At 44.4% G+C, this 72,089-nt stretch overlaps 1 protein-coding gene across 1 annotated transcript; it reads left to right on the forward strand.

Annotated features, from left to right (window-relative positions):
• The first annotated feature begins 1,005 nt into the window (after positions 1-1,005).
• ARRDC4 (arrestin domain containing 4) lies at positions 1,006-57,919 on the forward strand. The gene is made up of 8 exons (XM_088452861.1): positions 1,006-1,487; positions 25,302-25,365; positions 27,006-27,153; positions 39,043-39,145; positions 44,385-44,641; positions 45,674-45,836; positions 54,198-54,352; positions 55,609-57,919. The coding sequence occupies exons 1-8, from the start codon at positions 1,232-1,234 to the stop codon at positions 55,666-55,668; spliced, it is 1,206 nt and encodes a 401-aa protein (XP_088308987.1). The 5' UTR covers positions 1,006-1,231; the 3' UTR covers positions 55,669-57,919.
• The last annotated feature ends 14,170 nt before the right edge of the window (positions 57,920-72,089 follow it).

The raw sequence follows: 72,089 nt of genomic DNA on the forward strand, positions 1-72,089 counted from the left end.
GGGGCTGGAGTGACATGGGGGGCCACTCGGACCCCTAGATACACCTCTAATCTCTGATGTTTGGACTGCAGTAGTAGTAGTACTGTTAAGATTCTATATAGATTCTATACAGTACTACTACTACTTCAGACCAAACAGGGAAACCCTGCAATGAAAGAGGCACATTTGTGTTTTGAATCTGCATTTTTATTTTTAAAGCTGATCAGGTCTACATAACTAGAGAATCTACTAAGATTTCCCAAGTACTTGCATTCCTCATCTCCTCTATTCTGGATTGTTCAAATGACATCCACTGGGTGGGTACAACAGCTCATTCAGTGCACTGACAGTAAATACATGCCCTTCATTTTATTCCTCTCCCTTATCTGAGGCTTACTAGATCCACAAGTTCTCAGATTCCACCACACTAACATGCAGTCATGCACAGAAGTTCACAACAACAAACAATATACTGTATAATGTATACACTTTCCAGTCACTCAGCTCCAGTTTCACGTGCTGCTGTCTGTGCTGTATAAGGCACCCAGACCAGCGCTGCAATTGGTGAGTGTCACACAGGCTATCTATTGCATTACCAAATGGTTGTGAGTAGGGAGGGGACTGGGCTAGGAATCGCGGAAGTGTTTTTTGGATGTGAGCTCTCTCAGCACAGCTATCAGCAATAGACTCTGTACTACTTACTTAGCCAGCATAAGGACCTCAAACCACAGTGACCTGGCCGGAGAATCCCAATGAGACAAATTCATTACACTAGAATCTAGATTCTTTGGAACTTTGCTGTTCTATTGCAGCTCTGTCTGGGACATGTCCACATCCACATGACAAGCATATGATCGATCTCACAGCCTGCAACATTGTGCTCTACAGTTGGCCAGTCCCCTTGAGATCTGTTGTGCACATTTTGTTTCGATGACAGCCAGCAGTGACATATTCGCACCAGCCAATTGTTGCTCCCACCGGAATCCACAAGGCAATTTATTTATTATCTGTTTAGCTACTGTTACATTGTTATTGTTATTGTTACAGTTTGGAATCTGCTGCGCTGAAGTTGGCGCAGGTCTCTCTGTTTTGTTTTTGCCCCCTTAGGAGGTCCATTCTGCATCTGAAACTATATTTGGAGGAACTTTTCCCAAATGTTCTTACAGACAGGGCTTGCATAACTCATCACACCCATGAGTCATTGTGTTGCATAAGTATACACAGTCGTTACTACTGCCACTGCCAAGGGAAGATGGTTGGGAGATTTACAATGAACATTGTTCTTGAGAATGAGGGAGAAAATGGCTACTCTGCAGGTGATTCTGTATCTGGACAGGTGATTCTGGAGCTGGCAAAGGATATTCATGTATTAGGCCTTCGCCTCTATGCCCATGGTGGAGCAGTGGTGTCCTTTACACCAAGGAGAGGAGAGACCCCAAATACACAATTTTCAGGAGAATGTGTACAGTACCTTAATGAGGAAGTTACTTTACTGGCTGCATCCACAGGTGAGGGCATCAGTACACCACCTCATTATAGCAGCTAACTGTTAAGAAATAAATGCAACATTTGGGCATTGGGGTAACAATATTTTAATATGTTGTAGAAGAGGTAGAATTGTACTGCTTGTTTACACAGTATAAAGTGTCCCAATTATAATGAAGTTTTCAAAAGTTTAAGACATACTACCACTCACTGTAAGAGCAATCAATATGGCAGCTCCCATTCAGTAAATGCTACAAATTAAGTCAATATAAAATATTAATATGCCAATTTTATACAGTATGAATTGTTGACTCTCTGTACTTCAGTGTTGTGTGTTCTAGTTTTTTTGCATTCTACTTTATTGGGGCAATTCAAATAAGGGCGAATCTGTTCGTTCGGCTGAATCTGTGCGGCAGCCGCAGCGCTTTATGGCAGCAGAATCTTGTACAAAAGTGTTCGCTACCCCACAGGGGAGCAAGCACTTTTGTGTGAATCAGGCATTCGGCCGGCCGAGCGAAGGGTGCGAGACTGGCTGCCATTACCAGCTTTTAAATGCCATGGCAACTGGACCTGAAAGGGACGTTCACTGAATCAGCTTGGGAGGCGATGCACCCGGGTATTACATCCATCCCCTTACGCTTTTTTACAGTGCCTGCCTCTAGGCCCATTCTGGTATGCAGAATAGCTCTAAGGGGTTCTTGTTGTTTTATTTATCTGTCTATCAAGTGAATTTGTTATTGTGAAATAAATTACCTATACTGTTTTACACAACGAGAGGTCATTTATTTATGATCTTTTTTGGAGGTTTCCTGTAAAGAACAAAGGGCCTGATTCAGACCCACTCGCTAGATGCGGCCGCTCGCTCCCAGCGTATGGAAATTCAGCTTAGTGACATCAAGGCAGGCGCTCGCACGGCAAGGCATAAGCACGCCCACTATGTCTTGGCGAGCAATCACTTTGTGTTTTCAGACACCCACCAGCCTGTCTTTAGCCGCCCACTAGCGGACGTCATCTCCAGGAAGTATATACATCCATCGGTACATCGGGTTCCATCGGATCTGACCGCAGCGTTTGCGATTGACTGTACCCTACCGCAAGCACTGCAAGCACTTCAGTGTATAATTCAACCAGGTGATGTGTACTATGACGCTGCCGGTTACTTATGCATGTCTCTGAAACGGAGTTTAAACACTCAGGCACGCCTGCATCCGCAACTCCACTCCCTTGTTACTACTGTCCTGCCCCTGTTACCACCCACAAACGGCCTCTCCTACCACTCATTCCTCTGGGCTGTCTTTGCATGGCGAGCAAGTGCACCCCGATCGCTCGTACTAGTTTGTGCATGCGCACTGCGAACTATAAGACGCACGTTTGCAAACAACGCCAGCAACGAGCGATCGCTTGCTAGCGAGCAGGTCTGAATCAGGTCCAAAGTGTGGTGACGTGGTCGTTTTAAGTATAATCATTGGATACGAGAAGGAGAATTAAAGATACCTTTATGTGCATGCATCTTACCTTATTCAGGTGAGCGTTATTCTCAAAAAGGACATTATCTGGTGTCCACTTTGGATTTCTTTGGACAATTATCTTTATAAGAAGATTTAATGTTTCTTCACAATTTATTTACTTAACATTTCTTCTAGATCAGCGCTGGGTGACGTTCCCTCTATTGTTGTATGTTTATTTAGTGGAAAAGGGTTGGTGATCCTTGGGGTTGGACCCTAGCAGCTGGTCTGTAAGCGCAAGTCACACACATTTTTTGTCATTTATTATATTGCAATTCTTACAGTTCACCGACAATTGAATTCCCCCCTTAGTCTAAACCACAGGTTCTCAAACTCGGTACTCAGGACCTCACACAGTGCATGTTTTCCAGGTCTCCTCACATAATCACAACTGAAATAAATAGCTCCACCTAAAATGCATCAGTGAGTAATGAATACACCTGTGCACCTGCTGGGTGACCTGTAAAAATTGAACTGTGTGGGGTCCTGAGGACCGAGTTTGAGAACCTCTGGTCTAAACTAACAAGCTGTATGTTAAGATGTGTTAGACCAGTGTTGGCTATCCTTGACACTCCAGCTGTTGTGGAACTACATACCCCAGCATGCACTGGTACAGTTTTGCTATTAGGGCATGCTGAAACTGTGGCGGGGCATGCTGGGATATATAGTTCCACAACAGCTGGACTGTCAAGGTTAGCCAACACTGTGTTAGACACTGCAGGCAGAGGGTATGATGCACAGCTCCATGTGTACCTGTTGGTGGAGCATTTCTTGCTCTGTTTTCGCACTCTGGAATCTAATGTGTGGAAATATGCTCAATCCAGAGATACAGTCAGGAGCATAAATATTGGGACATTGACAGAATATTCATATTTTGGCCTCTATTCACCACCACAATGGCTTTGAAATTAAACAAACAAGATGTGCTTTAACTGCAGACTTTCAGGTTTAATTTGAGGGTAATTACATCCAAATAAGGTGAACGGTGTAGGAATTACAACGGTTTCTATATGTGCCTCCCACTTTTTAAGGGGCCAAAAGTAATGGGACTATCAACTCAAAAGTTATTTCATGGACAGGTGTGGGCTATTCTCTCGTTATTTCATTATCAATTAAGCAGGTAAAAGGTCTGGAGTTGATTCTAGGTGTGACATTTGCATTTGTAATCAGTTGCTGTCGACTCTCAATATGAGATCCAAAGAGCTGTCACTATCAGTGAAGCAAGCCATCATTAGGCTGAATAATCAAAACAAACCCATCAGCGAGATAGCAAAAACATTAGGTGTGGCCAAATCAACTGTTTGGAACATTCTTAAAAAGAAAGAATGCACCGGAGAGCTCAGCAACACCAAAGGACCCGAAAGACCACGTAAAACAACTGTGGTGGATGACAGAAGAATTATTTCCCTGGTGAAGAAAAACCCCTTCACAGCAGTTGGCCAAATCAAGAACACTCTCCAGGAGCTAGGTGTATATGTGTCAAAGTCAACAATCAAGAGAAGACTTCACAAGAGTGAATATAGAGGGTTCACCACAAGATGTAAACCATTGGTGAGCCTCAAAAACAGGAGGATCAGATTAGAGTTGCCAAACAACATCTAAAAAAGTCATTACAGTTCTGGAACAACATCCTATGGACAGATGAGACAAATATCAACTTGTACCAGAGTGATGGGAAGAGAAGAGTATGGAGAAGGAAAGGAACTGCTCATGATCCAAAACATACCACTTAATCAGTGAAGCATGGTGGTGGTAGTGTCATGGCGTGAGCATGTATGGCTGCCAATGGAACAGGTTCCCTTGTATTTATTGATGCTGTGACTGCTGACAAAAGCAGCAGAATGAACCTGAAGTGTTTCGGGCAATATTATATGCTCATATTCAGTCAAATGCTTCAGAACTCATTGGACGGCGCTTCACAGTGCAGATGGACAATGACCCGAAGCATACTGCAAAAGCAACCAAAGGGTTTTTTAAGGCTAAAAAGTGGAATGTTATGCAATGGCCAAGTCAATCCCTTGACCTGAATCCGATTGAGCATGCATTTCACTTGATGAAGACAAAACTGAAGGGAAAATGCCCCATGAACAAGCAGGAACTGAAGACATTTGCAGTAGAGGCCTGGCAGAGCATCACCAGGGATGAAACCCAGCGTCTGGTGATGTCTATGCGTTCCAGACTTCAGGCTGTAATTGCCTGCAAAGGATTTGCAACAAAGTATTAAAAAGGAAAGTTAGATTTAGGATTGTTTAGTTTGTCCCATTACTTTTGGCCGCTTAAAAAGTGGGAGGCACATATAGAAACCGTTGTAATTCCTACACTGTTCACCTGATATGGATGTAATTACCCTCAAATTAAATCTGAAAGTCTGCAGTTAAATCACATCTTGTTTGTTTCATTTCAAAGCCATTGTGGTGGTGAATAGAGGCCAAAATATGAAAATTCTGTCAATGTCCCAATATTTATGCACCTGACTGTATATATATATAATTGTTTTCTATAGCTCCACACATTCTCCCTGTATTCTTTGCGAAAGGGAGAAGTGTGCGGATGGGATTCGCATGGACAGAGCTTTAGTCGCAAGCTGTGTCCCTGCATGCTGATGTTAGTACATCCATGTGATATTTCCTAAATTCGCAATGCAAATTTAGTCAGAAATATCACACTACAACCGCATTTTAAATGCTGATTGATTGCAGTAAAGAGGCGCCTAAGTGAGTTCTTAGTACATGTTTGGCCAAAAAAAGTTTGCGCATCCACCACGTTAAGGTGAACCCCATCAGATGGGTCCCTAACATCCCTAATACTAACACAGCTCTAGAGGGTATGTAATTTAAACTTGTTCGTGGATTTCCCTTTATTATATAGTTAGCTACACGGAGTATGTAAGATTGTGAAAAAAAATAAAAAAATGAGACTTCTACTTAATTAATAAGGACTTGACTTCCAAAATCTACTTATCCTTTCTTGAAACCTAAATACACAGTACAGTGTATATGTGTATATGTGTATATATATATATATATATATATATATATATATATGTGTGTGTGTGTATATATATATATATATATATTTATATATATATTTGTGTGTGTTTTGAGTTGTGTTGTGAGCGCAGATGCGAAGTTTGTACTCACGTTTTCCAAGTAGCTTGGGTTGTGTTTCATTTGTAAGGAAGACGTATAGGAAGATGAGGAAATAGAGCCGTGGCTTTATAGATTATTGAACCCTATGCTGATATGCAACATTCATGAGAACAATTGGTATTAATATACTTGGGGCTCCATTTATCATGATGATCCTTTTTGTGGTAATAAAAAAATTAATCGCTGCAATTTACCTTTATTTTATTGGCGTGATACTACTGTAACTTGTACAGGTTATTGTCGGTGGAAGCCTTTGCTGTATAGAGCCTTAGATTTATTATTGTAGACACACTGTTTCACAAAGATCTCATACCCAGAAGACAAGATGGATAATATTTCCACCAAATCCACCAAACTTCATGTATGGACTGTGGCAGCAGCTTCTGTGGTACTTAGAATGGCTTCCCATGTAGTGGCTGCTATGTGAGAGCCAGTTCTTCAACCCTGCTAAAAATAAAAGAACATCCCTCTGTATGTTGCTTGGATAATACAGTTTAATTCACAATTTAAGGGGTGGGCCGGTGGCTAAACACAACACTGCCGTATGTGTTAGTGGCCAGGAGCATGCAAGGATATCAGCTTGTGGTGCAGCAGAAGTGGGCACTGACCCAATGTATAAACTTTATTTTCTGAGATGCTTTTAGAGTGACCCAAACCAAAGTGTGCCCTCATGAGAAAATGTCCTCAGCTAAAGTGAGTGCAATACAATGAAAGGGTCATTAAGTAGTATGATGCGATTAAAACTACATCCACGCCACACCAACGCAATCTCAGATAAATCTTACATTTTTTTAGAATAGCTATTTGCTGGCAGTTCTGCATTTTGAAGCTGTCTGGCAATTGTTAACAGCAAAATTCTTATTTGCAAAACTGGTAATATAACTGAATTCTGGTTAACCAAAAAAGACACTTTCTCTGTAAATAACAAAAATGTACACAGAGCCTGAGTTGTTTGTGCTTTAGATATTCATTTCTCTGCCTATGACCTAGTGATAACTGAGAAGCCGCTCTCCCTCCTGTTGAACAGCTCTGGCTGTGGAAATAGGACCGTGAGCTGGGACAGTATATGTTACTGCTAAATATACCTCTGATATTAGCAGGAACCAAACATTCCATACCTACTGGATATACAATGTCACATACACATCTCCCACCTCTGTACTTCAGAAGCAGTTACATTCCCTGCTATCCCTTGCTATTACTAATCCTACTATAAGCTAAATAACTGAAAGTATTCTTCTGGCCTTTTTGTTGTATTTTTTTTTTTGCTACATTGTTTGTTTTATTATGTTATGCGTGCCAACCATTTCCCATTCTGCCAACGCCTATCTGATCTGTGATCAAAAACGCTGACTCACGACATTAATGATCGGTGATCCGTCGGCAGATCGGGGAAAAACATCCTGCTAGAAGTCCCCAACTCACCGATCCTGATCATTTTTTTCATTTCCCTGATTCCCCAACCCCAGCAGCGACAGAACAGGGAGTTGGGGCAATATATTGCAGATGTATAATTCCCATTAATTACAGAGTATAAACAATTCTATCACAAATACAAAGAATATTCAATATAATAAATTATAATTGTGACAATGTTATATTGTTTATTGCAAGATAGATTACTATAATGTGTTCTATGTACATGTAACTGTAGCTTTCTATTATGTGGCTGGTGCATCTTTCTCTGTATTCGTATACACTGAATGACCTAGTTTTATTATACTCCTCATAAATGACTGTGAATATCACAAATGAAGAGATTACATTGCTCAGAGGATTATGTTTACATCTGCTTTATCTGTATGGCATCAGAACAGACATAAAAAAAATGTTTAAAGTACATAGCAATAATGGTGTCTCCTAGCAGTGACCGGCTCACCACTGTGAGAGCAGAGCGTGGAGAATACCTACTGCATAGTTGGGAGCGGCATTACACATTTCTTCATTGTTTTATGGGTTTTATCATTATTATTATTACTATTAGAGAGATTGATTGATTGATATATCATACTTGTCTACCCTCCCGGAATGGCAGGGGGCTCCCGTATATCGGGTGGCACTCCTGGCCCCCTGGAAAGGTGGACAAGTCTCCCAGGCACTGTTTACTGTAGGTGACCTTTAATAACCTAGTGGTTCTCACCATTAAAATCAATGATGGGAACCGATCATTGGCTTAGAGAGGCGGAGGCCAGCCTCTCTCAGCCAAGGAACGCTCAGCTAATGCATTAATATAGGGAATGCAGCGGCTGAGGCCCTCATTCGTGAGGTACCTGTCTGCGGGGTTGGTTAACTCGTTTTTTTATTTTCTGAAGATGCTGGATACCTACAGGGACAGAGAGGACCGGAACAAGGGGTAGGTGAATATGTTTTTTTTTGTTACAGGTGCCGTGGATTCTACTGGACAAGTGGACATGAATTGCTACAGGGATTCTAGGTGAGGATGTGTGAATGTGAGTATGTGAATATATGCTTTAATAAAATGTTACTGTCATGGTGTGTGTGTGTCATATGGTTTTTTTTTTCCTTTCTTTTGCTGGGGAACTAGAAGTACCAGCGGGCCCTTAATGCCCTGCATGCTGGTACTTGTGGTTCTCCAAGAACCAGCATAAGGGGGAGGCTTGCTGGGACATCTAGTTCTCCAGCAAAAGACAATATTATTACTTCTATTATTTACGCATACATTTGCACAATCAACTCGGCACCCACTGGCCTGGGGTGTCAGGAATAGCCTTGGGCTATCAGCCTAGGCCAGGGGTGTCCTGGAGAGGGGGCCCCTTTATTGGTCAGTCCCAACCTCCCCAGGGATCCTGGGCTGACTAGCGGAAAGGTGTAGTGCTTTGGCCGGGCGACCCTGTGAAAGAGTTCCCGGATGTTTCATTACACCCCCCGCTAGAAAGGGTCCGGTGCTGGTTATGGAAAATACAGGGGAACCCTGCTCATTTTGTCCTCTGTATTCCCACTACCAGAACCAGCTCAACAGAGCCTTGTGTAAAATACAGGGGAACCCTATGCATTTTTTATCCTGTATTTTAAGAACCAGGACAGACTAAAATCAGACCAGGGCTGGATATGCTTTGGGGGGGGGCTTGGGGGGGCACGTCATTTTTATTTTTTTAATGTTTACAATTTTTTAACACACAGAAGCCTTCACGGATCTCACTGATCTGTGAAGGTTTCTGTATAACTCAAAAGTAACAAAACTGTGTAGCACTAGCTACTGCGCAAGGTGGATAATGATACTTTATGTCTATACAAAAAATGAAATGAATCGCATTTGTGCTCTCTGTAGAAATGGATGGGAGACTGGATGAATAAAATCTCTTTTTAATATCCAATGAATACACATATATAAACAAACAAGATCACAAGCCAATATGTAATAATTCCTCTAAATGACACTGTATAATGAAATGCCAATAACTGTTTAAGTGGCCGGTCTGATAAGAATGGTGTCAACTAGATAGAAATCACAGTTGTGAACACATGAATTACATAAAATAATGCTGATAAAAAGGTGCTGGTGTCCCAGCTACAATGTATAAAATATATTAAGAAATATAATATGAATTTAGCTTGATCTCTATGTAACCAACAGTAATTACTTGAAGCGTGGCCATGCTAAAGATGTACAAACAGTCCCATGGAGATAATCATAGTCATATCAAGAAATCAAATGGGTATGGGGTGAAACTCACGGGATGCGGTGATATCCGCTGATGATATAAATCAAGTGCACTGGTAAAAATGTTCACAATTGTGATTTCTATCTAGTTGACACCATTCTTATCAGACCGGCCACTTAAACAGTTATTGGCATTTCATTATACAGTGTCATTTAGAGGAATTATTACATATTGGCTTGTGATCTTGTTTGTTTATATATGTGTATTCATTGGATATTAAATAGAGATTTTATTCATCCAGTCTCCCATCCATTTCTACAGAGAGCACAACTGCGATTCATTTCATTTTTTGTATAGACGTAAAGTATCATTATCCACCTTGCGGAGTAGCTACACAGTTTTGTTACTTTCAGGTTTATACAATTTTTTTGGTCCCAACTAGATCAAAGATTGCTACTAGCTAGCAGGAGGACGATTAATATTATTATTTTTTATATCTACTTTGGAGCGCCGGGTACTGTAGTTTATTAACTACATATATACATTCTATATAACTCAGGCCTTTTAATGCTAGTCGCATTAAAGGCTCAGGGGTATATTTACTAACATTCGATTTTGAGTGATTTGGCATTCGATTTGAATTTGATTTGCATTCAATTTTGCATTTGGGTATTTACTAAAGGCCAAATTGAAAGTAAAATCGAATTTAAAACCAAAATTTTCTCAAATCGAACTCAAATCGACCATCGGAAAAACATCGGTACTATTACATAGACCAACACACAAATGCCTTATTTACTATCATTCAATTTCAAATCGACCAACAAATCAAGCTTCAAATGAACAGATCTGCTTCATGCTTTCGATTTGAGTATGAGCAGGTCGGATTGACACAGATACATGCATACATCAGAGAGATGCATGCATGTATCTTACTGTAAATAGCTTATAAGTAGTTAAATGTAAAAAAAAAAAAACATTCCCCCCCCTAAAACGGAACCAGCCCCGGACTTTTCACACCCAGTCCTGGTTGTCTAAGTACAGGGAAAAAAATATGTAAGGTTCCACTGTACTTGATATAACCAGCATTGGGCTCCGGGAACCAGTCCTGGTTCTGGATTTACAGGGAAAAAAATTGCGTAGGGTTCCCCTGTAATATCTAGAACCAGCACCGGCCCCTTTCTAGTGGGGCACTGATGCCACAGCTATGGGAGCCCTATCACCAGGCCCCCCAGCTGCAGCATCAGCCCTGACCGCTAGTCAGCCCAGGCCAGGGATCCCTGGGGAGTTGGGGACCCCCCAATAAAGGGGTAACCGTCTCCAGGGCACACCTAGCCTAAGCTGATAGCCCAGGGCTATCCCTGCCACTCCTGTAAATCCAGAACCAGGACTGGTTCCCATAGCCCAGTGCATACTTGCCAACTCTCCCTCATTATCAGGGAGACTCCCTGAAATAGTAGCAATCTCCCTGTCTCCCTGAAGAGTCTAGCAATCTCCCTCATTTCATCCTTACCCACATTATGAAGCTGTTATATTAAAAAAACAGAGATATATACATTCAAATGGGATCATTAGGGTAATTTCCTTGCATTTTTCATTATCAGGCACAATGATCCCTATGAATTTCTGAAAAGTATCAGTGTGTTTTCATCAACAAACAGATCTTACTAAGTCAGGTTTAGGACACGCCTCTCAGATTTATCAGTACACGCCCACTGTAACACGCGCTCATAGGTGCTGCTTTCACAATCTCCCTGAAATGCTTTTTTAAAGGTAGGCAAGTATGGCCCAGTGCTGGTTGTACTCTGGACCTCATTCAGAGGCGGATGCTATCAGTCATTCGCTCGTACGCATTCGATTGTTTTAAACCACGCATGCGTCCGGATCTCATTGCGCATGTGTGGCCGGATCATTGTGGTAATTTTTCGTTCACTCGTATACACAGCGAACAGGAAGTGGCCTATGTCATTTGATTAACAGAATGTTCCGTTTATGGGTGGTAACGGGGGTGGAGATGAGAAAACGTAGGCGTGGTAAGGCGTTTTTTGGGCGTACATGTATTATCTTGTGCGAACGTCCAATGTGGACGCTATTTTGTCCACGTCACTGTGTGATCCAATTTCCATTAAGACTGCTCACTCAGCTTGGGGTCTGGTATAGTCTACCGCAATGACGATGGTCTCCTCGTACTTCCCCGGACTCATCGATGGTGTTGCGATTAATCAAGTGAGGTAACAAAAACAATTAACTTTTAATTGCTAAACAGCTTCTAAGGTGTTTCGCAAATAGACCTTTTTTAGTAGTTAAAAACCGAACGCAGGTGAACTACTCAGCTGCTAATTTCTGGGGCATACAATCAATTAGCTAACAAATGTTTGGGTTTTTTGAGTGCTTTTTCCATATTTGTAAGTGTTTATTTTGTACACAAACAATATTGTACGCATGTTTTGTTTGTTTTTTGGGACCAAGAAACCAACCGTCCTTTTTTTTTGGATAATTGTTAATTAAAACTCATAAATTGATTTTAACCCTTATTTTTTAGGGAAAATATGAAATGTTTCTATTTCCGTTGTACTGTTTGTAAGTTTGTTAGAGGGATTACCTTTTAACCAGTTTGTGAATAAATCAACAATAGATTTTTGCAATTTTGTTTCCAAAGTGTAAGAATTTTTTTTTAATTTTTGTTTCAAGTTTTTTTTAAAGTAAACATATTTTTTTTCCTGGGACAAAATCTAGAAATCATTTTGCCCACACACCCACAAAATAAGTGGCATTTGAACAGAAATAAAACAAATAAAAACAATTCACAAGAAAGGAGAGGGAGGTTTTTGCCATGCAGGAATATGGGGCAAACACAGAGATGGATTGTGGGGAAATTAGCCAGTGCTGTCATCGCCCTTTAGGCCGTTTGGCCGGGGGTTGGAGGGAGCCTGAACGAGTCCGGGAAGTCCTTCGGCTGGCCTGGCCAGAGGCAGATGTTGTGGCCTCTGGACTAGGCATAGGGCTAGGCACATTTGGAGGGATGGCTGTTGTTGTGCCAGAGGTGGAGGGTTCTGATGTTCCGGCAGGAAGAGAGGCCGGCTCCAACATGTGCTGGCGAATGAGCTGCTCCTGGGCATTTGCTATTCGCACGTTGGCCCCAGTATTTTCCGCAAGGGCCTTAGCAATGGTCACGTTGGCCGCAGCACTTTGCTCCAGGGCGTCCGCCACCCGTAGCAGATTGGCGTCCATCCTCAGCAGAATCTCGGTCTGCTGATCTGTTTTACCATTGAGATCAGTGAGGAGGGCCACTGCCTGCGAGGGGGAATGCCCTGGACTGTCTGCCACAGGGTCCCCAGCCGGATCTACTGCTTCCTCCCCTGCAGAGCCAGAAGAAATTCTGCGGCCAAAGCTCACCTCTGGAGCAGACTCATCTGCCTGTGTCTCTATGAGAAAAAAGAGAAAAGAGTAAAATTATAGATATTGTCAAAATCACATTTCTGAGTTGTTAACATTACAACATTTATCTGGGGCAACATGAGGAGCCGCAAAGTCTGGCATGTCGGTATCCATGTTCGACACGCCAAACACCTCCTCATCCTGCACACACCCCTGGCCCAGCTCCTCCAAATCTGTGAGCTCAAGTGACAGAGGGCTGGGACCCCCACCTGTCCCCCTGCATGCCTAGCCCTATCAGCCATTTTTTGTATAAGCCGATATTTGAAGTCGCTCCATCTGTTTGTTTAAAATTTGGCATTATTCCTGCAGTATTTTGACCTGTAAACACTTTTTACTAAAATGTATTTTTTACGTACCGGCGTTTGACCTCCCGGGTTGAACGTTCAAACTCACCCACACCATTGACACCACTGGCTATGTCGTCCCACAGTTTCCATCTCTGGGTTGCACCCATATTCCTTGGTGCCTGTGCCAGGTTGTCATTGCACATTTGCACCAAAACCTCCATCTCCTTCCTTGTGAATTGTGGCTGCCTTTTTTTTTTGGCCCTAGTTTGCCTACTAGGGCCAGCAGCCTCTTCCATGGCATCCTCCACACCTTTTTTTAAAAATGTTAAAAAAGATTTTTAGTAAAATGTTTTAAAATGTAATGTTAAACATATGCATTTTCCCATTATAAAAATAAACACATGGTGGCTGTTGGCTAGTACTTTGCTGCTTTGTACTCATTTTTTTTGTCAATGTAGCAGACCGATTTTGGCCTTCAGTGATGTTTTTATACATGCGTCAGCATTATACGGCTGCATCATTCTTTGTGCGCTCCTATTGTCCGTCCTTAATTTGAGCGGGAAAATAAAGCCTATTTATGGCTTGGTGTGACTCGAGTCGAGGTGGCATGTTTTGATTGTTGGAGGTTTAGCGTTGGAGTGGATTGTTGGCGATTGTTGTGTAGAAGGAGGACTGGTTTATTTGGATCTTTTTGCTTTTTTTCCTTGTTATTTTCCGTTAGCATTTTTTTATATTTTTCAGCTTTTTTTATTTGAATTTTTGACAAAAACACCGTAAAAAATAATAGTAAATAGTATGCTTACATTTTAAATAAAATTAAAAACACTTACTTTCCTGGATCTGCTATCGCAAATTGGCCAACAGGCGTGGGGATCTGCGCCTCAGATCGGACCACCTTCTTTCAAGTTGGCCGATATTTCTGCAGTAGCCGATCGCACGCAGGCGGCGCCTGCACCTCCGCGTAAGCCAGCCGCTTGCGGAGGTTAGTGATGGGGCGTGTGTAATTGGTGATTCTCTGGTCCATCACTTCAGTGAGGACCAGGAGTTCACGACGACAAAAAGCGGCGGCTCTCATGATGGCAATGATTTTTTTTACACAAAACAGTTTTAATAAAGGTCCTAGAAAAAATTTGATTGGCTAATGTACTTTGTAAATTAACAGAAAACATTCTATTGGTTATTGTATGAGCCATGTGACCTACACCCTCACAAATATAATGTGAGTTATGATAGGCTTGATGCAGTGACATGCGTAAGCTAATTTAAATAAAAAAAAAGTTGATAAATCGCCTTATAAAAAAAAAAACGCAAAACAATAGTAGCATTCAAACCAACTTTTAATTTTGAAGAACCATCCCCTTGGTACAACCATACGTATTCTGCGGAAGCAATGACACACACTAACAATAATAAAGTTTATTGACATTGAAAAAAAAAAGGATTGCAAACAAGTGAATAACAATTACGCTAATTAATATAGTGATTGCCATTAATCGATTCAAGTATGTTTGCTGCATGAAATAGCAGGCAATCGAAAACTGACAGGGCCACTTCCGGAATTGACTTGTGCGAGCGTTGCCTGCAACCAAAGAGGAGACGGACGGTCGCTATTTAGAACGTTTGCTAGCTAGAGGAGGGGTTGGGAGACTATGGGGCGGAAAATTAGCTGCGAACGAACATACGAGCAAGCGCTGGAATTTTATTATTTCCGCTCGTACGGCGGACGAGCGAACGGCCACTTGCGTCCGGCTCTGAATCAGGCCCTAAGTACAGTGGAACCCTACGTATTTTTTTCCCTGTACTTACACAACCAGGACTGGCTATGAAAAATCCGGGGCTGGTTCTGTTTTAGGGGGGGACCTCACATAATTTTTTTTACAATATTTAAATATTTATAAGCTTGTTACAGTAACAATGCAGGCAATTCACTGATGTATGCATGTATCTGTGTGAAAACTAACTGCTAAGTGAAAGCATGAAGCAGTTCTATACAGTCGGAGATTTGCAGTTCGGTTCGAAGTGGGATTTGCTGCACGATTTGTTCATGAACATGAAAAAGCGAACAGCAAATCACTGTTCCAAACCGAACCAAATTGAATTCAATTTGAGAAATGCTCCTCAAATCGAATGTTAGTAAATGAGGGATTTGAACTTTCGATTGAGTCGGTTTGAGGTGAGCTAAATTGAACTACAAAACGAAAGTCAAATCAACCCTTAGTAAATTTACCCCTCAGAGTTTACAGACTCGCATAATGTAATAGCCTCAAACTCACAATTTCGCAGGCTGTTACATTTAGCAAGTTGAGGGACAAACTTAGGGCCTGATTCAGACCAGGTCGCAAGCGCAGTGCGCTCGCAACCGGGTTGATGGTGGGCCAGTGCGCATGTGCACGACGGAGCCGGCTCCGTCATGCGCATGCGCGAGACCCGGATAGCGACGGGCAATCCCTCGATCCGGGTCTCGCATCAAAGGGGGCGTGCTGTCGATGTTGAGTGACAGCATGCCCCCTTTGGTGGGTGGGCCGGGGGGTGGCTGCCCAGACGGAGGCGTTCTCATGAGAACGCCTACCGTTTGGGGGCGGCCCCACTGACATCATAAGTGATGTCAGTGGGAGAGCTTTCGGCTCTGTTAGAGCCGAAAGCTCTCTGGGGCTTGTGGCCACGAGACCCTACCACAAGGGTCTCGTCTCAAGCCCGATGGTTGCGATGGTCTTGACCATCATGACCATCATCCTGGCCGCTCGCATTAGCTGTGGGTGGAAACCCACAGCAATGCGAGCAACCAGGAGGCCGCTCCATTAAAAAAAAAAGACGCCCTGATTCAGAGTGAGCGCTCTGTCAGAGCGTCCGGCTCTGAATCAGGGCCTTAGAACTTTAAATGTGCGGAAAGGTACGAGTTTGTCCCGCAGCAAAAACTCGGACCCTATTACATTTACCCCCATATGTTCACCTAGCTTCATTCACTCCAGCTTCAATTGCTTTATTATATTATTATTGTCATACACAGATATATTTCTTTGGCACTTAAAGGGGTTGGACAGCATTTAAAATCCGATGGAAATCGTCAGCAGTTTAAAGGGCCAAAATAAAGTATTTGCTAAACATTAGAATTGATGCTGTTTTGTAAAACGTTGTCGATGTCCATGGATTTCTAACCCCGATACTACAAAAACAACTGGAAGTACTGCAAATATCCCTAGGATCATACAGGCTTGTATTTTTATTTTTTTTTCGAGATAAGCATCAAAATTGAATAACAAAAATGATTGGTGTACCACTGTAAATTTAATCCCATTATTAGGATCTTTCTTAAGCCTAGGCTGTTGGTGGAAAATATGTGGGGGCAAAGAGCTTGAGGTCCTTGCAAAGTTTCCACTGCCAACACTTGGCTTTACTAGCAAGGGCTGGTGATACTATGGACCTCATTCAGAGTCGGTCGAAGCGGCCGCACGGTCGTATGGGAAAAGGGGCCGGATATGCAAATGATTCCCTCGCAAGTTGCGTCCCTAAATTCGGATCGGTAGCTGACCGACCAAGGGGAGGAAGCGGTCGGAAGACAAAAAAATACGCCCCTTCTCGTACGCATTACACGTCATCTCCGGGCATATAAGGATTAATCGAGACCATCGGGAACCATCGGAACTGGTCGTAGAGCTTAAGGTTGACCATACCCTCTCTTAAGCTCTACGATCATGTCAGTGTAAAAACCTCCCATGTCACATGTGCCATGACGCTACTTTGTTAATTATGCACTCCCATAAACCGTATGCACTCCCATAAAACGCCGTTCGCATAATGAGGCACGCCTGCATTCAGATCTCCACTCCCCCGTTTTCAAGCACCTTCCCCTGTTACCACCCACAAACGCCTCCATCTGTCACTCAAACTACCGACCTGGCTGTGTTCAAGGAGAGAGAAATTTCTGATCATAGCAGCTAGTTTGCGCACGCACATTGCAAACTTTATGCATGCGCAGTATAGCGAACATCGGTGGCGTACAACCGTGCGGCCGCTTCGACCAACTCTGAATGAGGTCCCATATCTGGAGGGACATGTGGCATGGGGTTCCCCCACAATAGTGCAAACCTAGGCTAGTCAGAATGGGGCTGGAATCCCTTGGGAAGCCAGGGCCGCTACAAAATGTGGGCTCCCTCCCTAGGAAACACACCACATGCGAATAGCATTTGAGGTTATTCCTCACACTCCTTGTGGTGGTGGGTTTGGGATTCATAAATATGGTGAAAATAGAAATAATAGTGTTTGTTTCTGACATACTACAGGTCTCAGTCAGCCCTGTCATGCCCAATTTAAATTAGGGATGTGCAGGCTCGGATAGGTTCGAGTTTGCACGTGGAGTTCGGATTTTTCCCTCCAAAAAAACGGAACTCAGAAAGAGGCAAAACGTCATCTTGCATGGACGAAAATCATCATTCCTCAATGATGATTTTCGTCCATGCAAGATGACGTTTTGCCTCTTTCTGAGTTCCGTTTTTTTGGAGGGAAAAATCCGAACTCCACGTGCAAACTCGAACCTATCCAAGCCTGCACATCCCTAATTTAAATGGCCGTCAGGGCATGCTGGCACTGGGAGAACCACAAGTGCCAGCATGCCCTAGTAGACAGAGTCCACAAAGAACTGCAGTACACCTATACAAAAAAATATAAAAAAATTACAGGCCTCAAACGATACTTACCTACTCTCCTGGAAGTTGTGGGAGGCTCCCGAATTTTCATTGCTTGATAAAGAGCCCCTGCGTAACTTGAGTGACTGATATATACAGTGCAATATACAGTACTTATAGTATGCAATGATATATTTTGTTTGTCATAAGAGAATATGCATCTTTTATTTGTTTTGCCTTCTCTGAACTCTCTTCCTATTATTGGTTTTTGGTTTCTCAACACATTCCGAGTCCTTCAAACTTTTCACATCCTTAAATTAGTATGTACTCTATATCCTATGAACTTCTAGCTTGGAGCATGCTATGAGTGACTGAAATATACATCAGTTCTGCTTCTCATAACAAGCCACACCTTTTCTCTGCTGAGTAATATGCCTACTCTGAACTCTCGTCCTTTTGTTCTGTCTCTCAGTTAAGTTAACCTTCCAAATTTCACATCCTTAACTTCGTTTTTACTCTAAACCCTATGAACTTCTAGTTTGTAGAACATGCTTTAAAGTCAAACTTGATCAGGGTCTTCAATATCTACTTACAACTACTTGCCAACACTCCCTGATTGTCAGGGAGAGTCCCTGAAATAGTAGCAATTTCCTTGTTTCCCTGAAGAGTCTAGCAATCTCCTTGATTGCACCTTACCTCCATTATGAAGCTGTTATATTAAGAAAAAACAGATATATATATATATACATTCAGATGGGATCAGTAGTATAATTTCCCTGCATTGGGTATAAGGCACAATGATCCCTATGCATTTTCTGAAAAGTATTAGTGTGTTTTCATCAACAAATAGATCTTACTAACTGCTTTTGGGCTCGTTTACATTTGGATGTAAGTCAATTTTATGACACTCTCCTCGGACGTAGCAGTACACGCCCACTTTACCGCCGCGCTTATAGTTGGTGCTATCACAATAACCCTGAAATGCTTTTTCAAAAGTAGGCAAGTATGACTTACAATCATTGAGCACCTTTTTGTTTCAGATGCTTTGCCTAATTTAAATTCTGTAAACATTAATTTTACAAAAATGTTATAGCATGCTACTGTATTAGTAAAAAGTAACAATTGTTAGTAAAAAAAATATTTCAATGATTGGGATAATTGATTCCAAAGTGGAAATGCAATAGTCTGCGCAATGCAAGTATCAGCGAGACCCCAGCAAGTCTGCTCAATGCTTTACAGTGGCAATCATTTAAAAGGCACCACCACCATTTTAAAGAGGCAAACAAAATTGATTTGCATAACAGAAGTTGCTGAGACCCAGGAACAAATGTCTGCATGGAGAAGTTCCTGGGCTCTAGCTAGGGAACGAAGGAGGTTAGTACAATGTAATGTGTAGGCATAGAGGCCATGGAGTCTCTGATTTGCCATTTTGGTTTAAGCAAGTTCAATCAGGATGTTTTCCAGCGCCTAATATTGCACTGATGTGAAGGCACAGGCTGATATTTAGGGCAGGCAGAGCTCTAACGGAAGAACAGTGAGTTAGAGGATCAACTGCCACACTGCACCTGCACTGACAGTTACTAATTTCCTCCAAGCACATTTTTATATGTTATGCTCTCCAATGTTAAGGCGCATATCCAGTAAACGATAAAGTGGATCATTTGAACGATAACGATATTGTTATCGCTCATCGTCTGCAATATTCTTAAGTGTGTATGCAGTCAACGAGCAGCAATGCGCGCTCACGCTGGTCGTTGATGATATCTTTAAGCGCCTGTACTTGCAGGGCATCCTGACAATATCGTCAGGTTCTGCAAGTACAGGGATGAGGGAGGGTGCCGGCACTGAACAATATCGTTAATGATATCATTTAGTGTGGATGCTCAGTTCCGTTAACGACATTGAGCCCGCACTGCAGGGCAAACACTAGACGATATGGCTCATGGATGATTTCTGTAGTGATTTTTGAAACCGCAGTGATTTGGGAAGCTATACTGATTTCTGTCCTGTAATTCACTCTGCTCCTGATATACCCCATTCCATTCAGTCAGAGAATGGGGGCTTCCAACAGCCTTTTTATTCAGGCTCCTAATAAAAAATCAAACAACATTGTTTATACCTCAGTGTTGAGGTAACAGTGACTAAATATTCCAAACTAGTAAATGTACCCAGTTTCACCAGGATAGACCTTAGACATTTACTGTTTCCAATTCCATCTCACCACTCCAATAACACATTAATCCTTCACCTCTATAGTAATGCATCACTGCTAGAGTAAGACATTACCTTCCTTTACCTATCTACTAACACATTCCACTCCCTCACCTCTGTAGTAAAACCTTTCCCTCCCTTGCCAGTGTTGTAACACATTCCACATTCCCCTCCCTCATCTGTGTCCTTCACACCTGCAGTAACTTATGCACCGCCCTCACCTCTGGAGTAACACATTGCCGTCCCTCACCTCTAGAGTAACACATCATCCCCGCTCACCCCTGTAGTAACACATTACCCGTGTTGTAATGGGATGCAGTCAGGGAGCCGATGGCTGAAATGCCGACCGCTGGCTTCCCGACTGTCTAATCCCGGCAAGGGTCTGATGACAGGCATCGAAATCCCGACGCCTGTCATTTTACCAACGCCGAGAGCCCGATGCCCGGCATACCGATCAAAGGTAGGCTGCCTTAGGGTTAGGCAGCCCCCCCGGGTGGGTTAGGTTTAGACTAGGGGAAGCGGGGGTTAGGGTTAGGCACCCCCGGAGGGAGGTTAGGTTTAGGAACCCCCGCGGGAGACATAGGTTTAGGCTGTGGGGGAGTTAGGTTTAGGCACTTACAGGGAGGGGGTTAGGGTTTGGCACTTGGGTGGGGGTTAGAGTTAGGCACCCCTAAGGGAGGGTTAGGGCAGGGTTAGGTTAGTAATAGATAAAATACTTACCTGTCGGGATCTTCACTGCCGGTCTTCCGTCGTCGGGATTAGACCATGCGTCCGGCAGTATTCCATACCAATCCTGTTGTAACACATTCCCTGCCTTACCCCTGTAGTAACACATTTGGCATTCCCCTCCCTCACCTGTTTAGTAACACATTGGGCCTCATTCAGACCCGCTCACAAGCACTGAGCACTCTCAAGTGGGTCGATGTTGTGGCCCTGCACACGCGCAGCGGCCGCGCTGCGCGTGCAAGCCCCCTGGGCTCACTACAAAAGGGGCGGCTGACGATGGTGATGACAGCTCACACCGTTTTGTAGGCGGGGAGGCTGGCCAAACGGAGGCATTCCCGAAGGAACGCCTGCCATTTGGGGGCGGCCCCACTGACATCACTCGTGATGTCAGTGGTCTTGCTCCACAAGCCCACTGCCTGTCCACTTCCCCACCCGTCTGTCTCCTGAGACCAGAGGTAAGACTGCCCAGCCGCGGGCTACTGCCCTACCGCGGGCTACTACCGCCTTACCTGTCCCCTGCGTCCGAGTTGGGGCCGGCTAGCAAGGTCCCCAGGAGCCCCGATGAAGATACCAAGCGGTGCTATGGAGCTGCGGCGCCTGGAGGGGTGATGGAGTGGTAGCACAGATGTCCTAAGGACAGTCTGATGCTGCACACTCAGTAACAAAGATAAATATAATTAGAAATCATGAAAAGAAAGCTTTGGGCTGCATAAAGCAGCCCACTGTTATAAAAGTTGATCCGAGCTCCTGCCGGACACTAAGAAAACTGATTTGCCTCAGGCTCAGGGGTGGGGTTTGCATCCAGGCAGTTGAGGGCTTGACTGTTTGGTGTCCGGTCCTTATCCACCACTTACTTTTTCAGACCGCGAGCAGCCCGTGATGTCATGGCGTCACATTATGCTGGAAGAGGAATCATGCCGTCAAGAAGAAGGTAAGTGGGAGGGCTGGACTGGAGAAAGAAGGAGGGGCTGTCTGGCTGGAGACAGAAGGGAGAGCTGTCTGGGGACACAGAATGGGGGGCTGGCTGGCTGTCTAGGGACATAGAAGGGGGGGTTGGTTGTCTGGGGACTCAGAAGGGGGGGCTGGCTGGCTGGGACATGGAAGGGGGGCTGGCTGGGGACACAGAAGGAGCAATGTGCTTTTTTTCTGTGGGAAACAAAGTTATTTCCTCTGTGGGGAGCAATGTTAATTATCTCTGTGGGGAGCAATGCTATTTATCTCTGGGGAGCAATGTTATTTATCTCTGGGGAGCAATGCTATTTATCTCTGGGGAGCAATGTTATTTTTCTCTGGGGAGCAATGCTATTTATCTCTGGGGAGCAATGTTATTTTTCTCTGGGGAGCAATGTTATTTATCTCTGGGGAGCAATGCTATTTATCTCTGTGGGGAGCAATGTTATTTATCTCTGTGGGGAGCAATGTTATTTACCTCTGTGGGGAGTAATGTTATTTACTTCTGTAGGGAGCAATGTTATTTCCTCTGTTGGGAGCAATGTTATTTACCTCTGTGGGGAGCAATGTTGTTTATCTCTACGGGGAGTAACGTTATTTATCCCTGTGAGGAGCAATGTTGTTTATCTCTGTGGGTAGCAATTTTATTTATCTCTGTGGGAAACAAAGTTACTTCCTTTGTTGGGGAGCAATGTTATTTCCTCTATGGGGAGCAATGTTATTAATCTGTATCGGGAGCAATGTTAATTCCCCTGTGGGGAGCAATGAGCTTTTTTCTGTAGGGAGCAATGCTATTTCTTCTGTGGGGAGCAATGTGTTTTCTTTCCTGTGGGGAAGGGGGGGACTGATGGTGTGTCTTGGAAATTTTAACAGGTTTTGCTGTCCCTAATCATATGTTAACATCATTTATTCATAAGGTAGTCTTTTCATTTGAAACCACGCCCCTTATCATGAGACCATGCCCCAGGGGCGTATCTATAATGGGTGCAGGGTGTGCGGTGCACACAGGCCCCCGGGTCCAGGGGGGCCCATACCGCACACCCTGCACCCATAGGTAATTATACTTACCTCTCTGACGATTCCCAAAGTGCTGCTCCGCAGTTCCGGACCGGCGCTGTAGAGCAGCAAACACTCACTGGGAAAATGGTGGCATCCATTTTCCCAGTGATCTGCACATGCGCAGAAAAGATGTCCCCGGGAAAATGGCGCCCCGCATGAAGCCAGAATCTACTGCGCACAGTGCAGTTGAGCCGCAGTCAGAGAGGAGGGGGCCCAAACGGAGGCGCACACGGGCCCCCTCCTCTCTTAAAATGCTCTTTATTGTGAGACCACGCCCCTTATCAACAGATCTCGCCCTCTTTCCGGGGGGAACGCGCTCAAACTTACTATCTTAAGCTTGTTTGAGGGGGGGGGGTTGCATTTTGACTGTTCACACTGGGAGCTCCAGCCCCTACAAATGGACCTGTCTACAACAAATGCCAGTGATGTTTGGCAGCACTTGGGATGACAGTTGGTGTTTGAACATGACCTGTGCTACAGCCACGATGAGACAGGCAGCGCATTGCACAGTGGGAGGAAACATTTTAGCCCCTTTTCACCAACTTGGGAGTTGAATTTTGAAAAATCCCTTCCTGTTTTGGGCACCTACATAATGGAAGGAATATACTCCCTGATTTTCATGTTTCTAGGTCCATGGGTTTGGACTGGGCGTTGATCAGTCAGTGAGTCAGTCAGTCAGTGAGTCAGGACATCTGATTTAATATATAGAGATAAATGGATAGATAGGTCATTTTCAGGGCTAAAACCATGTTAGCAAACAGTGGAGTCCTTTTCAGGATCAATTGAATGAGGTTATAGGCGAGGACAATATAAAAAATGAAGGCTGCAGAAGATGTACTTCGGGTCCATTATTCAACCTGGGCAATCTAATACTAGTTTTCTCTAGTACTGGTTTTAGTTAAAACAATATTGTATCTTGTGTATACTGTACACGATTGCTATTAACCTGTAAGTATTAACATTTGGCTAACTTAGGCCAATATGTGTATCATAGTTGGCAATGCCACCCGGTGTACACCTTGATCTTGGTTTGCACTTATAGAACATCAAGTGCTCAAGTGTAAGCCCAGATTCTGGATATAACTGAGTAACTGGCTGATAAGGACAATGAGACCTCTAAATACATTCTCTTCTATAGTGTTTACAAAGGAGCCTTGCAATACTGCATAATCTGTATTACTAGCCTGTACATACTTTTAAATATTATGGCCCAATTCGGGGTTGCACTCAGGACCATATTCGGCTGCATCTAGCGACGTTCAGCAACCTGCGCGTGCACTGTAATGAACATACGCATATTTGCGTCACTCAGGCTGAATCTGAGTTAGATGCATGTTGGCCGTTTCTCTCTGTACCTGAACTGGGTGTTTCTGGGTGTCATTTGGGCATACGCAGAGAAGTTATCCGTCTCGTGGGAGTGTCATGGTGTGAGGCCAGAGTTGAGTCATGCCGAAGGGATGCCTGTTACACTTAGCATGGGGCAGGTGTGAGTGCTGATACTAATGAGAATGGTTGTTTTCGCAGATGAATAAAATATGGGCAGTGCGATGCGTACACAGGAATCGGTATGTGTAATCGCATTAGCACCTGTGTTTGGCTCAGTACCTATTTGTTTAATTAAGGAGAAAGTGGTTATGTGTTTAAGCTTATGACCAATAAATCACCTGGAGAACATAATATTACATCGGGTTTGGATTGATCGGTCTATTTTAAGACGGTAGACAGTCAATAGGTCGACACCAAAAGGTCGAGAGGGTTAAAAGGTGGACATTAAAATGGTTCACACAAAAAAGGCTGACACATGATATTTTAGCCTAGCCCTCTACCTAACCCTAAACCTAAAAATCATGGAAAAACATGTGTCAACCATTTGAATGTCGACCTTTTAACCCTGTCAACATAAGTCACTGTCATTTATTTACCTGTTTCCTTTAAATCCTCTCAACCTATTGACTATCTACCTTTTTAGTGTAGCTCTACTAACCAGATACTATTACACCACATATATGTATTATTTGTTATATTTATAGACTGAAAATTATAGACCGGTAGAGAAATACTACAGTAGCTACACCAATTAAATTAGTTTTTATAAAGAGGTACTCTGGAAACTGGATATTGGTAATCCATGGGATGTACTGTAATATTCTATATTATTAATAAATTAATACAATTTGCTTTTCTTGGCATAAAAGTTTATAAACCTTTTTCCACTGTTTTCAGTGGGTTTGAGTCCAGATGTTACAATGCTTACTCCTTGTTTTAGGTGAAACCCTGATGGTTACAGCTGGGAGGCATACATTTCTGTTCCATCTCCAACTTCCTTCTGGGTGAGTTTGTTTTTATGTTCCAGACCTTTTCCGCTGAGACTGTGTGTGGCTTATGTAAACATTCAAACATACAATATCCTATCTCCTGTACTCTTTAGAATGTTGCTCTCACTAATACCCCTTTCACATCTCAAAAATAACCTGGGATATTGCCGGGTCGACCTGTCTCGAGGTGCAGTGTGAACATGCCACCAAAAAAATTTCAGGGTTGAGCGACCTGGCATTTCAACCCTGCAATTGAGCAGGGTTGAACAAAGGAACACTCCGGGTTGAAGTACAGTGTGAACAGGCCCTACCCGTTATATCCAACCCGGGACTCAGCAAACAATGCTGATTGGATGTTCCTGGGCCTCACTTGATGATGTCAGCAGCCAGACACCACAGGCAGCACACTGGGAACAACAGCAGAGGCAGCATTATTGCAGTCTGAAAGGAGTTATTACTACTACTGTTATTACAGTGATAGCTGATTGCAGTGATGAAGAAGTGAACTGTACACTATGCTGAATCAAATAGCAGTAGAGCACACACACTCATGAACTCAGGGCTACACAGTGGTAATCCATCAGTCATGATTTCTGCAATGCTGTGATCAGGAGCGTTTCTAGAGAGGAGGGGGGCCGTGTGCAGTTTCCGACACGGGCCTCCTCCTCTCCACCCGGTGGCCGGCAGCACACTGAGCTGTGTGCGGCCAGTGCCAGAGTTATTGACTCTGGGCACTAGAGTGTGCCCAGAGTCTATAGTGTATGCACAGGTAACCGGGAAAATGGCCGCGGCCATTTTCCAGTCATTTTACAGCGCCGACGTGGTACTCCGGAGAGGTAAGTAATATTATGGGTGCAGGGTGTGTGTTGTGGGGGCCCCCCTGGACCCAGGGGCCCGTGTTCCCCGCACACCCTTCACCCATTATAGATATGCCCCTGGCTGAGATCTTATCTTTGTGAGTCAGAAAAAGTCAATTTTTAATGATATCCATAGGGTTTTACAGGGCTGACCCGGGTCCAGTGTGAACAGGTCCAACCCAGGAATAACCCGGGTTGAAGGTGCAGTGTGAAAGGGGTCTGACCCGGGTCGCAGCCAGGTTGGACCCGTGTTCAAAATCCAAGGTTAGAGCGGGGTTTGCGACGTGAAAGGGGTATGACTATAAAGCTGGGTACACACTTAACGATGTGTAGCCAGCCCGATGTTGCGGGCTAACTCATATCTAAATTGCAGTGTAAAATAAAGCTGTCCAGCCTTTGTGGGCTGAATGCAAAAGCAGCCAGTATTTACACTGCATGCAAAAAAAAACTAAATAAATGGTTTGTCCAGGTGCAAAGTTACTGTTTGTTTTTTTTTCTTTGCTTTGCTCCCATCTCAGAATCAGCCTTATTGTCTATATTTGTATATGGTATGTTATGTACTCTATCTTTTGTACATCTCAGCAGATTATCCACTATTTAAATAGTGATCACTATCATAAGATTGATTACTATAACATTAGCATTACTGTGTGTGGTCTGTTAGAATAGATCATGCATAATACCCCATGTTTGGTAGGGATCACTGATTTGAAAGATTTCTTCTGTGCTTACTTTACCGTACAGTTTTATTTGCAAAAGATCATTTTTTTAATTTGATTTTTTTTAAATTACTTTTAGACAATTGGTTACTTCTTTCACTGGAAAATATGGCAGGGTTCAATATCAACTCACTGCCGTTTTGGAAAGACCATCTGTGCCTTCATGTAGCGTCCACCGTGAGCTCCGAGTCATCAGCCGCATTGATGTCAACTCTCCGCCTTTACTTGTAAGAACTATATTAGCAGTGAGAAAGTGTTATTCAAAACCTGACGCCTCTCTGAATGACTCTATTTAATTTCTGTTTACCTTGCAATAACAAGTCTGCATTCGGTATCTGCATTCCTAATGTATGCAGGTGTGCCAATTTGTTTTATTAGCTGTACATCACGCAAACCCATTTACTGCAGAGGCTACATTTGTAAGGCTTGGTGTCCTAAACATGAATAATGACAGCTGCAGAAGACATAATTATGGGAGACTTATTATTAATCATTGCAGGTCTGCTATCTAACTCAGACCATTATATGTCACGTATCCTTCCATTTTTCATGCCATTTTCTACCACTAAGTAAGTGTATGCAGCTGCTGGCGGAATCCTTTCAGCTATCATGCCCTAATGGCAAATTGGATCACATTAAAGCATTGAACTCCATAATGACTGCAAATACATAGTATGGCAGGGAGGATCAGAGCATGAGTAACAACACAGTGGCGAGATGTGGAGCTAATGAGCTTTATTCTTTTATCTGCACCCATTTTATCAAAATAATATACAATTATACCTTGCACTTTCATGACAGCTATAGAGAAGCCTAATGGTCCAGTATTTAAATATGAATGATATCATCACAGAAAAATACTCTGGCAATTGAAGATGACTTTAAACAACACAGATTTCACATAAAATGTGTAGGGAACTTTTTTTTATTATTATTTTGGGAGGGATTTGTTCACTGAAGTCTTGTGTAACTGTGCAAAGTTATAGTTGCATGGCAGTTACTTTAGTATACACAGGACACTTATTTATTTTATTACCAGTTATTTATATAGCACACACATATTCCGCATCACCTCAGTCCATGTCCCAGTGGAGCTTACAATCTATATTCGGTACCGCATGTACACACACAGTAGGGTTATTTTTTGTTGGGAGCCAATTAACCTACCAGTATATTTTTGGAGTGTGGGAGGAAACCCACACAAGCACAGGGCGAATATACAAACTCCATACAGTTAGGGCATTAGCGGGAGTCGAACCCACGACCTCAGTGCTGTGAGGCAGTAATGCTAACCTTTACACCGTCTGTGCTGCACATTGTTTGCTGAGATTTTTTATTGTACATTTAAAGGACTTGTCCAACAACTCCACTGTAATTTAACCTGCTCCAACTTTTTGTTGATATATTATTATTATTATTATTATTATTATTATTATTATTATTATTAGTTTTTGTTTTAATATAATTATCTTTTATTTCTATGTTGCTACAAAGATCCTGTAGTACCTTTACATATGGGTTTGAACATATAGCAACATTAGTAGAGTACAAAGGTGGCCAAATAGGACAGTTATCGAGAAGTTCGCAAATCAACATATACAACATATATACATAACTAGCTGATGTACCCGGTTTCACCCAGTTAGACTTTAGATAGTTTAATTTCCTTCATTTGATCTTAACTTAATTTATATGCTTAGTTTACTTAGCCACCGCAGCACGGTGCACCATAGGATTAATCTGCGCATATTTCACTGTCACATCCTGAAGTTGCGTCGTCCTTTTTATTGTGGGTGCATCTGGCGCGACGTTTGGCAAGAGCCTTCTTGGGGACAAGAAGAGGTGATGCCTGTGAGAGGTGTGAAGTGGAATGGCGCTGGTGTGTATACTTTTTGAGGTTCACGTGGCACGTACGCATCGCAAAGCCCCTGAGAGAGGTCTTGCATAAAGCGCAGGTAATACTGGGTTTGGGATGCGCTTCGTGGTGGTGGTGTTGTGGGATATAGGGGGTTGGATGATGGAGGGGGGGAAGGTGTGAGGACAGAAAAAGGAGGGAGGGGGGGAGAGAGAGAGAGAGGAGGGGGTCCAGGTGTGGATGGTGCTGATCCTACTATTGGATAGATATGGTAAGATTGGAGGGTACCAAGGAGCGCACGTACCCTCCAACCTTGCATAAAGCGCAGCCTCCTCACGGGGTGATGTTCATCACCAAAACTCTCATAGAGCTCACCATTACGGTAAACCTCGAAGATGAACTCGAACAATTGCCCAGCCACCACCAGTTTGCATAAATCACCATAAGAATGGGTTGGGACATGTCAAGGAGGTACTCAGCAGGGCTGGTGTAGTTGTCCCCCTTGCAATTATGGATCACAATGGAGAACTCCTCCCAGTTGTCGACCACAAGCCTCACAATTAGGTTATGCACCTCCCTAGCCAATAGCTGAGTGTCATACATGGGATAGTAGAGGGACTGGAACAGACAGGCTCTGTCTCCTGTGATGGGGACAATGGTGTGAGCCACCATCTCCCCATTAACATTCAGAAACTCAATTACCATGTTCGAGAAAATGAAAAATACAAATACAAAGCAAATGACGTGGAAAATAAAATGGAAAATAAAATGAAATGGAAAATAAAAATGTTAAGTCCTTAGCAGTGGCAACTCCAGAGGTGGGGCTGCAGTGTAGACCAATATACAAATAGGGGAGTCACACCAACTGTCACCCCAAATGCTGCCAAACATCACTGCCAGTTGGTGTGGCTCCCCTATTTGAATATTGGACTGCACTGCAACCCCCTTTGAAGCCACCACTCGACCCAGACAATGAGCTTACAGTCCTTTTCATCCCTCAGGAGTAGAACTTCGAAAATCCTTAGGAGTCTATCTACTAAGCAGTGTTAGGAGACAGAGTGAAAAGTGATAAGAAAGTGATAAGGGGGCCTATTCATCAACACTAAATTAACATTTTTAAGGACATTTTCCTTAAATAACGTTATTTTAGTATTCATTAAGCCACTTAGCACAGGAGATATCACTGATATCTCCTTGCTAAGTCCCCCTGCGTTAATTTCCACACTCCCCATACATTAGTACATTAGTATGGGGATGTGAAAATTATGGTATTCATCAAATTCCGAAAATTATGAATTTTAGGAATTTGATGGAGGTACTATCCGCCACTGTGAGGTGGCGAATAGCAGGTGACACCTACCTGCTTCCAGCTGGACAGGTCCCCCAGTGTCTTCCTCCGGCGCTCTGGTGCATCCTCTGGCTCCGGAGGCTGGTCGGACACTGTGCTCTCCCAGCAGAACACAATAAAGATTAGGCAAAAAAAAAACTTTTTTTTTTTTCTAATCTGTACTACAGTCTGCTGGGAGACCATGTGACAGACCAGCAGGACGGAGCCGGAGGCTGCTGCGCGGGCAGGTAAGTGCGGGAGGAGGGGGGGAGGAGAGCGGAGGGGCATACTTGCCGACAATCAGCTACAGCCTTCTGGGAGGGAGCTGATTGTCGGCTAATAGCGGGGGCGGGGCCGGCCATTGGGGGCGGAGCAGGGGGCGGGGTGGCCATTTTGGGTCACACTGGGGGCGGAGCCGCACGATTGTGTCATCGTGACTCCGCCCCCTCTTCACAATGCCATGATTTTCGGCATTGTGAAGCAGGGGGCGGGGCTACGATGACGCAATTCTGCGCGAATCGAGTAACCGGGCCCCCCGCTGCGGGGATTTCTGTTTTTTTCAGTGGGGAGGCTGTGAGACTTCCGGGAGGCTTGCCTGCCTTTCCGGGGGGCCGGGAGCGGCACCCGAACGTCGGGAGGCTCCCGGCCAAATCGGGAGGGTAGGCAAGCCTGCGTAGCGGGGGGGGCACAAACTTACCGCATGTGTAGTAAGGCAGTGTAGACAGGGATAACTATTTAATTCCCGAAAAGCTGTCATCGCAAAAATGACAGGAGAGGAGGAATGATGAATTCCTCTGGTAATTAGGTAGAACTCCATGCGAGTTCTAAACCTAATTACGTCCAGGGAAAGTTTAGTAATGAGGAATAGGCCCCAGAGTGAGAGCTGTCATCTTACAGGCTGTGTTTGAAAAATGACAGTTGGGAGCTGATTGGTTGGTACCTTATCACTTTCTTATCACTTTTCACTCTGTCTCCTAACACTGCTTAGTAAATAGACCCCTTAGTGTGTGCCTATGTCATGGAAGGCATATACTCCTTGAATTAAAGTACATGTTTCTAGGTCTAGGGGTTTGGGCTAGGTTTTGATCTGTCAGTCAGTCAGGACATTTGTTTGTTTTTTTTTAAATATATATATATGTGCATATATTTGTATATATATATATATATATATATATATTACACAATTACAATCCATGAATTACATAGAGACCACAATAGGAAAGAGGTCCCTTGAGAAAAGAGATAAGTGTGAAGTTATACATGTTCATGGAAATGGTAATGTAATCCTCTGCAGCCATGATGTAGCTTGTGACGCTATGTTGGGTAATGTATTCTCTACTGTAAATTATACAAATATTTTAAGTTGCCAATTGATTTAGTTAACTTCTTGTGTTTAAACAAGTAACCGAACTCTGAAGTCACTAAGCAGACGATACAGTGTTACAGTATATCACATCTAGAGTATTTATAACACTAAATACTATAATATAATAGTAATGTAATAATAATACACAATAATAATACACATTTTCCTTCTTCAAAACATTAAAAGATCTAGCATAACCATATTGACCAAGACTGACTCACCTTAAACATGATTTTTAAAGTTATGAATATCCTGGTCCGCAGATGGATGTAAAACATGGCAAAGGACGTAAAAAATTGTATCTGCTGGTGGGTGAAGCTCAGGATCGGCGACAGGGGGGGACAAAGGGGACACACATACCAGCCCCATGGATCAGAGGGGCCCCGACGATTAACAGGGCAGCAGCACCTAGTGAAACTTTTTAAATGCCTGCTGTGCTGTGTTGTTATAGCAGCCATCACTGACACTGTCACATGGTACACACCGAGACACGCAGGGGCTGGTGGTCGTCCTAATGGGCCTAGCTCCTGATCCTCTCCTATAGGCTTCCTCCCCAACTTCCCTATTGTGGCATCAAAGACCCCCCCCTCGCACCCCCTCCTTCCCGCCCCCCCCTCCCCCACAGCACAACACACACTCCTCCTCCTCGTCGGTCAGTGGTCCAGCTGAAGAGTATAGGGACACAGCCTCAGCATTAAGGGAAATGACTATGTGTAAATGACTGTTATTGTCACTTTTAACATATGTCTGTGTCATACTTGCCTACTTTTGAAAAACAATTTCAGGGACATTGCAGATGGCAGTAGAATGCGCCTCGCACAGCGCGCCGTGCCTTTGAGGGGGCGTGGTCCACTCCACCCAAAGGGCATGTTTAGCTCAACCTATGGGCATATATATTCTTATTAGCTGAGCCCTACATGACTATAGGACACTACATACATGACTGGGGACATGACTATAGCACATTATAGGCATTGCTTTGCTATTGCACAGCACAGACTTGACTATATGACAATGACAGTCACAGTACACTTTTCTTTAATTTTCCTCTATGGTGTGAAACACACCCACTTTCCACTGAACACGCCCTCACCAATCCAGCTAGCATTTGTCCCCCGACTACCCACCCATGTACTTCAGCCAAGGCAGCCAATGAGAGCAGGGCCAGCTGTCACATAATGCACCCTGCTTTCATGGATCCTGCGGACTGCGAAGCAGGCATCACCCACCTGCTGGAAGTGCGGCTATTCCAACCGATCGGCATCACCCACCTGCTGGAAGTGCGGCCATCCCAACCAAGCGGAGTCATCCGCCGTGGGTGGAGGAAGAGAGGGGTTTGACTGGTGCTGCAGACCTTGCTGGGAGTCCCCGGCTGCCTGCCCCCATTCTCTGGCTGCCGCTGCTGTGTGACTGGGGGGAGGAGGCGCCCGGGCAGAACTGCTGGGGAGGAGCCGTCCAGGCTGCGTCTGCCTGTAGGGTGAGATCGACAGATGCAGCCTTGGGGGTTGATGGGAGATGTAGTCCCCTGGCCACTTCCTGTCATCCAGACACTGTCCCCTTCACCTTGCGCATGCACAGTCCGGATTCCCGACAGGACAATTGGGAATCCGGGGGTTTTATTCAATTTTCCGGGGTAGCGGGAGACTCTATATTAAATCGGGAGTCTCCCGCTGGAATCGGGAGGGTAGGCATCTATGGTCTGTGTATATGTTTACCGTAATGTGGGCTGTGTGAGCCAGATACACATGTAGTGCTCAATAAATATTTAAAATAATAATAAAATTTAAAAAAAATCAGTGTAAAAAAAAAATTACATTTACATTTTCTGCAGATATTGGTGTTCTGGGGCTGTTGAATCACTTCACAAAGCTTGAAATTTTTATTTAATTTTCTATAAAACAGACTCTGGGGGAGATGTATCAAGCCTTTGGCGCGTGTCTGAAAAAGGGGTGCGGCCTCATGGGAAACCACACATATGTGTGTATATGTATGTATGCGTGTATGTGCGCGTATTTCTCTATCTGTAATAATTGTGTGTGTGTGCGTGTGTGTCTGGACCTGACACGTTTGTTTGTAGGACGGGTCACGGAGGCAGCAATGGGAGGGGGGGAGGGTTGGGGACCCCAGAGATCCAAGTGTACCGGGCCCCAAGATTTCTGTTGCCGGCCCTGGTAAAGCTGGGTGTATTTTGGTCTCTCTTGCTGAATCTGGGAAAATGTTCCTAAAGGGAAAAATTAGAGGTAATTTGATTCTGTGTGCCAATCTATTTAAATGAGGCTCAATGGGCGGAAAGAGAGCATATGCAGGGTGCTCCTGGGTTTGCAGAATTCCATGATTTTCATATGTTCTGGCAGGTCAAATACTTATACTGTAGGATCTCAAGATCTATCCTCACAGAACCATGTACAGGTGCAGTTGCAGAATGGGAGCAAACATCGTGCCGCAAACCTATGTATGCGCTAGTTACACAAATATGCGCTTTTTATTATAATGAACTATGCTGAGGGCCTGCATCTTTTCCTGTTCGTAAATGGCAACTTTTGACAAAGACCTAAAAATGCATCTACAGATGTGTCCTCATACACTATTGCTGCAGTCGTGCCAAACAGCCAGTCTCGGCGCGTCAGGTCCCGTGTGACTCGACTTACGTTGAGCATCTTTTTTGCCTAAAATGCATCTTATTTGCAATCGAATGTTACCAGTGGCGTACTAGGGAGGCCGCTGGCCCAGCAAGCAACTCCTTGCACCCATAGGTGAAACTCGCTTTTGTCGGGCCGGTTCACACTGCCTACCGGCCCAGCTCACACTTTTTGCCCGCTCGCACTGATCCATACTTATGCCAGGCTGGCTGCAGCACTTCCAGGATTGTGTTCCACTGTGGTATGCAAACCGGAAGCTGTCATCAGCTTTGCTAGCAGGCACTTCCAGGTGCTGCTAGCTGAGCGGAAGCAGAAGCTGCAGCCTCAGGGCATCTAGGAAGGAGGGCATTAGGGAGGACTGGCCGGGGTGACTCTTGCCTCTCTTAAAAAATTGTGACTTTACCAAGCTCCCGGTTTTGACAGGATCATTTGAATTATGGTGTATTTGGCTGTGGCACCAGCCCCCGCTAGAAAGGGTCCGGTGCTGGTTTTAATTATAGGGGTACCCCTATGCATTTTTTTCCCCCTATAATTAAAACTAGGACTGGCCCTGCAGCCTGGTGCTGGTACCTAATTTACGGTGGAACCCTACTCATTTTGTTCCCCGTAATTTTAGGTACCAGAACAGTCTGGCATGTCCGGGGCTGGTTAGCCCTTTGGGGGGGGGGGGCCTAACGTAACTTTTTTTTAAAAAATTTACCCTTAGAACACACTTACCATTCAGAAACATACACAAATCGCACTGATTTGTGTATGTTCGATGGCTCAGGAGGTGGTGCATTTAAAATTTCTATTGAGTCCCCGATTTGAGTGTAAAATGAGCGACTTTAGCAAAACGAATGATAAATTCCCGATTTTTATTGAAAAAGTGAAAATTACTTCCGATTTGAGCCGATGGTGATATAATTTCTATTGTTCAAAACGGCCGAATTTGCGGAATTAAACCACCCGATTTCAACCTGAAAAAATTAAGAAATTACCCGACTTTAATGATAGTAAATTCCCGATTTGCAAAAAAGTTATATTATCACCCGAAAAAGCAAATCGGGACAAACACCTAGGTGTATTAAGACACATCTATATACACATCAATATATACAACGACACACAAAGACAGGCACATAAAGGTATTTCTCAAAGTACCCATTTATTCCCCTAATTTATGCTGCGTGTATGTACACTATGGGGTATATCCAATTGCGTGCGAGGTTTAGCGAGGTGAAAAACCTTGCGCCCCTCGCATCCAATTTTGGATTACCACGCGTATGCGTGCTCCAGATACCTGCAGTATCCAATAATAGAGAAGTGGCTGCAGGGTTGTCAGCTCGGAAAAGCCTATGGCACATAAAAATAAAAGTAAATGATACATGCCCGGAAGTCTCAGCGGCTCCCGATGGCCTCCCCTCCGTCTTGTCACTGGAGAGTTGCTGCTGGGAGGTTCCGGGGTGCTTAGAGGCGCTGGGGCTGCTGGGAGATGTAGCTCTCTCAGTGCCCATTACGGGGGTATAACCTTACACGGGAGGAGGGGGGTCACACAAATCGAGGGTCACTCATGCACACACACACTCACTCACTCATATACACTCACATACTCACCATGCTGCAGAAGACTAGGCTTCTGACGCTGGATGCAGAAGACACCATTTCGGAAGGTGAGTAATTAAGGACTAATTAAGCTAATTTGAAACTTCCATTAGCATTATTAGTCCTCAAGGGGGCGCTGCCGCGGTCCCAAAGCAAGTCCCGCTGATTTCTCCTAAAATGAATGATTTTAGGAAACATTAGACTTGCCCTGCAGGTGCGAGAAAAAAGACGCAGTGATTTCTATTCTATTTTCAGGCACCTTATTGAATAGCAAAACCCTGCGGCTGCTGGAAAACCCAGCGCCGCAGGGTTTTATAAAAAGCCCACCCGCTATTGGATATGCTGAGTCTGATTCCGTGTAGCACTAATGTGATCATACTGTAATTCTGGCCATTTACAGCCATCAGAAATCCATGCCAACATTCGAGTTGGCTGTATATAGATACCGCGCCGCCCCCAGCCCTCTGCTTGTGACAGCAGCCGTCATCACTCTTATATGCATTTGCACCAGCTCCATCCTCAGTGCTAGAGTTCCGAATGAAATCAGACAGATCTCTGCATACCGTCACCTCTGAATAGCCCACAACCATGTCCGGATTAAGGGGAGGGCGACAGGGGCGGTCGTCCCGGGGCCCCCCCACACAGAGGAGCCCCACCACTAGAGCAATTCCCCCTTCTACCATTGGGGGCGGAGCCAACGCGACAAGCCCCATCCCCATATGACCCGCTAATTGCGGCATTACGGCACGAGGGGGCGGGGCCTAATGAAGTGATCAGCAGCTGAACTGATAGAATGTAAGTGTGTAGATGTACTGTTATTATTTATGTGTATGTATGTGTTTGTGTATGTATGTGTTTATGTGTATATATGTGTACGTGTTTATGTGTATATATGTGTACGTGTTAGTGTGTGTATACTGTGTATGTGTATTTATGTGTGTGTTATTGTATATACAGTATGTGTTAATGTGTATATATGTGCTAGTGTGTGTACTGTATACTGTGTATGTATATGTGTTAGTGTTTATGTGTGTATACTGTATATGTGTGTGTTTAGTCTGTATGTTATATAAAATATATCTGTTTGCTACATATATATTATGTGTGTGTGCATGTTTAATGTGTGGTGGGGGAGGGCGGTAGGCTCCATGTGGCTTGGTGGGCACTCCCACAACTTAGTTGCCCCAGGGCCCACATAAGCCTTAATCCGGCCCTGCCCACAACTTTGTCTACATTCCCACTACATGCCCATGAGATGCTTCTTCTGCATGTGAACACCGTGTTGCCACACAGTCATGCTCATTTAGCCCATACTTGCCAACTCTCCCTCATTGTCAGAGAGACTCCCTGAAATAGTAGCAATCTCCCTGTCTCCCTGAAGAGTGTAGCAATCTCCCTCATTTCATCCTTACCCACATTATGAAGCTGTTATATTAAAAAAACAGAGATATATACATTCAAATGGGATCATTAGGGTAATTTCCTTGCATTTTTTATTATCAGGCACAATGATCCCTATGAATTTCTGAAAAGTATCAGTGTGTTTTCATCAACAAACAGATCTTACTAAGTCAGGTTTAGGACACGCCTCTCAGATTTATCAGTACACGCCCACTGTAACACGCGCTCATAGGTGCTGCTTTCACAATCTCCCTGAAATGCTTTTTTAAAAGTAGGCAAGTATGATTTAGCCATAACTGAGAAGTGGCCAAGATGCGTACAACTCTGAAGCACTCATAAATGCTCTAAATGCGTATGTAGACCGCAATACATGCACACTAACGACCTCATTCAGAGTCAGTCGTCAGCGGCCGCTCAGTCGTACACCTAACGACCGCAAAACTGAAAAAGGAAGCGATCGCACGGCCGGTCGGTCGCAACCAAAATGACGCCCATACGTGAACAATGCACCTACTCTAGCTAGCGAGTGATAGCAGCTAGCGATCGAGTCAATCGTTGTCAGTCATTGTCAGTCGCTGTATGTTAGTTTTCTTCTGTATGTTAATTTTCTTCTGATGGTTGCGGCTGCTTGTGTTGTGTGCAAATTACACCAAAAATTAACAAAAAAACGCATGGAATAAGCCATCCCCATGAAATATATTTATTCTTATTATTCGCTAATGCAAACGCAGCTGAATCAATTACAAGCCAATTAGCAATGTTATTAGCTTCAACAAATGATTAGCTGCTTGCATTGTGTGGCTCAAAATAGAAACATCACTCCTAACATCAGTCGCATTCGATAGTATCGATTGTACTCTGGGGTTTGAGAGAGCACATACCCAACCTCAAGCTGTACAATCAGCCAGGCCTCTAACCTGCTCGCAGAGTGACGTTTTACTACTTCCGGCCTTCTATATCGGTCGTAGCAGGAAATTTATGTACGCCCCTGAAACGCCCTGAAAACGATGATGAACGCCTGCGTTTTTAGACCACCACCCCCATCAACACCCACAAACGGCCTTTCATGTCAATCAACTCTCGGAAGCCACTTCTTGCTCGTAATCCGTACGATCGACAGCATTTTCGATCGTAAGGTCTCGTACGCACATGCGCACAACTAACCGTACGCATGCGTGGTTTGGAAACATCGGATGCGTACGACCGAGCGGCCGCTTACGACCGACTCTGAATGAGGTCCTAAGAGCCAAATGTAATAGGGTGAGGGTTAAAAAAAATTTAGAGTTTACTCACACTTTTTAAACTCAGCCAATGTAATAGAGCTTGAAAACAAAGCAACAGAGCAAACTTGCATGTTTTTCATACTCAAAAAACTCTCACGATTTAAACTCTCATCCAGATGTTTTCCCATTTTGCAGATACAATTTGACCAATGTGAGAGTTTACTGCTAAACTCTCATATTTTCTAAACTCTCATCCTAGTACATTTTGCCCCCAAAATCTGTAGAAAATCAATGTGGTCAATGTAACCCAATATAATCAACTAGTTACAGCTTCCAAATTTTATTGTATAAAAAAGCAGTTTATTATTATTATTATTATTATTATTATTATTATTTTTATTACTTTTATTATAAACCTCCAGTCCATAGCTTTATCTGACAGGCATATGTTTTTACTGGAATGGAAATCCTGTTTATGAGCATAATGATATTAATTTTCAAGCAAGGGGATAAACCATTAGTAGAAAGTATAAACATTGTAAATTGTTGCTATGTGATAATCATAATCTCAGCTTGACCTTTATGCTATGTGTTATGTCATTACCTGGATAACATGTTTGCTGTTTAGTAATCACACCTGTTAATTACAGCAGATTTCCTTTAATGCGTGACAATAAAACTGTCCTGCCATTTGTGTGGTCTGAGAACTATTGTTTTTTAGACTCCTGTAGAACGATCCAAAGAGCAAATGATTGGCTGTCTTTTCTTAACCTCTGGACCAATATCTTTAAGTGCCAAAATTGGACGAAAAGGTTACTGCAATGGTAGGTTGTATTTTCTGTTGTGGCTAACATTATTTAGGGGATAATACACTCAATACTGTAAAATATATAAATATTATAAGTGACTCCGAAAACATTATACAGGTCACTTGAATCAAGGGTTACTTTTACACTACTAGGGGGCTATTCATTATGCTATCAGCCCCATATAATTAATATTTAGATCCGCTGCGAGCACCGCGCGGAGAAACCTGATCCGAAGATCCCTGATCCCTGTGAATCCTTTCACTTTAGTAGCGGTAAACGTTTGCACTCCGCAGTGCTAGTGCAATTGCGTGAATTTGGGCTCGCACATGTGCAAAAAGCCCCGGCATCCGAGGAAGAAGCCAGACAGGGCTGGAGAGATCCGAAAGATCCCTCTTCGCAGTCTGAGACTGTTTCCCATAGTGAAGGAGCAGGGGTGGGAAAAAATCTGCAGATGGTGAATGTTCCCACAGTCAAGCTCTGAAAATATAATCTTTCGGAGCTTGATGTATTTGGTCCCCATACTAGTGTGTGGGGACTGCGGGACAGATTGGGGCTGAAAGGTAAGCAGGACAGATCATAAATATTGGGACATTGACAGAATTTTCATATTTTGGCCTCTACTCACCACCACAATGGCTTTGAAATAAAACAAACAAGATGTGCTTTAACTGCAGACTTTCAGATTTAATTTGAGGGTAATTACATCCAAATCAGGTGAAAGGTGTAGGAATTACAACGGTTTCTATATGTGCCTCCCACTTTTTAAGGGGACAAAAGTAATGGGACAAACTAAACAATCCTAAATCTAACGTTCACTTTTTAATACTTTGTTGCAAATCATTTGCAGGCAATTACAGCCTGAAGTCTGGAACGCATAGACATCACCAGACGCTTGGTTTCATCCCTGGTGATGCTCTGCCAGGCCTCTACTGCAAATGTCTTCAGTTACTGCTTGTTCTTGGGGCATTTTCGCTTCAGTTTTGCCTTCATCAAGTGAAATGCATGCTCAATCGGATTCAGGTCAGGGGATTGACTTGGCCATTGCATAACATTCCACTTTTTAGCCTTAAAAAACTCTTTGGTTGCTTTTGCAGTATGCTTCGGGTCATTGCCATCTGAACTGTGAAGCGCCGTCCAATGAGTTCTGAAGCATTTGACTGAATATGAGTATATAATATTGCCCGAAACACTTCAGAATTCACCAGTCTCATCATCAATAAATACATGGGAACAAGTTCCTTTGGCAGCCATACATGCCCACGCCATGAGACTACCACCACCATGCTTCACTGATGAGGTGGTATGTTTTGGATCATGAGCAGTTCCTTTCCTTCTTCATATTCTTCTTTTCCCATCACTCTGGTACAAGTTGATCTTTGTCTCATCTGTCCATAAGATGTTGTTCCAGAACTGTAATGGCTTTTTTAGATGTTGTTTGGCAAACTCTAATCTGGTCTTCCTGTTTTTGTGGCTCACCAATGGTTTACATCTTGTGGTGAACCCTCTATATTCACTCTTGAGAAGTTTTCTCTTGATTGTTGACTTTGACACATATACACCCACCTCCTGGAGAGTGTTCTTGATTTGGCCACTGTTGTGAAGGGGTTTTTCTTCACTAGGGAAATAATTCTTCTGTCATCCCCCACAGTTGTTTTCCATGGTCTGCCGGGTCTTTTGGTGTTGCTGAGCTCTCCGGTGCGTTCTTTCTTTTTAAGAATGTTCCAAACATTTGATTTGGCCACACCTAATGTTTTTGCTATCTCTCTGATGGGTTTGTTTTGATATTTCAGCCTAATGATGGCTTGCTTCACTGATAGCGACAGCTCTTTGGATCTCATATTGAGAGTCGACAGCAACTGATTCCAAATGCAAATGTCACACCTAGAGTCAACTCCAGACCTTTTACCTGCATAATTGATAATGAAATAACGAGGGAATAGCCCACACCTGTCCATGAAATAGCTTTTGAGTTGATAGTCCCATTACTTTTGTCCCCTTAAAAAGTGGGAGGCACATATAGAAACCGTTGTAATTCCTACACCGTTCACCTGATTTGGATGTAATTACCCTCAAATTAAATCTAAAAGTTTGCAGTTAAAGCAAGCACATCTTGTTTGTTTCATTTCAAAGCCATTGTGGTGGTGAATACAGGCCAAAATATGAAAATTCTGTCAATGTCCCAATATTTATGCACCTGACTGTATGTAGAGGAGTTTATACATATATTCATATCACTTATTTACTGATAATATACACCAACATTGATTAATCATTTATTCCCCAATGGTCTGTTTAAAATGCTTGGTAGTTATCTTCAGGTTAGCATGCGTAACAGTGAGAACTGACAAACTTACTTGTCTGCAGTGACAGCAGTAGAATAGTGCCAGCCTTTGGCGAAGTTATAATAATTATACTACATGCAGTTATTTTCAAGTGCACCTGTCATTGCATGTATTGGAGGTGCTATCCAGTTGATTGAATCAATATTCATAAGACCACCACCTCACCAGAAAGGTATGGCATTACTAAATGCATAATTGATGTCACTGGTTACTATTCTCATTGGTTTGTTTCACTAAGTGGCTGCTTCCAATCCATCAGGGGAGAGGTTAGGCTACCTCTAGGCAAAATATTATTGCTCGCCAAACAACTCTCCCCAATCACGTCACTGCCATCTTCACCCCTGTCATGTCATGGCTGGTCCCAGTGCCACCAGACCTCCGGATCGCAAAAGCAACCGACCACAATTTGCTGCTCATTGCCCCCCTTCACCTGCAAGTTGCAAAATAAAAAAAAGTCGGAATGGAAAAAAAAATCACCTGGCCTGATGAGGCCAGCAGCCTAGCAGGACTTTCATGTAGGGGTGCCTGCTGTGCCGCCCCCAGCAAGTGGCACCCCTAGGCATATGCCTAGTGGAAAATCCACCACTGGCTTCTGCTGTGTGTAGGAGCACATGTACTGCCAGTTTAAATTAATATATATATATATGTATCTCAAAGAAAATAGTATATGAGGGATATATCATAGAAACGTTTATACTTATCAGGACCATACAGTAATCAGAACCTTGAGATAGATATACAGTATAGAGCCATATTCATCATCACTTAATTTCTACAAAAGCAGATGAAAATTAAAATTTTCACTTACTTTTGTAGGTATTATGATTTTGGGCCATTCATCATAAAGCTAACACAGGAGATATCACAGATATCTCCTGCCTCCCTTTCACTCCCGGTGTGACCCGCTGTCCCCATACAGTAGCATGGGTACCTTAGTTCACACAGGCGCACTAGCACTGCCGAGTCAGACTCTACCATCTCTTGCAAGGTCTTCTTGATGACAGTGCTGTGGATGCCTCAGGGTAGGAGGGATGGTGTCTGCAGCCAGCCATTCTCAGTCCCTCATCACCAGAAGCCGCCATCACCTTTCTCTGCCCCCTGCCCCATCACCTTCTTCTGTCCCCAGCACCCACAATCTTCCCCTTCCCCAGCCCCTATTCTTCTACCATCCTCTCAATACCGCAGCCTGTCTGATGTGCAGCGACGTGACCTATGACGTCACGCCGCCGCATTTCTCACTTAAAGGTCAGGCCAAGTCCGGGCCAGGCTACAAGGGACTCAGAGCTTAGGTTGGGCAGCGGCTATGGGTCCCGGCGACCGTTTCACTCCGACTGGAACAGAGTCCGCCGTCCGCAGCCCTGTTTTGTGCCCGTCCAGTCCTCAGGGCCCTTCTGGACCTCGGCGACCGGTACGGCTGTCCCCTTAGTCCCCCCCTGTCGCCGGGCCTGCTTGTGACCACATGGCATTCAGTGCCAACCCATATCTAGGGATCACAACGTCATGTCAAATACATATAATTATCATGTTTGTAAAGATCATCAGTTAATATAAGCTAACTTGTTTTTTATGTTTAGTGGTCCTTTGTTAGAGATTCCTCCTACAGACAATAAGATTAAAATAATACATACAGATGGGGCACTTTTAATTTTTGGTGAGACCTATCACATTCACTGTAGCTGTGATTATTAGTGTCCGGCAGGCATTTTAGGTCTCTAGCCATTGTGGAAAACCCTTCCTCCCCTTTTTGTTTTTCATTTGGGTGTTTTGTTGTGTGGTGGCAATGAGAACGAGTTGATAGTTAATTTGTTTAGGTGGTGCACTCTGCTTTACCAATTGTATATATTTATATGATTACATCCCATCAGGGCATTTCACACCGCCTGTCCAGGTGTGGCCTATTTGGAGATTTGTACACCAGTGACTGAGTTTGGTTTGCATGAATGTTTCATGTTCATGTTGTCCGTTCTTGTTGTCCGCCAATTTACTAACATTAAGTAACATTTAATATTAATTATATCAAATACATTTGATCTAGTTGCAAGCCAACTTCTATTGTTGTGTGTTTTTTATAGTTAAGTGGTTTTTATATATTTCATCAAGGGGACGAAGTCCCCAGGACGAAACGCGTTGGGTGAGAGTTTGCCTTGCCTTTTGAACCTATGAATGTGTTAAACCCTATCCACCTTGTTCAGATAAGCTATTTATTTATTTATCTTTTAAAAAGATTTCTTTCTTTTTAAAGTGCTTAGTTTTTAGACCTTTCCTTCTCTGATTTTACCCTTCCATCTAAAAAAAGGGGTCTTTTTATGTGTATGCTGGATGTTTTTATTTTTTTTCTCTTATCACTGTATATTTTGTATCTATTAAAGTGTTAAATTATTTATTTATTAAGCACTGGCACTTTAATTTTCCAACCACAGAATTGGTTTGAATATTTATATGATTTATGCACTTTTATAAACCAGTCGCTCTACAGTCAACTCATTGTTCTATATATATAAATATATATATATATATATATATATATATATATATATATACAGTATTTAGAAAAGAAAGCACTTTAAAGAGATTTTAAAGTAACACTTATCTTATGGAAAATACATTTTGGCTCAGGACATTACATCATAGTTAATGAGGGGTTCAGTACCTGTGTTCCTGCTTGCTGAAAATAGCACTGTTCGTTTATAATTAACGGGTATAATCATAGCAGCATTATCCTTTTATAGAGTGAACTAGGTAAATGATAGCTATAATCTGATTGGTTGCTCCACTTGTCCACTTCAGAAGGTTTGATGAATCTCTCCCTACATTAGCCAATCAGGGGGTTGAAGACAACCGTGTGTGGGCAGTATGAGCCAAGGTGCAAACATTATCTAATGACTAGTTCATGTATATTGCCTTCCTTTTAGGGGAAGCCATACCCATTTTTGCCGAAATAGAAAATGGATCATCACGGTTAGTTGTTCCCAAAGCTGCTATATACCAAACCCAAACATTCACAGTCCATGGGAAGACCAAAGCACACAGGCAGATGCTGGCCAGCGTGCGCGGGAATCACATTGCCTCTGGAAGCACTGAAACATGGAATGGAAAAACACTCAAAATACCTCAAGTAACGCCCACCATCATGGACTGCCACATCATCCATGTGGAGTATACACTGGCGGTATGTACACCCACATGGACAAAGTAAACTATGGTTAGTTGTGCTGAACAATTGTGTGAGGCTGAAACCTGGTACCCTGCCTACCAGTAGCTAATAGTGGCATGAACATTATACCTTTTCAAGGCAATTTTTCAGGACTATTTGGTCCTTTCTTCAAGACTTTAATGCTGGCCACACACATAGCAATATTTTACCCGATCTGGCCGATACCGTCACATTGGAACGACAGATCATGTAAAATATGGCCAAAACCTGAGTAAATCGTGAGTCCCCACTCACGATCACGATGCGATGCGCGTCCCCGCTGGTCGCACATTGCATCGTCAGATCTCCCGTGCGGTAGGGCAGATCTGACAATCTAGGAGCCGATGCACTGTGATAGTCTGGATGCAGGAGAGATCGTATGAAGATTGGACACCAAATTGTGTGCAGACCGTGTGCAGAGCTGCCAGGGAGAGTTTCAAGGGAAATCGTACACATCGGCTTATCGTATGCAGATCACTCTGTGTGTGGGCACCTTAAGCCATTAAAAGTTTTGGATTTCATTTTTTGTTGCTATTAATATTTAAACAGACTAGAACACTTTAGTATAATACAAATACAAAATATGGTTATCTTAAATATTTAGTGTTGAATGTATTAAAATATTCTTTTTATATCCTTTTAATTTTCTACTATTCTCCCCTCTTAGGCATGTTAATAAACGTGTCCATAATTGGAAAAATAAAATCTAATCCTCCTACCACTCAAGAGATACTAAATCATATATGGTTATATTGTAAAATGGAGTATATCACCAGTCTTCAAAATTACAGGGGGCAGATATCATATTGTCTGGGAGCCTCAATATTACCCCACTCTCGAGCACTACTTAATCTCATACCTCAACTCCAAAAAGTCTGGTTTTATGGCTCATACTTATGGCCTAGTCCCCATCTTTCCACTCCCTACCCATTGCTTTTCTCTATCCCTTCTTTTACCCTCATGTTATAGTAACTTGGGTCTAAAATGTTTACATTATTTTCCTCCTAGGTTTATATTCATATTCCTGGTGCACAGAAGCTGATGGTGGAGCTACCTCTAGTTATTGGCACAGTCCCATTTAATGCATTCATATACAGGAACTCAAGTGCTGCCAGTCAGTTTACACTGGACATGAGTTGGCTTGCCTTAGGACTGCCAGATCAACCAGAAGGTAGGAAGTATTTTGGAATATATATATATATATATATATTTTTTTTTTTTACATAAAACCCTGAAGTGGATTAATTGATTTAATTCACACATTAATGACCAGATCTTTCTCACTAAAATCTCTAGTTATGGCTCTGTGGTCAGCAGCTATAGATACAATGTAATATTGATCTCTTTGTAAATAGGAAACCAGCTACTATTCAGTCCAGTTTGCCTGGATTACTGTATTACATAGCCTTTCCTTCTGTCATCAGTGTGTGCTCACAGGATTTCCCTTTCTGTTTTAGGGGTCTATTTACTAAGCAGTGTTAGGAGACAGAGAGAAAGTGTTAAGAAAGTGATAAGGTGCCAGCCAATCAGCTCCCAACTGTCATTTTGCAAACACAGACTGTGATATAACAGTTGGGAGCTGATTGGCTGGCACCTTATCACTTTCTTAACACTTTTCACTCTGTCTCCTAACACTTCTTAGTAAATAGATCCCTTAGAAACATGTACCATTCAGTATTAAACACTGTATGTAGCAGTCTCATGGTTAGGACTCATACAGAATAGTTCCTGGCTCCAAAACTGGTGATAGTGGTGCACTTGGGAGAGAACAACTTTCACACTCACCTGTCATTATTAACTTCTGTTCGAAGATGTGGTAATCAGTTGGTACTGAAAAGGGCAGGAGTATATTTGCAGGTTATACACATTGAACACACAAGATTCCATAGTATAGAAAAGGCACATTAAAATGCAATCAATATGTCCAAACATTACATTTTCATTTTTGTATGATTCAGCACTTTTATTTGTATACTATATGGACAAAAGTGATTGGACACTAAAATGGCAGTTTCGACAAGAACACTTCGTAGGGAGGCTCATGCACTTGCAGTTCTATGGGAACAACAAATGTTTTTATCAGGACGACAATGCCACCTGTCATTTTTACATGGCGACGCTGGACTGGTATACAGGGGATTGAGAACCTCTGGGAGGAATTGGAGCGACGGGTGCGTTCTAGGCCAACTCAGCCTTCTTCAGTGTCACAGTTAGTCACTGTACTTAAGATGGAATGGCAAAATAAACCGGCTGCTGTTGTCTAGGAACCTGTAGACAGGTTACCAAGAAGGGCGTCTACAGTAATCACTGCACATGGTGGACCTACAAAGTACTGATGTCAATAAAATCTCATTGATCTATTTAATGTCAGTGTCCAATCACTTTAGTCTACATAGTGTATCTGCATTCTTCACCTACACCAAGGTTTCTCAACTCCATTCCTTAAGTACCACCAATATGCCACGTTTGGTCGATGTCTTTAATCATGCACAGGTAAGCTAAATCTATTTTACTGGGTCAGTAATTATCCCACTGTGAATACTGTACAGTATATATATATTTATTGTGCATTTTCTACATCAGGGTTCATAGGGTATCCACAGGATACCTTGGGGTATAGGTGATGATGTCAGGCATCGGGCACCGTTGAGTTAAAGTTTTCAGCCTCCCAGGATGCACTAGGGTCCCCCTCCTATACCCCGCCCCCGAGCCAAGGCATCTCAGTTTCGTTGGTGCCCGGCTCGGAGTCGGATGCACCTGTTTAGAGGGGGGATAAGATTAGCCCCTGAAGTTTTTTCGCAAGCAGCTGTGGCTGCTCATCTGGAAGTACAGCATGGACAGTCAAGGCTAACGTCCATGCTGTCTTCCCTACACCCCCGCCGGTACCAGAACACCGGTACTGATCCGGGGATGCTGGTAAGCATCTGGGGTCACTGCTAGCGGTGACCCCAGATGTTTGGGACCATGGCCGGATTCAAGGGGGCAGCCGGTAAGCAGCGGGGTCCCGCGGTGGGTCCCTGCTGAGTACATGGTCCAGAGTCCCCGTGCAGGGGGCTCCCTGGGGACTGGCTGCAGCGTGGAGCCAGGTAACTAACCTGCGCTTCCACTACCCCCCTGGGACAGCGGATCGCGGCTGAGCGGTAGCGCTGTGGTGTCCCAGGGGTTAATTGCATGCCAGGGGAGCGCGCCTTCCCTGTACACAGCCGGTGCCTCCCCCGCTGCACATAGCCCTCTCTGCATCTGCTGACTGGCCCTGTGGCAGCGCTCCTCCCCCAGGCCGGCCTCCTCTCTGCTCCTCGGTGGCCATCTTTTGCTGGAAGCATGGTGAGTGCTGCTGGACGCTGATGATCGGTGGCATCGCGGTCTGGGTCCCCCGGCATACCTCTCCTCCGTTGGTTACAGGTCTGTGTATGCAGCGCTGTGTCCTACCAGGCTCTGTGTCTGCGTAGTTGAGGATCAGCGCTGATAGTGCAGGAATTGATTTCTTTGCATTGTATGTGACTTCTGATAGCGTCTGCTGCCTGTACTTTCACTTTCTACTGTCAGCCATTTCACTGTCCCTGCTCTTCTTCTGCTAAAGCCCTTGCGGTGCGGTGATTGCAGGGTGGTTCTCCCACTATACTAACAAGTATCAGTGAGAGGGGTCACATACTTACCGTCATGTCTGAGAGTGACTTTCCTCTCCAGCTTATTTGTACTACATGCAAGGTACCAATAGCGGAGGGGGAGGGTAACGCGACAGTGTTATTTATTGGCGCGGCCAATTACTGTCACGGCTCCGGTACAGGAGCCGCCCTGGGCTTGTTTCGCCAAAGCGCTTACAACCCTCGTGGGACAGTTAGCTCCGCAGCCTGCGTTCCCACAGATGGGATTGTGTCAGCAGTCAGTGGTGTCGTCACCCATGCAGGGTTTCCAGAGACAATTGATGGTACCCCACAGTCTCCCTATTTCCTCTCCTCAGGTCTCTCAGGAGCCTGCGTGGGTTAATTCACTGACAAGTTCTGTACAGCATTTGTCGGACGTGTTACAAGGGGAGTCCGTGTTGAGGCCACATAAGCGGCTGGTGGCGTCTCTGTGCCTGATTCAGAGCCGCTCATAAGCGGCCGCTCGTTCGCTCCGAGCGATGTTCGCACAACTGCACATGCGTATGGGTAGTAATGCGCATGCGCCAATCAGTCATTGCGGTCGGAAAATCGAGCGCTTGCAAAATAGCGAGTGCCTGCTAATTTGAGTGACAGGATGAGGCGTTTGTGGGTGGTAACAGGGGAAGGTGCTTGAAAACGGGGAGTTGAGATCCGAACGCAGGCGTGCCAACCGGTCATAACGGGCGTTTTAAGGGTGTGCATAATTAACAAAGCAGCATCATCGACCACGTCACTTGGTTGTTTCTTAGCCTGAACTGTTCACATGATTGCGGTAGGAAAATCCAACCACAAGCACTGCGAGCAGTTCAGACGCCTTTCGATGTACTCGATTAATCTTATAAATAGCGGAGATGACGTAGGATGCGAGCGGCCAGGGGGCGTTTTTACAAAATAGCGAGCGCATGTTTCGTTCGCTCGCTCAGACATAGAGGCGTGAACAGACCGCAAAGAGCGAGCGCTCAATTTAAATAGCCGGCCCCTTTTTCTGAACGAGCGAGCGCAAATAGCGTCCGGCTCTGAATCAGGCCCTCTGTCCGCTCCTTATGAGGATGACGACGTGACGTCCGATGATGGGGAGATTCTGGATATTTCTGACCAAGAACCTCTCCGTTCTAAAAAGTCGGACGCTAAGTCCAAGGTTTATATTCCTGGACTTATTCGGGCAGTCCGCACGGCTTTAGTGATTGAGGATGAAGATCCTCTGGTGTCCAAGTCAAAATATGCCTTTTTTAAGGATATTAAGGGTGATGCCACAGTGTTTCCTCTTTCGGGTCAGTTAGTAGACCATTTAGAGGAGGCTTGGAAACACCCTGGCAAACGGTATCAGCCTCAGAGACGCTTGGCGGTGGCTTATCCGTTTGCGGACAATTATTTTTCTAAGTGGGAAACCCCCCCACAGGTGGATTCTTATGTGACACGCCTAGTCTGAAGTGCCACATTGCCCATGCCCTCCATGTCCTCCTTGAAGGATGCTACGGACCGTAAGGTGGAGATCTGCCTAAAGTCTGTTTATTCCCTTGCGGGGGGGGGGGGGGCAGCCAGGCCGTCTATGGCCATTTGTTGGGTAGCCAGAGCTATGGAGCGCTGGGCTGATAGTTTGGAGGAGTCTTTGGATTCCGACTGTTCGGCTGAACAGACCGAGTTGATAGGCAATCTCCGAGATTCGGCCACTTATATCAATGAAGCGGCCTTGGATATCAGTACCCTGACTTCTCGGATTTCTTCGGCAGCTGAAGCTGCTAGTCGCACCTTATGGTTGCGATCTTGGAAGACGGATGCTGATTCCAAGAAGGGCTTGGAAGCTTTGCCTTTTAATGGAGAAGTCCTATTTGGTCCGGATCTGGACAAAATTGTAGCCACGCTGGCGGCAGCCAAATCGGCATGTCTCCCGTCTGCTGCGGTTCCTTCCAGTTCAGGTACGTCGTCCTTTCGGCCTTACAGGGCCCAGGGTAGGCCTAAGGCACAGTCTTTTCCCCGACAGGCTGGCCCCAAAAAATCGGCCAAGCCCCGGAAACAGGCCTGGAGTACCAGACGTCCAGCCCCTAAGCCAGATGACAAGCCTGCAGCCTGATGGTCCATGCCTCCCTTTGGGGGATCCCAAAGTGGGAGGCCGTCTGCTGCAGTTCACCCAGTGTTGGTCGGTTACCACGACAGACACTTGTGTTCACGAGGTGGTTTCTCACGGGTATGCCCTCTCCTTCCGGCACAGGCCCCCATCCCGATTCTTCACCACGGGTCTTCCATCAGACCGGAACAAAGCCATGGAACTGCGGAAGGTTTTGCACACTATGCTCCAGGCCTGTTCCATTCTCCCAGAGGGGCCAGGGTTTCTATTCCAATCTGTTTTTGGTGCAGAAACCCAATGGGTCGTACCGTCCGATCCTCAACCTCAAAGCACTCAACAAGTCTTTGCGGGTGCCGCGGTTTCGGATGGAGACCCTACGGTCCATCATTCTGGCGCTGGAATCTGGGGATTACATGGTGTCGTTGGACATACAGGACGCTTACCTGCATGTCCCTATTCTTTTACGCCATCAACAGTTCCTCAGGTTTGCAATCCGCAACGATCACTTCCAGTTCCGGGCGTTACCTTTTGGGCTGGCGACAGCACCACGTGTGTTCACCAAGGTTTTGGCGATCATGACGGCTTCCCTGCGGCTGCAGGGAGTCCGCATGTTGCCCTACCTGTACGACCTTCTGTTGGTAGCAGGATCTCCAGAGCTCCTTCTACGCCACTTGGACCTGACGATTGCGGTACTGCACCGGCACGGCTGGTTAATAAACTGGCAGAAGTCCACCCTGATCCCGTCTCAGTGGATTCTGCACCTCGGAGCCTTATTGGACTCCGGACAGCAAAGGATCTTTGTGACGGGGGGAAAAGATCTCTGCCTTACAGTTGAGGGTGCGCAGTTGTCTGCAGAGTCGCCGGGTGTCTCTGCATTCGGCGATGAGGTTACTGGGCTCCATGGTGTCAGTATTCGACATGGTGGAATATGCCCAGTTTCAATGGAATGGACTGCCTCAGAGTCTAAGGTCCCAAACAATGGTGCTCACTCCGGAGGTTCGCCTGTCCCTAGCCTGGTGGTTGCAGACGACCCATCTCAACAAGGGCCGTCCATTCTGGGTGGCGAATTGGGTCCTGTTGACAACGGACGCCAGCCTTCGGGGCTGGGGAGCTGTCACGGGTCCACACTTGTTGCAGGGCAGATGGACTCAGGCGGAAAAGGAGCTTCCGATAACCATCTTGGAACTCCGCGCCATTTTCAATGCTCTCCAGCAGGCACAGCGGGTTCTCCAAGGTCACCCCGTGCAGGACCAGTCGGACAACGCCACCACCGTGGCCTACATAAATCGGCAAGGAGGAACCCGAAGTCGGGCGGCACTCGTAGAGGTGTCCCACATCCTGGTCTGGGCGGAGCACAATCTCCCAGCCATATCAGCAGTATTCATCCCGGGAGTTCTCAACTGGGAGGCGGACTTTCTCAGTTGCCAGGACGTTCATCCGGGGGAATGGTCTTTGCACCAGGATGTCTTTCAACTTCTGGTGGACAGGTGGGGTCTTCCAGAGATCGACCTCATGGCGTCACGGCACAACAACAAGTTGCCGGTGTACGGGTCTCGCACAAGAGACGAAAAGGCGTGGATGCTCTGTCCGTCCAGTGGATGTTCTGCTTTGTTTATCTCTTTCCTCCGTTTTCCCTTCTTCCACGGGTAATCCGGAAATTCAAACAGGAAGTAGGGACGCTCCTGTTGATTGCTCCCGCATGGCCCAAGCGGCACTGGTTCTCAGACCTTCAGGGTCTGTCCGTGGACAGTCCTCTGCGGTTGCCGCTACGACCGGACCTTCTGTCACAGGGTCCTTGTCTTCACCCGGACCTGACTCGGGTGTCTTTGACGGTGTGGCTGTTGAGACGGCCATGTTAAGGTCCAGGGGGTTTTCCAACTCTGTAGTACGGACTATGCTAAGAGCTCGGAAGGCTTCTTCTGCAAGAATATACCATCGTGTGTGGCATACGTTCTTCCAGTGGTGTCGGCCGAGAGGTTATGCACCTCGGGAGTTTCGTCTGTCTAGAGTGTTGGCTTTTCTACAGGCGGGACTAGACCATGGGCTTCGCCTTGCTTCTCTGAAGGTACAGTCTGCCCTGTCTGGTTTCATCGTAGGATTGCTGCAATCCCTGATGTGCACACCTTTATGCAAGGTGTTCTCCGAATTCAGCCACCTTTTGTTCCACCGGTGGCGCCTTGGGATTTAACTGTGGTCCTGAGGGCTCTCCAGGGACCGCCGTTTGAACCACTGGGCTCAGTGGACCTTAAATGGCTGACAGCTAAAACAATTTTCCTTCTGGCCATTGCTTCGGCCAGACGTGTTTCTGACTTAGGGGCTCTCTCTTGTAGACCCCCTTTTCTGATTTTTCATAGGAACAGGGGGGTGCTGCGCACTCGTCCTGGTTTCCTTCCCAAAGTTGTTTCGAGTTTCCACATCAACGAGGAAATCGTTGTGCCGGCTTTTAACTCACCTGACCTTTCCGTGGGTGAGGCCACTTTAGATGTTGTACGGGCCTTAAGGATTTATGTTGACCGCACTTCTTCGTTTAGGAAGTCGGTCGCCTTGATTGTCCTCTATGGCTTCCGTAAAAAGGGTTGGCCTGCTTCAAAGCAGACTTTGGCAGGCTGGATTCGTATGGCCATTTCAGAAGCATATCTTCATGAAGGCCTTCCGGTTCCTTCCTCTGTGAGGGCTCATTCCACTAGGTCTTTGGGTCCTTCGTGGGCAGCTCGACGTGGTGCCTCTGCAGTCCAGATCTGCAAGGCTGCCACGTGGTCCTCTGTCCATACCTTTGTGAGGTATTATGCGTTTGACACCTTTGCCTCTCAGGATGCTTCCTTCGGGCGGCGGATTCTCCTTTCAGCAAAGGAGCGTCACCACCCTTAAAGGATACTGCTTTGGGACATCCCCAAGGTATCCTGTGGATACCCTATGGACCCTGATGTAGAAAATATGAGATATGGTAAGAACTTACCTTTGTTATCTCTATTTCTACGAAGTCCATAGGGTTCCACAGGACTCCCACTCTGTCGCACCTGTGCTGCAGATGGGCTTTACTCTGGTCACCGGTTTTTCCGTCTCCCTCTGGTGAGAATGTGATTCTTGTGTGTGTCCAGATCTTTTTTCTCTCTCTTCCTTCTCCTCCGGCCTATGGCTTGGTACGTAACTGAGATGCCTTGGCTCGGGGGCGGGGTATAGAAGGGGGACCCTAGTGCATCCTGGGAGGCTGAAAACTTTAACTCTATGGTGCCCGATGCCTGACGTCATCACCATAACCCCAAGGTATCCTGTGGAACCCTATGGACTTCGCAGAAATAGAGATAACAAAGGTAAGTTCTTATCATATCTCATATTTTTTTTGCCTGAAAATGCATCTTATTCACAATGAAATGTGACCAAGACTGCATTGAGTAATTGATAAGCGACACTTGTATATCTGTGTGTGACTGAGTCTGAATCTGTATCCGAAGTGGTTCAATTGCAGCTGCCACAACGTTTTTCCACGCCAAGTTCCATTGTGTTTAATTTACAGACTCAGTGGCACACAGATATACACAGATATAAGTGTTGCATATCAAATTAATCAGCGCAATCTCCTGGTGTGTCATAGTCGCATTGTGATTATGACGCATTTTCAATTGAAAAAGACATACGGCGCAGACAGTGTTGCACGGGACCTGGCGGCTCACTCACGCCAGACGTCTTGCGCCGCACTGTGTATTGAGGCTAGCTGTATGGGGACACTTTATATATATATATAATGTTTTATTATTGTGCTACGCTATAATATACAGTAAATGATTTGCATTTGTGTTCTGTTAACATTTTTTTATATCACCAGCACCACCAAATTATGCTGATATTGTGTCAGAGGGAGATCTGTCATGGAGTGCCATATCAGCCACAGAACAAGATGACCTAACTGAAGGCCTTCACTTTCCACCACTTGATGTCATGCAGCAGTTCAGGTTCCAACCCCCACCGCTGTATTCAGAGGTAAAAGTGCATGTGTGCTTGAGGTGTATTTAGGTACAAATGTTAGATATTGTATCAGTTTTAAGATATCATCAAACCTCAATATCAAACTATTTTAATTAGTTTTCTTTTTTTTTTTTTTTTAAAGGCCGCAGCTTCCGTTTTAATTTAGATTTGAGATATGAATATTAAACAAGACATTTGATAAATAAAACGGAGAAGTGTGTGAGCAGTAAGTTAGAACTCATGGGCCGAAATTTACTGCGCAGCGCTTTTCAAAGGAACAAGCCCAGTTTTGTACTGAAACCAAGATTCATCAACTTTGAAAAGCGCCACATAGTAAGTTTTTTTTGCACATACTGCTTAATTCATCTTTTTGGTTTGTAAAGAGATGGAAAACAGGGTGGTGTTAGCTGCTGATGTATTCACCATGTGAAATGTATTTACATATTCGAGGTAGGTTTTCCATTTCCAGCCCACTTCTTACAAGGACGGGGGCTTTACAGAAGCTGTGCCTGCATTAACAGCCAATTACAGGACAAAATCACTAGATTACAGTTAGCAGGAGAGTAGCTTAGATTAAAATTGAGCATGTCAAGCAATGTTCACTATTAATAGAGCAGGAATACATTAGTCTCTCCTTGCACTACTCCTCCCGATGGCGGTGCTAAATGTTATGACTGTGGTGTGGTGCTGTTACCAGCGTTTCTGTGCCATTCCAGAGGCACATGTGACCTGTTTGCCTATAACATGTCCTTAAATGAACGTTATACACAAGAATCAATATATATATTTCGGAATGTAAATTTAGCTACAGTTTAAAAGACATACAGGGCCTGATTCAGAGTTGGGAATAGAGTGAGATATCTCTCTCAACTGTAAACCTGAACAAACCATGTTGCAATGCAAGGGGTGTAAATACATACATTGTTTTACATGTGGGGTAAATACTGGCTGCTTTTGCATGTAGCCCACAAATACTGCACAGCTTTATTATTACTCTACAATTTAGATATCAGTTTGGAAACATTCCTCCCGAATCAAAATCTCACTACAAAATCTGCCCCACCTGCAGTGCAGCACGGTTTCACCAAGATGATCAGTTGAGAGAGATCTCTCTCTTTATTCCCAAGTATGAATCAGGCCCACTGTATGGGCATCTGCGACAAGTTTACTTAGGAAAATTGCAATTTTCTGTATCAAATCTAAAATTCTCAAAGCATTGTGAAGTTTTTTTCATGAATAATTTTACCCAGTTGTACGTTTTCCATACGCAGGTAGACCAACATCCAAACCTCACTACAGAAGACAGAACGGACACATTTACTCAAGGATGAAAACTTGTTAGTTAATTAAAAACAAAAAAAGGTTAATTTCCTTACTTGATGTTATGCCAAAAACAATGTGGAATCCTAAACCTTCTGTATTTTGTTCAGCCTCCATTAGACATGTCTTCTTTTACATAACTGTGAAATTAATGTTTGGGGAATGTATTACCAGGGCTGTCTTAACAGCAGTGTGGGCCCTGGGCAAAGCAATGCACTGGGGCCCCTAGCCATACCCTCGGACCACACCCCATTTTGTCACACTGGATGCATGCCCACAGTTCCCCTCTCTAGTGAATAGATGCAGCACACATGCGCGTAGCATTTTTTCACAGCCTGCTCTAAGCAGCTAACTGCTTTTTTTTTTTAAAAACTGAGGAAATAGGCACACTGAGCAGGAATATGGCAGCCGCTGCGGCTCCCGGTCTCCCCCACCGTGGTATCAATCCTGCCCGCACTACAATGTGACGTTGTGTTGTCACGTCTCCTTCCAACCAAATGGGCCGCCCTTTGCAAGCCAGGGAACGACGCGGTGCTGCCAGAGGTGTAGCATGGAGCTGTGCTGCCTGGAGCAAATGCATGCCACCCCACCCCACTTCTACTAAGGCGCAGACGGGGAGGGGACATGGCCAGTATATGGGAGTAAATTCAGGTGATAAAAAGCCAGACTGAAACCGTGCAGCAAATGTCAGAATGCCACTCCCTTACTGCTACCAGACTGTGATCTGAGCAATGAAAACAATTACAGTAATCTGCATCCAATGTAAATGAAAAATTGGATGGATATGGCTACTATGCATGTGTATAGCAATAATAGCATAGTGTATCACACACACATACAGACACAGCAGTCACCCATTGTCACACACAGGGCTGGTGCTAGGGTGTTCGGCGCCCCCCTGCAACTATAAATTTGTGCCCTCTTTCCCAGCTTTGAATACACCCCTCACACACACAAACACAATAACACCCATGCACACACATTAATACACCATCCCCAGCACAGTTAGTGTTAACCCACCCAAGTAAAAAACAAATACACCCCATCTTATTGCATAAGTATACCATTTAAAAAATGTTGTCCCTCCTTTAGCACTTACCTGTCCAGAAAGAAGAAGCGTCTCCCTGCGGAACTCCAGGTAACATGAAGATCAGAGACAGAAGAATAGACTGGGAAAGGGACGGAGACTCTGGGCAAGGGGGCGGGTCTTGGCAAGGGACAGGAGGAAAAGATTAGAAAAATCAGACAGGGTATATGAGTGGGCAGGGTCTTGGGTGAGGGGCGGGGTCTTGGACAGGAGGCAATAGATTAGAATAGTCACACTCGGTATAGAAGAGAGGGCGGGGTCTCGGTGTGAGAGGCGGGGTCTTGGCTAGGGACAGGAGGTGAGTAGAGTGGAATAGAGTCAGAGTAGTGACAGACAGGAGGGGGCGGAGACTCGCGGTGAGGGGACAGATCCTTAGGGACAGTCACAAGAGATTTAATAGAAGAGTGTATATTCAGGGAAGTGACAGGGTAGAGGATAGGAGGAGAGGAAACTCTGGGACTCTGGGGCATCCATACTGAGCAGGCAGCCATTCATAGGACTCAGGAAGACTTCTTGAGGAAGTAACCAGTGCCCAGCCCGCAAGCAGCAGAGGGTGGGACTGTGTGAAGAGACGATTTTTACAGCAGTCTACCGCTGCCATGCTGCCTGTCATACAGTGTGACAGGGGCAACGGCAGCAGCAAGAACTGACTCGCGACATTGTATCATTGATGTAAACCACAAGATTAACATCAATTAATCTTGCGGTTACTATGTAGCGGCTCTCACCATAGACGGGCTATGGGGATTTCTCACCATAGACGTCTAAGGGAGACAGAGGCTGGCCGCATTCAGCTAATCAGGGAGCTGCTCCGACGGAGATGCTCCCTGATTGGCTGGCGGCCCCTGCACTGACGGGGCACACGTGTGCCCCGGTCATTTACGCGGAGCAAAGGTATGTGTACACACATACCTTTGCTCAGTCCGCATGGATCGGTTTTTTTTCGTTTTTTTATTTTAACCCCTGGATTGCCTACTTGGAGAAGAGGACGTGATCTACGCATAGGAGAGGTGAGTATGGATTTTTTTTTCAGGTACACCCCTATGGATTACTTCGGATAATAGGTGAGTATGTGTGAGTGTGAGTGTGAGTGTGCATGTATGTTTTATTAAAATTATACTTTCACGTTGTATGTTTGTTTTTTTACGTATTTCTTTAGTTGTGGAACTACAAGTGCCAGCGGGCCCGTAATGCCCCGCATGCTGGTATTTGTGGTTCTCCAAATACCAGCATGCAGGGGAGGCTTGCTGGTACTTGTGGTTCTACAAATAAAGACAATATGGTAAATTTAATTTTACACTTTCACTTTACACTATCAACCCGGCACCCACCGCCCTAGGGTGCCGGGGATAGCCCCGGGCTATCAGTCTAGTCCTGGGGTGCCCTGGAGAGGGGTACCCCTTTATTGGGGGGTACCCAACTCCCCAGGGATCCCCGGCCTGGACTGACTAGCAGTCAGGGATAATGCTTTGGCCGGGGAAACCGGTGAAAGGTTTTCCCTGGCTGTGGCATTATCCCCCTGCTAGAAAGAGTTCGGTGCTGGTTCAGGAATTTTCAGGGGACCCCTACTCGTTTTGTCCCCTGATTTTCCAGAACCAGGATCAGCTCAACAAAGCCCTGTGCTGGTTCTTAATATACAGGGGCCCCCTACGCATTTTGGCCCCTGTATTTTTAGAACCAGAACAGGCTTTATAAAGCCCGGGGCTGGTTATGCTTTTGGGGAGGGGGTGCACGTCATTTTTTTTTATTTAAACACATTTTACATAAGTACACACAGAAACATGTACATATCTCATGGATATGTGCATGTTTCTGTGTTAATCTGACCTGCTCAGGATGTACTCGCTAGCCTGAAGCAGGTCTATTATTTGGGGACTTTTGGTAATCTTTTTTTTGCGAGTCTGAAACAGACACTCTATTACATTGGGCGAGTTGATTGTTTCAATGTGAAAACATCTGGATGCGAGTTTGAGAATAGAGAGTTTTAGTAACTCAGAAAAATGCGAGTTTTAGTGAACAGACACCCTATTACATTGGAGAGTTGTGAAAAATGGCGAGTTTAGCACCAAACTCGCCATTTACTAAAACTGACTACCTATTACATTTGGCCCTATGTTCTGTTCAGCCATGCTATCTCAAATTAATAGCGTTGTTGACTAAACCCAAAATGGTACTTCCATGTGATCACCGAATACAGCAGTTCCCCAATGGCTGGAACACTCTTGTGCATGAGATCGTCTGTAATGATTGGGTGGGCTTATTATCAAACTAAAGTCCGGTACACACTTGACAATGTCTAGTGTCTACCGACCTCGTTAGTGAAGGAACCCGGCAGGGTGCTGGCATCGGCAAGGGCATATACACTTGCCAATGCCGGCAGCGGCAAAGCGGCGGCAGGGGCCATGCTGCATTCGGATCCGACGGGCAGTGTCGTTGAAGACGCGCGCTAGTGCGCATCATCAGCAACACAACAGGTACACACTGGCTGATGTGCCCTATATGTCGCTAGTGTGTACCCGGCATAACAGCAGGGGTTCTGCAACCCTTCCTCTATAAATTTCTCACTGAATTGAATGGGAAATTCATGGCATAGACCATTTTGAATATTAATGTGTTGTACCCAATTGTTTTTCAGATGGCATATGCTTTAGGTATGATCAGCTTTGTGCAATGAATGCATTTTTCATAAATACACCTAATAGGGTTCTTAACATTATCCCTATGTTTACTTTAGAAAATTGCTGGCATCTAACATTTGGAGAAATTTCCCCAGTCACTGTATAACTAAATATACATATTTAGCTTTCACTATGGATCTAACTTTGTATACAATACAAAATGGTGTATGCATGTATACGTCTGTATATGTATGTATGTGTATAAATATATATATATATATATATATATATATAAGTATATATATATGTGCCTTGCAAAAGTATTTACACTAAACTCTTTGAAATGTTCTGAATTAAATGGTACCTGTACATCATTACTGGCTCCGGGGAATTTTAGAGGACAGTTGGGACATCGTGTCGCTATAAGTCTTCCTGCTTTGCCTTTTTACCGAGGCAAAGCACGAAGCAGTACTGATGAGATGTATTAACATCACATCTGCCAGAGTGGTAGAGTGAAAACTCCTCCCTCCGGCGATCCCTGCTGCCTAATACTGATGCGCTGTGTCTTACTTGCCGGCCGTCTCCACTGGGCATGCGCAAGATCTCGCAAGCATCGCGAGATCTTGCGTGCAGCCCGGAGCCGCAGCCGCCACAGCAGTGACCAGGGCCACAATCAGGGGGGGACTGCCGGGTCTGGAGTCCCGGGTCCGAGCACTCAGGGGGCCCACCCGGCACCTGCTACTGCCACCTATCCGCTACTAATACCCTGGCCCATGGTTGCAGACAGCGACAGCGGTGGGGGCCTAGCTGCTCCTACCATTACTCTGCAGCCACCTGCTACTATCCCTCCAGCCGGGCCCCCCCAGCGCCACACAATGCAGTGAGTGATACAAGTCAGTGACTCACCCAGCCGCACCGCGCTGCCTTCCGCTCCGCCTCCAGCATTGGCCAGCGGGACCCGCAATAAAGTTTTTATGTTAATGTTGAAGAAGTCGCGGTGACTTCACGCCGCCATGCCTCTGGATGACAGAGGAGCCGCGGCGGGCGGGCAAGTAGTTAAATGAGCCGGCATCTGGAGCATACAACCGGAGAACGTCTTGTAGAAGGAGCGAGATAGGTAAGTTAAGTGTGTAAGTGTGTGTGTCCCCTTTCCATCCTAAAGCATGTGTATTCAATCTGTCAGACAGTGGAGACAGCATGATGGGGCTTAGTCTGAAAGAACCAGACTGTCCTGGACCTGGTGCTCCTTGGAATGCTCACCTCCCATGCTGGCATGCTTCAACTATTTTAAATATGTTTAAATTATTCAGTGCTCCACACTCTCCGTAATATAATGCTCTTTCAGCATTTTTTTAAATTATGTATGAATAAGGTAGCGGGGAAGGAGGGGTTGTGGGAGCGGCAGAGGTTGGAGAGGGGCCCTGGGGGCCCTGCCTATTTCATCAGTCCCAGGCCCCACAATTTCTGATGGCAGCCCTGGCAGGGACAGTACCACTCCCCAAAATTAGTTCTTTGTCAGCAGATATGATAAAGAAGGTAAAACCCCGGCACATCAGACTTCGGTGCTATAAAGGAAAATGGAGAATAGCAATATCAAGTAAATAGTAAATTATGGAAGGGTTCAGACTAAAGTTTCCTGTTTCTACCAGGGGAGAGAGAAGCTTTAGCTTAGAGGAAGATATTTTACATGATATTACAGATGTTGACTCTTAACAATTTTCACCAAGGCAGTAGTTTGTACTCTATAGACCCAATGGTGTCCTTGAAGAACCTGGCACCCTGTTCCTTGTCCATTAACTATTCAAATGAAAACCTTGCAGGCAAAATCTGATTAAATCTTCTCTCTTAAAGGGCTCTATTTATTAACATTATTTTGACTAAAATAAAGTGACAAAGGGTGTTTTCACACCCTTTTCACATTATTTTAGTATCACCTATAGTTATTACAGGGCAATTGGAGTAGAATTCGTAAAATTCTACTCCAACCCCTAAGTGTCACTTATTTTTAGTAAGCAGATCGCATTTCCCATAATTGTAAAGGGAAATGTGATCCGACCAAAGTTACTAAAAATAAAATGTGAAAAAAATACCTAGGGAGGCCTTGTGATAATAACGCCACCTGTAGGTGGTGTTATCCAGGGTCTCCACCGGTTACTGGGCTCCTACTCTGCTCTGAAAGGCAGAGCAGAGCCCGGAGCTGGTCCCAATGATCAGCTGTGTGGTCTAAACAGACCACAAGCTGATCTCTGCTAAAAAAGAAAAAAAATGTACTTACCTGACTCCATGGACCGGTGGTCGGGGCTCCGGTGATGACTCCCCTCCGGTCAGCTGGTCTCCCATGGTGCACTGCGGCCCGGTCATCAGGTGATTGGGTCCCAGTGCAGTATGGGATATCAGCTGACCGGAGGCATGAAAGACATCACCGGAGCACCGATGACTGCAGGTAAGTGCTATTAAGGGAGGGGGGTCGCGGGGGGTCCGCAATCATGGGGGGTGGGGCTTAATGAAGGGGGTGGGGCTTAGCGCCGGGGCGTTGTAGCAGCAGCGGCCGGTCAGCGAATGCGCGGGCACTTTGTCACTGTATTTTTTGCGAAAATACCGTGACTAGTGTGCGGAGGGGATTAGCAGGGACAGAGCTTTATCGCAAGCTCTGTCCCTGCAAGGGAATTGTAGTAAATCCCTGTGATATTGCCTGAATTCGCACTACAATCTGCATTCAATATGCGGATTGTAGTAAATAGAGCCCATAGTCACACTAAAAGTGGTCAAAAGATTGAAGGGATATTAAGTAAAGAAACTTGTATATGCAGTCTAAAGTTTGTTACGGAGTGTTAAACTGGTCTTTCAAATTGTAGTGGCCTTCGTAGTAGTCTCCCAGTGCATCTACAATGCAAGTTAAACTGCATTCCTTGATGCCATCTGGGTGGAAGGGTGGGTTAGGAGAGCTGGTAGTCTTTTATAACAAGGTGAATTTTTAAGGAAGGAAGGATAGCTTTACACTGGTATATATGTGTGCCATCAACGTAGATGTAATATTGGAGGCCAAAAGACCTGATGAGATTGCCACATAATGAAATTTACAGTAAGAACAAAAGAAGGCAGAGAATGGAACCTGGTGGCCACCAACAGAGGGAGAGGATGAGGTGGAGTCAGAGAAGGAGTGGTTGGAAAGGCAAGAGGACAACCAGTGGGGTAGATGTATTAACTGTCGATATGGGGAAGAAGTGGTATCACCTCTTCTCCCCCATGTATTATTGTGGGGTTAGACGGTAAATAACAGGGGCGCTATGCCAAATAAAGTATTACGGGGTATCTTGTAATGTAGACAGTGTTTGAGGGTTATTTAGTGGATTCAGTAGAATTCGTATAATTCTACTCCAACCCATAAGTATCACTTATTTTTAGTAAGCAGATCGCATTTCCCATAATTGTAATGGGAAATGTGATCTGACCAAAGTTACTAAAAATAAATTGTAAAAAAATACCGGGAAAAGCCCTGTGATAATAACGCCACCTGGACCGGCCGCCGCTGCTAAAACCCCCCCGGCGCTAAGCCCTGCCCCCGTCGTTAAGCCCCCCCCCCACGGTTATTTAGTGGATTCATAATTCTCATTTGGAATGTACTCAATAGAGCACAGTGAGGTTGTCTTATCATATTTATAGGTGTATAGTCAGATCATTTGGTCAATAATTACTTTGGACATACTATTGGTAAACCAAAAATAGGTCTAATATGATGTATATTTTGAGATTAAAGAAAGAGCTTTTACAGATGGGTTGAGACACCTCAACATATCACATACACCGAAATGTTGCTGGATCCTTTTTTATATGACTACTTTTTATAAGCCGGTTTTGTGTGCTTGCGCTATAATTGACTAAACCAAGATACACAGATTCCATTCCTTGAGAACAGTCATTTAATGGTACATAGGCCAGTGGCCTAGACTCTTTTATCTTTAATAGGGTAATTTTATTTCACCTGCTTAAACGTGGATAACAAGTGACAGGGATTTGAATATGTTTTCTATTGCAGTAGATGTAATAAATGGAAAGGATGTGTACATTTCATTTGTAATCCAACAACATCTGAAAACTTTCAAAGGATTATTGTAGCATTGTCTTATTATCTGTTGCCAATAGCAAAAATGTATTGTAACATAGCATCAAATCAGACCCTTCTGCTATTAGTTAATTTGCATACAATGGATCATCAATATTTGCAAGAAAAGCACATTTGTAGTATTTGCTCATTGGTATTAAATAAGCGTCTTGGTGTGCTCTGTGGTATTGAATAAGCTTCTCTGTGCTTTTATCGCTGCCTGGAAATGTTGTCAATTATCTCAAGCATCATATAAAACAAACCTAGCACTTTTATGTATTTATATTTCTCAGGATATCTGGGTGCTCAAAGGGAAAGTATTTTCAAAATACATATTTTCATGATGCGAGACGCTAAATATAGTGAAATTTAAAATATATTTGAATTTTAAAATTTCTGTGTATTTATAGCTTTGTCTTATTGTTTAGGTATAATGTTATGATAATTCTCTAAATAGATTATGTCCATAACTAAAACTCTTTATCAACAGTGATCATTGAAGAGTATATGGACTTTGTATTTAATAAAGTATCAGTCATGGTCCAACTATGCATCATATGGTTTGGAAGGTGGAACACCATATAACATGACATTTGTGTTTGGCACTAGTATAGCAAATTACAACTTACCAAGCTCCTTTCCCCATTAGTAGAACTGTGCAGGTGTTTTGGCAGGATCCCAGCAGTTTGAGAGTAACCCTGCCATGTCTGCTCTCTGTTAAACTCAGTGGAGGTCTAAATAGCACTGTTAGTTTCTGATATTGTACTGCTTCTCATGTGGAGTTATTGAAGAGAGAAGAAAACATGTAGTGCTATTATGGTTGAGTACTCCCAAAATGTGTGAGCATCTGGCCATTCTTCTGCTTGTTTAGGGTTGGTAACTTAAAATGTACTTTTATTTGTGACAATTGCCTTTCTACTTTTCTAGTCTATATATTGCATTTCTCCTGCTAAGTCAGTTTCTGGGCCTTTGTGCCAAATATTTAAATATGCTTAAAAACAACAAATAACAAATATTTTACTTTTAATATACCTGAGTTTGCATGGCCCTTTTAAGGCTGTATAATAAGATCCCAGTTATTTGGAGTGGCTTTGGCACCACATAAAATCAGGCATACATGCCCAGTTTTCACTCCCAAACATCTTATTTAATAAACCTACAAAACAAAATCTCCAATATTTAGGCAAATTATTACACCAGTATAAACCCTAAGGTAAAGTATAAACGTAAAGTACTCTTAAACAAACAAATCTATTCACTGTATATAGTCTTCAAACTTCTATAAGTATAGTTCAATTTTTTTAAAAATGTTTGTTTCCAATTAACATTTTTTTTGTAATTAAGTGCAATATTACATATCAAGACTTCTATGTGTATTAGCCAAAGATTCTTGAAACAGTTTCCCAACACAAATACAGTGTCTGAATAGACTCGAGCTTTAATTTGTCAAATATCTTGAATGTGACTGTTTTGCACTAATATGTGCTGTTTAGTAATGATATTTTGTATCAAATTGTTGCCTTAAATTTATTCATATGTTTTTGTCTGTCCTAAAATAAAGTGACCGTTCTGGATAACTGATTCCTGTGTATTTGTTATCAGGTCAATAAAAGTAAACATACAGAAAAGAATGTAGTTTGCAGGAATCTATAAGCTCCAACCAATCAGCTACTAACTGTCACTTTACAGGCTGTGTTTCAAAAATGACAGGAGCTGATTGGTTGGAGCACCATTTAAAATTAGTAACTAGCATACAGTATAACTCGTTATTAAATGGGGCCCTAACAGTGAAGCCACGTTTGCCTAGAAAGTCACATGCACACAACCACTAAGGCAGATATTAGGAGCTTATTGGTAGCAATCCCATTAACTACAACACCTCAGGTTTAAGATTGTGGGGTCGAAGATGGATTAGGCTTTCGGCTTTGTCCTGTGGCTGACAGTTCTGTAACCAGGACATTTATGCGCCCCGAAGGCAGTCATCGGGATGCCAGGAACTGGTACGATCCTGAAAAACAGGGCTGTATTAAATGCCTTTCCAAGCTTACCCCTGGTGATTAGATATAAGGTGAGTGAGGCTTGTTTGGAGGCACAGTTCAAATGAATTCCTATGTATGTAACTTAGTAACTCTATCATGCTATTATACCATTCATGGTGCAGAAGGGTTACTTTATTATTATTCTATTGTAATACCAACATACCTCAGTATGTAGGGAAAAACCTGAATCTGAGATACTGTAAGTTGGTCATCAAGTATTCTGGCTGAAGGATTTCCTCATTCCCTCTTAAACATCGTTTTCTCAGATAAGGGAGTAGTGGTCACTAATATAGTATTTGTCAAGGTTTTTTATGTCCATTTTAATTATTATATGTGGAAAATAAAAGACAGTAGGCCGAATTCAATTCAATGTGAAGATGAATAGCCGCGGGATCGAGCTCCTGCAGATATTCAATACACCACTCTTTTTTATGCAGGCTAAAGGATTTCTTCTCGCACCCCCCTGGGGATGCGAGGAGAAATCAGAGAAAAGTGCCGGACGGGCAGCTGTTTGCCGGTTTCGCGCAGCGGCAATAGCTGCGCGGCCGGCACTTTAGTCGGGGAATGCCGATTCTCACGCCTAAACACCCAGGTTAAGTCGCGTGAACCGGCATTCTCTGACTTAACCACTTCCCGAGCAGGCTAACAGCGCTTTTCATCATCGCATTGAATTGAATTCGGCCCACTGTGTCAGTCAGAGAGACTGAGGGGTCTGTTTACTAAGCAGTGTCAGGAGACAGAGTGAAAAGTGATAAGGTGGCAGCCAATCAGCTCCCAACTGTCATTTTTCAAACACAGCCTGTGAGAAGACAGTTGAGAGCTGATTGGCTGCCACCTTATCACTTTTCACTCTGTCTCCTAACACTGCTTAGTAAATAGACCCCTGAAACTGCATCCTCCAGCACTGGAGAAAAATCTGATTCAGTGAGCAGTAGCCCCACGCAGTGTGCATGTGACTTGTGCACAACATATTGCTACAAGGGTGGGTACGCACTAGAACGATTTGCCATATAGGAACTACAAATAATCTACATGGAATAGTATGTACTCACAACTGCACACTCCTGTGGGACCATTATGACATCTTCTGGTTGTCCTTGCTGCTGCACATCGTGTAGTGTGTGCGGCGAACCGTACGACCAAACTATATGTCGGTTCGATTTGGCCAATTTGTACCCATTTCCTCCCACTGTCCTCCTATTTCCTCCCACATGTAATTAAGCTGGGAGCAGGATCGTCAGCAGCGGCAACAGGACCATCAGCATCAACATTTGGAAGAGCATTTGTTTTGGGTATGTGTTTACATATTGTTGTTTGAATTGTTGGGTCATATGTAGGCCATACTTACCAACATTTGGGCAGCTCCCTCCGGGAGGGGGCTGCCAGGTCAGTGCAGCAGGGAGGGTGGCGGCATTTTAAGCAGGTGGCGAGGGGGCTTACCGACGTGATCGCGTCATCGCGGACCCGCCCCCCACTTTGTAAAGCTGATATTAACGGCATTATAAAGCAGGGGGCAGGGCAATGATGACGCGATTCAGCGCAAATCTCTTCATTGCACCCCGGGACCGCCCACTTTCCCGGCGGTTGTGGGGGGCCGACCACCATTCCGGGGGACTTGCCTACTCTTGCGGGGTGCTGGGAGCGGCATTCGTTTTGGGAGGCTCCCGGCAGTCCCGGGAGAGTAGGCAAGTATGGTGTAGGCATTCTATATATATGACTCACAGCATGTGAGCTTCAATGGTCCAACCATTGGATGCCTGCATAAAACTTCTGACTGGAAGCAAGAGCACCTTCACTTTAAAGCATTGGGACCCTGTGTCTGACCCCTAAGGAGATTCCGGATGATCCCAGGACCAGTTACCTAGGGGTCCCAGTGCTTTTTCACTGGGTACGTGTTGTTGTATCCACACCACACTTAGTAGACACCCATTATTTCATCTGTTGGTGGTGTTTATTCAGTGTGCAGCTGCATTTGCACTTTATTGTATTGATGTTTATCCATGTGCAACCGGACTTTACTTAATTGATTAATTAATTTATTTAATGTGATTTTATGCCTTTTTGACTTATTAAATTGAAATATTTTCATTTTCACCTTTAAAACCATTTTTTCCTACATTTTTTATTAGTACTCAGCGCAGTGGTGGAATTTGTAAATTATTTGTCTATCGTCTACTTATTGGTCGTCGGTTGGTGATACTGAGTTGGGCGCCCAGAGTGTCATATCCCCACTTTTTTCAACCACCTTTGTGTACATAGTCATCACCGTAGAAAGCCGACCCGGGTGAATAGGGCGTGGCCTATTTCTGGGAGGTGTGGGCATGCCCCCTCAGGGAAAAAAAAACATTTTGCAGCACTGCGAAGTCAGGCTGTGCGCCGGGGAGGGGGGTGCGGCGGTTGCAGGGAGTCCTGAGGATGATGCGCTGAGGAGAGGTGCTGCACATGAGGACATGAGTGACAGCAGTAATTTGTGGACAAAGCAGCAGCAGAGACCTTCACCCAGCACTTGTGACAGCCTACAGCAAAGGGGTGAATAGCTGAAGGTGGTTGCGTCATCATCAGAGGCCAGATCAGAGTTGGGCTTACCTCGATATAAACTTCAAGTAAAGAACAGTCTGTATCCCATGTAAAGAGACCACTTGGTAGTGCCAGTTATCTCCCTGAAGCAGCTGAACCAATGTTCGGAGAGGTTGGTTCCAAAATCCCCAGCTAATTCCTGCATTATAGATTGCATTACAGCCACTGAGGCAATAGAGGCAATAGAAATTACAGAATAAGGATAGGAGGCAATAGAAATTACAGAATAAGGCAATAGACATTACAGAATAAGGATAGGAGTGCAGATGTCAGTTATAGTGACCATCACCTAATTATCAATTATCATTTGTAGAACCATATTCGTCCATCAGTATAGCTAGTACCCAAGATACTGGACAGCAGCCATAGCTTACTGCACAGGAGTCAGCAGAGTAATTTACTATATACTCGCCCACATCTATACTTTACACTGCACTGTCACTCGTTTTCCATTTTCGTGTGATGCTCTGGGGGGGTCCTGGGCTGGACGTTTTTTTTGGGGTGCTCTGTGCCCCGGATGTGAACCCCTTAGTGTTAGGGACTGCTAGTGACAGAGAAGCCGTGACGAGGCCTAGCAGCTTCCCATGTATTTGCAAATGCATGCAACCAATATCTCTGTACCATATAGTGGTAATATAGTGTTGCAAGTATAATTCAGTGTGCTGAGGAACAATAGGGGGTTAAACCCCCCCTCCCTTTTCTAATTTACTATATTACATACTGCTGCACCACGGTCAGATTAGCCATAACAGCTTATAATCAATACATAACAGCCTTAGCTAACCCGTCAATCAACAACTAAACAATATTAGTGGAAGTCTGCAGGGATAACAGCATAAACCAGAGGTTCCCAAACTTTTTAGAACCACGGCGCCCAAGAGTATAAGCTTTGTTTACACGGCACCCCTAAACCAAACATTTGTTGTTGAGAAATTCAGAAAAAATGTAGTAAAGTGAAGTAAATTGTGCTTCCTGTCATCCTTAGGGTCAGTTATGTGGTGATGGACAGGTTTGAGCTTCTGTTTGCCCACATATTTACATTACATTGACCATAAATAATTTGATTTGGTGCTGAACCACCAACCTGAGCCGCCCCTGCTAGTATCCTGAGGAACCCCAGGGTGCCACGGCGCACAGTTTGGGAACCACTGGCGTGAAGTAAGACGACAATTCCTTGTAAGCACTTCAAATGGCTGTAAAAGTTACATTATAGGCTGCAAAATGTATTCAGCCGGGCAATGTACTACAACAGAGCTCTCCAACAGTATTTAAGTAATAACTATAGCAAAAGTGAGAGGAACATCCCAAAAACAATTTATACACCCCACCTACAGAGAACAAACTGAATGTATTGTTAGTATTAGGCTGCATGCATGCAATTCTAAAAGTGAACAAAAGGACTATTTAGTAAGTGTTACATTTCTTTTATGTTATTGTTTGGTATACAGTACAGGATTAGTGTGTAATACATGACAATGTAACTGCAGTTCACTGGGACCAGTTAATTAATCAGAAATAGTGATATAATTTGTTCCATAAAGAGAGTTTTAAGAAGAATTGCATGTTGATAGGGAATATTCATCTTTTCATAGGTGTTTCACATGGATGGGATAAATAGAAAGTCTCCCACCAATTTCCAGTGTAATAAAAACTGCATTTTCAATTTAGTGTGATTTTCTAGTAGATGTAAAGAAATGATATTGTAATTTGTCATATGCTGATTGTTACCCATTGTGTGATGTTATCTGTTTAATAAATTGTAACTCTAAGGGCTCTATTTACTACAATCCGCATATTGAATGCGGATTGTAGTGTGATATTACCGAGTGAATTCGCATTGCGAATTCAGGCAATATCACAGGGATTTACTATAAATCCCTTGCAGGGACAGAGCTTGCGATAAAGCTCTGTCCCTGCGGATCCCATCCGCACTCTAGTCGCGGTATTTTCGGAAAAAATACCGCGACTAAGAGCCCGCGCATGTGCCGACCGACCACCACTACTACCCCCCCACCGACGCTAAGCCCCGCCCCCAGCACTAAGCCCCCCCCCCCCGCGATCACGGACCCCCGCGACCCCCCCTCCCTTCATTAGACTTACCTGCATCCTCCTGGCCTCCGGTGATCTTCTCCGGGCTTTCCGATCAGGTGATCTCCCATACTGCACTGGGGCCCGATCACCTGATGATCGGGCCCCAGTGCACTGTGGGAGACCAGCTGACCGGAGAGGAGCCATCACCGGAGGCCCGAACACCGGTCCCTGGAGTCAGGTAAGTAAAAAAAAAAAATGCTTAGACCACACAGCTGATTACTGGTACCGGCTCCCGGCTCTGCTCTCCCCGTTGGAGCAGAGTGGGAGCCCGGTAACCGGGGGAGACCCTGGATAACGCCACCTCCAGGTGGCGTTATTATCACAGGGCTTCCCCCGGTATTTTTTTACAATTTATTTTTAGTAACTATGGTCGGATCACATTTCCCATTACAATTATGGGAAATGCGATCTGCTTTACTAAAAATAAGTGATACTGGGGGTTGGAGTAGAATTTTACTAATTCTACTCCAATTGCCCTGTAATAACTACAGGTGATACTAAAATAATGTGAAAAAGGTGTGAAAACACCCTTTTTCACTTTATTTTAGTAAAAATAATGTTAATAAATAGAGCCCTAAAGGTGCCCACACACATAGCGATATTTTACACGATCTGGCCGATTCCGACACATTGGAACGACAGATCGTGTAAAATATGGCCAAATCGTGAGGAAATCGTGAGTCCCCACTCACGATCACGATGCGATGCGCATCCCCGCTGGTCACACATCGCATCTTCAGATCTGCCGTGCAGTAGGGCTGATCTGACAATCTTGGACGCGATGCACTGTAAAAAGTCTGACTGCAGGAGAGATCGTATGCAGATTGGACACCAAATCATGTGCAGATCGTGTGGAGATCGTGTGCAGAGCTGCCGGGGAGAGTTTCAAGGGAAATCGTACACAAATCGTACACATCGGCTGATCGTGGGCAGATCGGTATGTGTGTGGTCACTTTTATTTTAGACCAAACTGGTGACAATCTGTGCCAGTAATCCTTCCTTACCTCTCTGCAGCCAGAAAAAGAACCAAAAGAACTCATGTAAATCTGATGATTAGGTGACACCACACCACAGCATATACCCCAACAGTTGGGGTGTCACAGAGGTGTCACTTAATAGTTACACTGTCCATGTATTCATTGTTTTCTTGTATGTATGCTTTCCTATGTTATTCACTACTGTTTCTCTATGTGATGGTTATTGCTTACAGCGGTGCCGCCGTGCACCATTACATAGCCATCTCCATGGGTGTACAGTATGTTGTTTCCATGTAGACGCCAGCCATCCACTCCGCTGACGTTAGTAGTGGGCGCCACCTCGCTTCTGACGTCGTCAGGAGCGGCCCCGCTGGTCTGTGCCTGTTTCCACTGTGGGTTATTTAAGGTAAGAGGATCCTCATTATGTTGTTGCCTGATGACGGTTTTTGAATGAACCAAAATGTTGCTTTGAACAAGCCTGCATAAGTGTAGGTTTTGAAGTGCCCCCTCCCCCCTCTGGATCTGTTACATACATTCATCTGGTAGTGGTGTACCTGGGCCCGCTGAGTATCAGTTTGATGAGTGCCGGCTAAGTGCTGGATTGTATTTATGTATGTGTATATATATATATATAATTATATATATATATATATATATACTGACAAGTTTCACGGGCAAGGTGTCATAGACAGTCTTCCAATACAGCAATATTTCTTCAGTGGACTCGCAGGTCCAGGAACCCTAACACTAGTCACCCCCAGGCCTATAAACTGGGCAACTATTTCACCGGGATCGGTATGATCCATGCGTCCGGCGGTTCAAATCCCTATGCCGGAAGACCACCACCAGTGAAGATCCCGACTGCGCTAAAGGTAAGTACTAACTAACCTAACCGCCCCCCAACCCTGCCTAACCCTAACCTCCCTCCCTAGTGCCTAAAC

This window comes from Taudactylus pleione, unplaced genomic scaffold, assembly GCF_031769625.1.
Source record: "Taudactylus pleione unplaced genomic scaffold, aTauple2 ptg000556l, whole genome shotgun sequence".
Lineage (NCBI taxonomy): Eukaryota > Metazoa > Chordata > Amphibia > Anura > Myobatrachidae > Taudactylus > Taudactylus pleione.

Excerpts from the sequence above, each read along its gene's own strand:
- ARRDC4 (XM_088452861.1), top strand. The coding sequence starts at position 1,232 with ATGGTTGGGAGATTTACAATGAACATTGTTCTTGAGAATGAGGGAGAA. Across the intron at positions 27,154-39,042 it reads TCAACTCTCCGCCTTTACTT|ACTCCTGTAGAACGATCCAA; the intron begins GTAAGAACTATA and ends ATTGTTTTTTAG. Across the intron at positions 45,837-54,197 it reads ACTGCCAGATCAACCAGAAG|CACCACCAAATTATGCTGAT; the intron begins GTAGGAAGTATT and ends TTATATCACCAG.